General features: G+C 40.9%; 1 protein-coding gene and 1 pseudogene across 3 annotated transcripts; one reads left to right on the top strand and one right to left on the bottom strand.

Annotated features, from left to right (window-relative positions):
* Nucleotides 1-16,088: 16,088 nt before the first annotated feature.
* On the bottom strand, nucleotides 16,089-18,921 carry LOC309883197 (voltage-gated potassium channel KCNC1-like; annotated as a pseudogene). Its single transcript has 3 exons — nucleotides 18,879-18,921; nucleotides 18,032-18,114; nucleotides 16,089-16,886 (listed from the first exon to the last, which is right to left on the bottom strand). The product of its transcript is annotated as a voltage-gated potassium channel KCNC1-like (transcript).
* Nucleotides 18,922-20,890: 1,969 nt separating this feature from the next.
* On the top strand, nucleotides 20,891-50,116 carry LAS1L (LAS1 like ribosome biogenesis factor). Of its 2 annotated transcripts, none has more exons than XM_082770664.1 (13): nucleotides 20,891-21,078; nucleotides 21,720-21,845; nucleotides 22,032-22,101; nucleotides 23,201-23,282; nucleotides 24,497-24,718; nucleotides 25,780-25,826; nucleotides 27,380-27,489; nucleotides 34,142-34,227; nucleotides 35,148-35,363; nucleotides 36,521-36,656; nucleotides 37,661-38,040; nucleotides 40,940-41,081; nucleotides 49,711-50,116. In XM_082770664.1, exons 1-13 carry the CDS (start codon nucleotides 20,906-20,908, stop codon nucleotides 49,799-49,801), a joined length of 1,881 nt encoding a protein of 626 aa, XP_082626790.1. In that variant the 5' UTR covers nucleotides 20,891-20,905; the 3' UTR covers nucleotides 49,802-50,116. The 2 variants fall into 2 exon arrangements, with proteins under 2 accessions (XP_082626790.1, XP_082626791.1); XM_082770665.1 differs by lacking the exon at nucleotides 49,711-50,116 and adding an exon at nucleotides 42,932-44,992.
* The last annotated feature ends 1,783 nt before the right edge of the window (nucleotides 50,117-51,899 follow it).

The raw sequence follows: 51,899 nt of genomic DNA, 5'->3' as shown, positions 1-51,899 counted from the left end.
TGTGTTCCCAGTGAAGACTTACAAAGTTACCTGCTTTGATCACTGATGCATGGAAGACCTGTTTATTATGGAAGTAAATAATTTTCTTTCACCTCCATACCTGTAGGAAGTAGCTTTATTTTTGCACTTGCAGTCATGTGAAGAGAAAGTAGGATTGTGAGGGGCCTCAAAATATCATTCAGCAGTACCTGATCCTTGTTTTGTGGACCACTGGTGGACTGCAGAACATCAGACATGCACACGTTGTTTCACACAAAAGCAGACAAATTACAAGCAATATGGGAATGTTCACAGTTGAGCCAAACTGGTACTTCGCCTTTGAATGAAAAAATAAAAATAATAAATGTAAAATAAATAAATAATGACAACACAGCAAGAAAGGATATAGGATTCTTTTACCCTTTGATTAAAACAATTGAGACAAACTGATCAAATCCAGTTCTGGGCACTATGGTGGGATTAACTACCTACCCAAATCGTTGAGAAATCTAGTACTGACCCAAGGCTTCACAGAAGTGTTGCCAAAACAGATTATTCCAGCCTTAAGGAGTTATTTTGCCTACATCCTGTGAAAGGCAACATGATATAGTGAGGGGCTGTGGGGAGGAAGAGAGAAGGTTAAAGATGGTGAGGAGGTCATAGATGTAATTACTGGAGACTGAGGAGGCTGAGCTTCAAAAGCCTTTCAGGGGAACTTGAGGTGGAAGACTGAAAAGTGTGATTTATCAGACAGCCTCACGGGGATCGTCGTTCTTTTCTTCGTTCCTAGGACTGCCTCCTCTTTTCTTTCATTCATTCCTTTTTCCTGCACTGTCACCCTTTATGAAGCCTTATAGACCACTCATACCGTGCCTTTGAAAGCTGTTGTTCTACAGGCAACAGAGGCAGTTCTGCATAGGATCTTCATCTTTCAGAAATCTGAGGATTCAGGAAGGTTTTAAAGAAATTTTGTTTGAATATTTTCAGTTCAAGGAAAGAAAAAAGAAGTATAGTGAGAAAGTCCATTGCACACTTAAGGGCAGGCTGGTCAATGAGGAGGTGCTAGAGGGCTACAGGTTTGGCTATGGGCACAGTTTCTCTCTCTCTTTCACTGTCTGAATGTCAGCATATTTCCACATGCATTGTTTTGTGAAGAAAAATGATGTAGTGAGAGAAGGAGAGGGCATTCCCTGCACTTTCCTGAAGGTAAAGCCTCTGCACATTGTGTGAACGCAACTGATTTGCTCCAGATAGTTTTTCAGTTCTATACTGAAACTGGGGCATGCCCCAGTCCCAGACTTGGCATGCAGATCCTGGTACTGCCACCAAAGGGAAGGGAGGACTGTGTTAAAAACTGAACTCACTTTGCCAAAGAGCTCCTAGAGCTTCCACTGTTCACTGCAGGGCCTTGCTATTTCATTGCCTGCAAAGTGGTCAGCACTGTCAGAAGGATTGAAGTAGGATAGTTGAGCTTGCCTTACAGGTAGTAATATGTAGTAGGTAGTTTTCTGAGAGTCCATTCATGTTTTTTATTTTTCCTATTACTTGATGCATTTGTAGTAGCTGAATGCCTTTCAGAGGAAGTATAGGACTAGGATAGCACAGGGTAGAACAGAATAGCTTGGAACAGCACAGAAATAAGCCTGCTCTTATCAGTGGTCATCATGTCCTCATGCATTCATATTTGCAATGTCAACATAGTAAAGATTTCAGGCAATGTCATTTCAGTAGGGATTTGATTTCAGCAACACAAATACACTAATAGAGCCATTCCCACAACAACCAACACAGGATCTGAGGGTACCAGCATAGCCTGCCTAGATAATTTGAGCTTTCTTGGAACATAAATATAAACCCTGCATTGCCCCACTACAACATGCAAAAACAGCGAAGCGCATCACTGCATCACACTGTGTTTCATTAACCTACTCCTGAGCTGACGCCTTTCCTCTGAGGACAACAGATTGCTTTGAAAGAGTGCTTCATTAATTAGGATTACTGCAATTCTTCCTGCCTTGCTTCAGTTTACCAATTAATGCTTAATTACTGGGATGCTAACAGTCGTAATTAGCAATTGCAATGTACTCTGAGGGCCAAGAGTGGGAAGAAAAAAAAAAAAAAAAGAAAAAAAAAGAAAAAATATGATGGCATTATTCAGCTTCCCAGAATTCATTTGTTATTGTGAGTATTCTGAGGGATTGATAGGGAGCAACAGCTGCATTTCCTTATACAGAACTAATTTATATCTTATTAATCAAACCACTGGTCCCTGGGGAATCCTCTGAGCATGTGGAATCTTATGGTGGGAGAGCATTAAAAGCACTGTTAGAAACACTAAGGACTTATAGTAATCACAAAAGGTTTAACACTCAGGTTTCTGCCCAAAATCCTGGATGCAGGGTGCCGATCCACTCCCTTTGTTCCAGCACTGCTGCTTGTGGTAAATAAACAGGGAACATAAAGCCTAGTTTCTCTGGACAAATAAAAATCAACAAGAAGAAAACAGATACTGATTACAAGTGGCTGGCTGACAAACACTGAGTAGCTGACAAACACTTTAAATTTCAGAACAAAGATGGCAAAGGTGTATGCTACTTTAACTGCACGTTTCTGCACAGGTGATGCTCAGTCCACATGTCTGATGGCTGGTGTCAATATTGTGCAACACAACAAGGAAGTTTCAAAGTGATTATATGCTCATCATGTGTGAAATTCATCCCATCTGGAGACTTTGGAGCCTGACTTTTGGGACCTTTTATTTTTGGCCAGAAGAGGCTGTTCCTTAGATATATACAAAACATGCCAAAAAAACAGTGCCTTCCTACTTTTCTGGAGTGCTGAACAGCTGATCTCTCAAGATATTCCTTGGTCTTGGAAAACCTGACCCATTTCTCCCCTAGATATAAACATAGACACTGACTTACACAAACGCTCTTGGCTTCTGACACCCACTTCAAACAGAACAAAATCAAGAAGCTGCTTTGGCCACCACACATGACCACAGAAAACTCTTTCTTTCCCATTTTTTTCCCTGCTTTCCATGAAGATGCACATAATTTTGTATTAATTTAAATGGTATATGTCTCAGCGTTCAGAGTTTCTATGCCACACGATACAACATATATCCTGGCTTGTCAACTTGAAAATATTAGATAACCCCTTCCAGCCCCCAAGACCCAGACCTGCATGATCTAACATAATTTATTAGTCCTACAACCATACCCTGCCATACTTGTTCACTCTCTTCCCTAGGCCTCTGCAAGCCTGCAGCAGATCAAAACACAAATACACTCGTAAACTACAAAGACTGAAAAGCCAACACTTTCCCTTTCTTCAACACTAACACTTTCTTTCAGATTACTTCTTGAGATTCATTTCTTGAACATAGACATTAATTTTATACCTATCCACTTGTCAAGTGAATCTTGCCCAAGGACTTTGGGACACCTAAAAGATTATGTGTGATAACTGAATCTACATGTATGTTCAAATTACCTGAATCTTCTTCCAAGTCCCATGAAAATGGCCTTAATCAGGCACGTTGATCTTCTGTTATCTCTCTGCTTGAATTTTGCTACTCACTTGTGTTCACATACCTAGATGCAGAGTGCCTTTGGGTCTCAGGGAGTCACAGTCACTTAACATGCTTATTCAGAGAAAGACACTGATCTGTACAGCCACACCAACCAACCAGAGTCCAAGGGCTTTCTTCTTAGGTAACAAGTGACTTTCTTTTCCCTTGTCTGTGATACCATTCAAGGACATTCACCATTTTGGATGCTAAGAACAAAATACAGAGAAAGTGTCCTGCTTCCCGCTAAGAAATGTGAAAGCCAGAGACACAAGAATCCAGCTTAGTGAACTCTTTTAGTGAATATACAATACAGAGGTATAAAATCTTAAAATAGGCTCCTTTGGTAATATTTTTTCTTCTTCTAAGTTAGCAGATGATAGATGATGAAACAGCTTGAGAATGTTTTGCAGTTCCCTATTGTGACCTTTAATAATGTCAAACCAGCATTTACAACATTGTCTGGAGAAGTTCAACCAAGAAATCTTGGCTAGCTTCTTCAACACAGCCTAAACCTTCTGGTTTGTGCGACATTCATTCAAATGGATTTTTAGTCAGCTTTTTCAGAGTCATACTTCCTATCTTCATTGATAGCTATGGGATTGTCCCTGGAAGGAGGTATATTTGAGGTATTGATCCCAAATCTGCCCTAATGTGAAGAACTAATATGTCTTTTTCATGTCTCAGTGACTACATCATCAACACTGGGGCAATGGTTTTCACTGTGAGACAAGCTGTGGATGCCCCATCCCTAGAGGCATTCAAGGACAGGTTGGATGGGGCTTTGAGCAACCTGGTCTGGTGGGAGGTGTCCCTGCCTGTGGCAGTGGGTTGGAACTAGATGATCTTTAAGATCCCCTCCAACCCAAATCATACTACATGTATGATTCTATTCTCTAGTACATTCTGGTTTGCCAAACCATATATGTAAAGTGTGTCAGTTTCTCTCTGTTGCATTTTCTTGCAGTTTCTACTTTACAGTATTTAGAGGAAGTAGACTAACAAAATATATAGGGCATTTATTTCTTTTCTGAGGACTTCCTTGAACACAGGCTAGGTTTCTGTGAACACTAATACCAGATCCACACAGTTCTGGATCACTGACAGTAAACCTTTCATCTGGAGCAGGCAAAGATATGTCTGCATGATTAGCCAGGTCATTTTGAGTTTTGCTGACTTCATGCTTTTATGCTAGCACTCTTCAGCAGAGATTATCCAACATAAATCTACAGGTGGACAGATGATGTTTGATCCATTTCCCTGGGACAAACAAATTCAGCAATGTTTTGTTGTTGTTGTTTTAAATAAATTTGAACCAGATGAAAGACCCTCATCTTGTCTCTCTCTTTGTATCACTAGGCCGAGGTGTTTCCAGTCAGATATTATAGCCTTAAAACTGGATTTCCTGCACTGATGAATGACTGCTTTTACCGATTCTCTTCCACTTTGTTTTTGCCTGGCTTTCCACAATAAATGGAGTCAAACTTTCCAGGATGATTCACTGTGGATACGAGCAGACATTATCCCGTACAAATCATTGGGAATCAAGCATACGTTGCTGTTCTCCCACCCTGGTCCTCATAGTACAAACTACTATCACTTCTACTTTGTCATTGTTACTAATCTGCTCTCTACGCTACTTTTTATTTGTCAAAAAGGATCAAGTATTTTCATAAAGTCACCATGATATTACAGCACATTACTCTGCCATTTTTATCTTTGTCATACCCAGGAAACATGGCATCGTGCCATAAAGCTGAAACAGGAAGTATTTGTCATCAAAGTCTAGCTGTGTCAAAAACCTTGTGACACTAATCTGCCCTGCAGAGAATGTAAGTAGCCTGCAGTGAATACATACAAAGTGAAGAGCAACGTTGTGTAAAGCAAGTCATTCCTGTGCTGTGGGGATAAAATGAGAGAGAACCAGCCTGAATCTTTTCCTACCTGAGAAGAGATTGATATCCTAGAAAAACACAACATGACATCTTAGATGAACATTCACACCACACCAAACCCAGCAGCTACCGTCATACTGCAATCATCTGTCTATCATCAGGTACGCATCCCTGCTTCTTGTTCCTCTGCCATGTGGCAGGCTGCATGTTTTCATATGACTCGGCAAAAATCGCCGAGCCAAAACTAATGCATGCTAGATCTGGTAAATTCAATGCTTAGAAGAAGCATCTTCTCCTCCCCTCCATTGCCAAGCCAACATGACAACCTCAGCCCTCAGATGAGGTACAGAATAATAGAAGTAAATTCAGGGCCTCAGTGCCCCACAGCTATCACAGTGGTATCAGAACAATTTGCTCTTCTGGTGCCATGCTTCTGGGTTCCTAGCTCTTGATTTCAGTGGACACAGGGTCCTGTCATAGCTGTGCATAATCTTAAGTTCACTTAAGTTCCCAGCGCTGCACCCTGCGGTATTGGCAATGAATAGTAAACTACTTAATGAGTGATAGTCATCTTGTATATATAGCTTTGAAAGGAGCTCAGCATGGTAAAGAAATGAATAGCTTGGTTCTCCTATCCAAAAATAGAGCATGTGGGACAACCCACTTTGTATTCCAGTAAGTCCAAGCTAGAGTAATAACAACAGAATTTATACACTGTTTTTATATTTACCCAGTAAACTGCAAGATCGTTCTGTTTCTTTTTAATGTCAGTCCCAAGCATGCTTTATTTACTAGACTTGCTTTTATCATTCTTCTCTTGGCTGACTTGCTCCAGATTTTTAAAATATACTTCATGGTAAAACAAATATAATTTGCTGATCATATTTGGCAGTATGGAATTAGTATAAAACCACAATAAGAGAAAACATTCTATTCTGTAAGGTAGTGTTTCATTTAATCTCAGTGCTTCCATTTGTTTACATATAAAGTGAAAATAGTCATTTCTCCTGTTTCAAGAACAAAAGTTACACTATAATTATTGATGTTTGCAAAGCATCTGGCAGATTTCAAGGGAGGGTATGAGTCTAAATGATTACAATTATAGTACTGTGATTCTGAATTTTATTACCCTGCTTATGAAAATACAAATTTTGCAGATATCTCACTGTGGTCTTCCTGAAAGGCTGGCCACAGAAACTGTGGCTGAAGGGTGTGGTGTGGAATCAGCCTAATTATTATCCCTCTCAGAAAAGCTGTGAGAACCCATCACTGTGAACCTGATCTGTTCTTCCTCACAGTGGTGCAGACTGAGAACAGTGATTCAGGATTAACAGTAACTGAGACAAAAATCTGCCCCTTTGAGTCAAATTCCAGGATAGTTCATGTATCCAGGCTCAAAATAGCTTGGCTCTTCATTTTTCAGACAAATGCCTCTTGATGTAATGCACAGGAAAGGAGGAAGAACATTTCACTGGCAATATCTGCTATATTCAGGGTTAGCTTCACCTTTCAAAGTGATCAAATTTATTCCAGATTGGTCTGTTTTATATAATCCACAGTTTTTGACTTAACTATCCTGTCTGTAGAGTGGAAGTAGACGTGGGTAGCATAAAAAGTGGATGCCCAGAACAATGAGCTGGCATGACTGTGGTGAGGGTGTCTGTGGAGGGGGATTTACCTCCGCTTGTCCTCAGCAGAAAACATTTATTATATTTCAGCTCTGCTTCTCAAGCAGAGCCAGTTCCAGGCATCAATATGCCATGAGGCATAAACAGTTCCCTTGTAGGAAAAGTAAAAGCAGTTTTTCCTGTTTGTGAAATCCCCACATTGCCAAGAAAAAGAAAGCTTTCGAAACTCTATCTTTGCTGCTCACAGGGCTTCACTGCCTTATAGGGTCTGAATTCCCTGGATTCACACTGGGGGCGGGCTGGGAATGCTGGCTTTTCCTCCTTCTGGGTGATTCTGGGAGGCCCGCAAATGATGTCATGGTACATTTTAGGCTACAATAACAGGAAATCATCAAGTGTTTATACTGGCAGACTGGGCTGTGATGTGATTTTCCTCCTGTTCCCCCCTCCCTGCCTTGCCCCCACCATTGACTTCCTTGGTATAACTGTTTCCTCCAATTAAAATACTACAACACTAAAGAGGAAAAGGAAAGTGGGGGAGGGAGATGGGAAGGCATATATTGAAAGGATGGTTCCCCCAGTATCACACACAGAGCATTCCCCCACACACACATGCACACACTGTGTTAGTACAGCAGCCCCTCCACAAGTCAGAAACAGCCCACTGAGGCACTAGAGGATACACCTATTCCAAGTTGCAGACACGAAACTCTCCCTTCCCTAGCACAGATGAGTCACTGAAGAGATCTCCTTGGCAAAATTTTGGTTCTGCATTTCTCTGTGGTGAGGGAAACTGTGCCACACAGACACAACTGAAAGTATATAGCACAGCCTGATGGACTCTGAGGAGGAGGAGGCTATATTTTCAGGGCGTGAGTCAGAGGAAGGATGCAAATGACCAGTACCCAGAGGCCATACCACAGCATGAGGCCCACATCAGTTTTAGTCAGAGGTGCTTGAAGGTGATGGTTTCAGGCTGGATTTCAGGCACTGTGTGGGCCAGGGATGCACAGCGTAAATGTTACATGTTCTTTTCTTCCCAGCTTGCTAAGACAGAGAAGAATTAGGAAGGTAAAAGGAAATTTCCAAAAGACTAGGGATCCCTGTAAGGAAAAAGAGGATCACTTCTAGCACTGGCTTTGAGGCAGTTCAAGTTTCCCCAAAGGATATGACATGAATATATCCTTTCAAATCATTTTTACTGCAGTGGACTAGCAGAGCTCACACAAACAGCTCTAAACTGGTGGAGTAGATAAGGGTGGTTGCCTCTAACGCATATATCAGGATGGCTGGAGCTGAAGGAGGATCTATGAAGAGACAGGTCATTTACAGCAATGTGAAAGAAAGTCTGAGGTGAGAAAGGTGGCAAATATAAAAGATGTTTCTTGTAAAGGAAGATGTGTACAAGAAGCATATCTCAAGATAAGACTGTATGCAAACTTACCCTTCTGCAAGGAAATGCTATAGACATGCAGGAGCCTTGCTTGAGCTCTCCTATCCCTTGGTTTTCCATAACATGGGAATTTCATAGCTCGCAATCATATGAAGGTCCTAGTGTGAGTCTTACATCTAGCCACCCTTGTGGCTAAAAGTCTTTTCTGAAACCTTCAGCAACTGTTGTAGATTTGCACAGGGTTTGCTTTCTGTTCTAAAATCCTAATTTTCTGTGTATGTTTTTTATTTTTATATTTTTTTCTTTTTAGTGTGTATTTGCTGTGAGCTTGTATGACTACAGCCAAGGCAGCAGAAAAGGCATCCCCTGAAACCATATGAGTGTCCTCTCCATGAAACCCTCTGCTAGAGCCTAACTATGTACTTCCTAGAAACAGGCTCAGGTAAGTTGGGGGACATGAAAGTGGGACTTGCAAAGTCCCACTTGACATGCAAGTAGGAAATTGCCTCCTGACTGAGGAGTGCATGACATCCATCTCCTAGCTTCTGTCCCATGGTAGGGTTTGCTGTCTTAATCCTGGCATGAATTCTACTCATCCCAAAAAAAATTTTTTTGAGTTCGCTTGATCATAAAGTGGCACATCTGTTTATCCTTGCTGAGACTCTAAGTGGTTAACCAGGCCTCAGGCACAGCTGATAAAAATGAAGACAGAAAATGAACAGCCTATCTGAGGCCACACTTGTCCCAGTTGATGGAGGTCATGGTATCTTGGTTGATGCAATTGTGTTCTTCCCTTTTCTTCTGCATCTCCCACTCCTTTCTTGTCTCATTCTGCAAGGTCTAGACATGAATAGGGCAGAAAGGGAGAGGGTATCAGATTAAACAATTTCATTTCTATTGTTTCTTTCTTTCCATTCATGCAACATCAGCAACACTGGAAGCTTTAAATCAGGCCAAGAAGTCACCCAGGTGGAAAAGCAAAAAGGCTGAGACAATCACTCAGCAAAACTAGCCTAGGCTGCAGGGTCTGTCTTAGAGAACCATGGCTCTGTTCAGAGCACTAAGAAGGCGTAGATCTTCAGTTCACAAAACTCGAGAATAGAAAGACAGTAATACCTTTCAGAAAAAAAAAAAATATATATATATATATGTATATATACAGTCCTTGTCACTGACACTGCAAGTGTAAGTGTGGTTGACAGCAGTGAGTGGAAGGAACAGGCACCATGAAGATGTGACTTCACTGTTAAGTTATTCAGATACTTAACTGTGATCAGTGGTAGGATGATACAGCCAGCAGTAAAGCCCATGGTGCTGTGTCCCCATTAATGTTATTACCTGAGGCAGCTAATTAGAGATGTGAGGGAAAGACCATCCTAGCAATGCTCACGCATTCGTTATCCTCCAGCATGGTCCTATCCTGCTCTGTAATAAATAGGAAGCTTTTGCCCCAGGCAGACAGCTGGGATCTCAAGCCCACTTAAACATTTACTTCAGACCCAAAATTGCTTACAAATAAGCATGACTTCAAATGCTTTGTTGGTGAGGGATCAAGTCTTTCCTCTTTAGCTAGCCCAAAGACAAATTGCAGTGGTCTGCAACTGGCAAGTTGTATGGACTAATTAGCTTAACTTTAGGAAATGCTTTAAAGATGACACCAAGCTGAATGGTGCAGTTGATACCAAAGGAAGAGATGCCATTCAAAGGGACCTGGACAGGCTGGAGAAGTGGGCCCATGTGAACCACATGAAGTTCAACAAGTCCAAGTGCAAGGTGCTGCACCTGAGCTGGGGCAATCCCAGACAGGGGATTGGAGACTTGGAGAAGAACTCATGGAGAGCAGCCCTGCGGAGAAGGACTTGGGGGTTCTGGTGGACAAACAGCTTGACGTGAGCCAGCAGAGCATGCTTGCAGCCCAGAAGGCCAACTGCATCCTGGGCTGCATCAAGAGAGGTGTGACCAGCAGGAGAGGTAGGGGATTGTCTCCCTCTACTCTGCCCTTGTGGGACTCACCTGGTCTGGGGCCCTCAGCATAAGAAAGATGTGGAGCTGTTAGAGTGGGTCCAGAGGAGGACTACAAAGATGATGGGGGGCTGGAGCACCTCTCCTATGAAGAAAGTCTGAGAAAGCTGGGGATGTTCAGCCTGGAGAAGAGAAGGCTCCAGGGTGAACTCATTGCAGCCTTTCAATACTTAAAGGGATCTTATAAGAAGGATGGAGAGCAACTCTTTACCTGGGCAGGTAATGATAGGATATGGGGGAATAGTCTTAAACTAAAAGACCATTTTAAATCTTAAATTTGCACAATAAGCTTTCACCAGTGATGCTGCTGGCAATATTCAGGGTAGCTGAGAACATGACTTGTTCCTCTGAAAGTGTTCTGAGCTGTCTGAGGCCCCTTTCATCCATTTCATAGGTAAAGTCTGATGGCTTATCCCTCCTGTGAACTGCATCATACTCTAAAAAAGCCTTTTAATGGCCTTTGCAGGGGAAGAGAGAGAAGTAGATGGGGTTTTGACCTTCTTGTCATGAAGCACTTCACTCAGAAATGTCTTGCAAGGGACTTGTGACTACTTTGTCTAAGCCTTGGGGCAGTTTGGGTCCAATAACTACACCGTGTTCAAAGCACAGAGTTGCTACATCCCCAGAACATTCAGCAGCTTGGAGTATTTGGGGATGCCATGAAGTTAACATGGCTAAAAACACCAGAAATTCTGCCCATGAGGTGCAGACAATATTCAGAAACCGTCTATGGGATTAGGAGACAGAGAAAAGAGGGATGGGAACGTTGAGCTTTTAACTGCTTTCCAGCTGTCAGTCTGGGGTGAAGGTAGGCATTAATATCATATGATAGTGTTGAATGGCCGCTGTGTAGCAAGCAGTCCTCTGAAGTTTGGATCCCATTCATCTCACAACCTCTGCAACTGTCTCAGAAGACATAAGATCAAATTGCATCAGCTAACTTGCTGCCACTCTGTGGTGAAAGGGGTGGGGAGGTGTAGCATGAAATCATCTGGAAACTGATGTAAGAAAAGGGTGTGGGACATAACATGCTTGCCTGCCTTGGTCAGGCTACCAGCTGCAGCTTCAGCAGAGCCTCACTTTGTTGTTCCCTCTCAAAGGCTGACTTGAGCAAGAAAACTGGTAACCAGGATGGCTCATTTTGCCTTGGTGCAGAAGGCTTTATTCTTCTTTTCTCTGTTGCTCCTGATGAGTGGACAACACTAAGCTTGAAGTGGTTGACTGGAACATGAAGCAGCCACAAAACACAAACTGTTACAAAACCAGTTTGGAAATCAGGATCAGATGAAAGTGTCAAAGGATGGGGGAGTCTAGAAGACCTTATGACTATGAATTTATTTATTGTGCATGCCATCATAAACACCTTGGTCCTTAGCCCAGTGTAAGACAATTTAGGTTATATATATAAATATATTTAAGTGAAAGAGGAAAGAGTTTTGAAATAGGATAAGAAAGCAAGCACTGGGGATGAATGTGGCAACCTAGGAAGACAGTGACTTCTAAATGCAGAGTGCATGGCATGGCTGGTTAAGGAAATCACCCACCTAAAAATAATGTCAGGGAGTCCACTACAGTCCATTGCCATCCAGACATGTCCATTGCACTGAGAATGATCACATTGCGTACCTAGTATGTACATCCATGTGATAGTCTGAAGGTAAGGTAAGGGAAAAACAGACCTTGTGGACGTTCAAAGTTCTTTGTAGTTCAGTTTTATTCTCCTCCCATTGCTCCCATCTACTTCTAGATCACCTGTGGCCTGAGATGTGACATCCCACTCCCATCTAAGCACCACAAATGAGATTACAAACCTGATCAGAGATTAAAAGCTGAACAGCTTCCCAGCATGGCCAGAGGGTAGACCATAGAGGTGGCTGAGCCTCAGTACTTTTCCTTTGTTGGACTAAGAAGCCATTCAGGGAATTGTCTCACAGACTGCCCTTATGGTGGATGACAACAGCAGGCACCTTACCAGTCAAACACAACTGCTCACAGTGCAACTAAGAAGTTCCACGAGAGAGAGGAGCATAGTCTACAGAGGGGAAGAGTCATCTGCTTTAGCAAATCTGTATTGCCAACAGCTAGCCATTTTTTCCCATCACCTTTGTACTGCCTGTAGCTGGTGTTGATGAGTTTCTCAGTAACAGGCAACTCCTCATCTTTCCATGCTGAGGAGCAGTGGGGACATGAAAGGAGAAGGAGCTGTATCTATTTCATGCTCAGCACAAGTTAGCAACACTGGTCAGCATGTGAAAGGGAATTTTCTACTGTGAAATCCAACACCAGGTTGTTTTGAAGGAACATACTGTTTCTACTGATATTCTCCCCTCACACCCTCCCAAAATATATATTATTTTTCTGATCAATAAATATGGACGGGTTTTGATGAGCCCAAAATGCCTCATTACACTTTTCTTATTTGGAATATCATGTCTTTATTAATATATTATTGTATTTGTATGTTAACAACATGTGAGCATTTCCTCTTGTTTTGCCTTTATTGCAATCAAGTGGCTTTACCTAATCAAAATGAGAAAAATAGATACTATCAAAGTGAAATGTTTTATGGTTTATATATTAGTAATATATAGAAAGCTGCTTTTTCAAATTATCTGCTGATTGGACAAACCTCAAAAGAGACAACTCCAGCTTGTAGCCAAGATGATTATTTCTGTGTTTGTCACTTTGTAAATTGTCTAGATGATTATTCTCTGAAATTAACTACATAATTCATTGCACTGTTCTCTATGTTAATCATATTTTTAAGTCATTGTTTTTCTTATATACATAGTGCTTCAACTCTAAGAAAATGAGATACTTTCCTCAAGGACACCATAATACCTACATTACTAAGATCATGAACAAGGCACTGAAATCTAACTAAAACTTGGCAGCTTAATAAATGACAATTTTCTGTATTCTTCTCTTTAACTGAAGAACAAATACTGATGAAGCAACTCTGCTTGCCACCAACAGCATGCAGGTTTTTTGGGCTATTCTTAAAATACATATTCTTCCTCAGTTAAACCAGCGCTAAATTCTCTGCAGGGATAGATCCAGGGGAACTACAGTGATCTCTATGTAGCTATCACATTGACTTTGACTTAACATTGCTGCTGTAAACTCCTGTTTTTATGACAAATAGGAGTAGACACTAACTGATGTGACAGGAAAGTACATTAGAACCTAAGTGGTGTTGTGTTACAGAGTGGTGAAATGCCCCATTCCGATGTGATGTTCGCATTGTGCTTCCTGTGCAGAAATGGGTCTGCAGTACATGTTTTGAGAGCACCCTCTCCTGGGGGCAGCGGTGAAAGCAGCTCTTCTCAGTTGTAGAAAATCTCTCATGTGAAGCGTCTGTTAAAAGATGCATGTACACCAGGAGGAGCAGGACAAACTCAGATCAGCACTGCACAAAACAAACCAAAAACAAACAAACAAACAAACAAAACAAAACACTGCAGCACTCTGAACCACCTCCTAAATTTGCACCCAGTAGAGTGTAACTGTCCCAGTGGATTAGACTTGGATCCTTAAAATGGGGTCATTGCCTATGTTTATACCATGGATCATTTCCCAGACTGCAGAGAGCTCAAGATTAGGCTTGGTAAACCTCTGCTAAACTTTCGCTATTAATGTGAATTTCTAAGAAGACAATATATGTCCATAGAAAACGGAACACCATTTTGATCCAATTAAGAATAATTCCTATGCAGCCGTACGCGTGACTTTGTCCTATTGGCCCTCTCTAGTTGGTGCACAGCAGAGGTGAGTGGAGAACACCTAGAACTTCCTTCCATTTCCAAGGTGTTTTCAGCTTCTCACGTGCTTCATGTTTAAATGCTTACAGTGTTTTTTCGTTTTCTTTAGAAGAAAACTAATTCATTTTAATTGGATTGGAATAGGGGGAAATTACCTAGTGTTTCAATTAAAAAAAAAAAATAAATATTTAAAATGTTATCCTGAACAGAAAAATCATACTATCAGAAAAAAAAAATAAAATATTGCAATTAAAATACAGCCTAAATGAAATTTAAACACAAAACTTATTGTACATAGCAGTTTTTACTTAACAAACAAAATAATCTTAACACTTCACCCTGCTGTATAAACAATGTGATGTAGGCTCTTTTCCATACCTCAACAATATTTGTTATTTCAAAACAAAACCTAGGTAACACTATCCAGTTAAAAGATAAAAATTAATAATTTATAGCTATGCCTTTATAAGGTAAATGGCATTAAAACTGTACTGAGTACTGAAGATTATGTTCTTCTTCTTGAACAGGAAAAAAATATATATTTATATATCCACAGATATTTTGGTTAACAGCTCAGAGATTTTGTTACATTAAAAATCAAGTACTGAAATGAGTTGATCCACTGGAAATGGCCAATGAAATTTTGATCTCACTAAGGCCAAGAAAATGTTGCTATTGACTTCAGCTGAGCCAAAAATTTCTGCTGTTGGAGGGCTCCCTTGCTGCTACTCAAAAGCCACAGCATTTCCTGTGAGTGTGCAAAGCACATTATTGAACAGTGCTGGCTTTCAGGACCAAAGTCAGTTCAGCCTACTCCCTTCTTTACAATGGTGTGTGAGTGCAGGCAAATCAGATGTACTGGCTTCTTTACTACAAGGTAAAATGAGGAAACAGAACACTTAAAAAAAAAATAACCCCCCCAACCTCCTCCTCACTGTTAGAGCAGGACCCTTTACAGACCTTTTCAGCATGCAAAATGAGATTATGGCCTGTCAGACAATGGAGAATATAGGTAGCATCAGGGCTTACATGCCAGCTGAGAGACTATGCTGTGGCCCCACATTATGGGACCAGGCTGTGTGAAGCACATTCAAGCTGTAGTGCAGCATCACAGCTTCTCCCCTCACAGCTAGATGAGAGAGTGCAACTGTGGCAGATAAAAGAGCATGTGATACACTACTGTATGGGAAAAACACATGGGATTCAACAGGTCTGATCAGCTGTGCATCATGTACTACAAAGTGAGGCTTCACCCGTGGTTTGAAAATATGCTAAGGCAGCAACTAAGTGCAGTAAGAACTATATGCTCTCCCTTCCCACTAAAGTGAATAAGCTGTTGGGAATTGGCGTACAGGACGTGGTCATGTGCCCGTGGAACAATTGTTCGATTTGAGCTTGCCTTAAGCAACCAGAAGCAGGCCTTAGAAAATCTCAGGGCCTGCTGTAGTTGAGCAAACCAAGCTGCCAGAGTAACAGTGAGAAGCTCCCACGGCAATACTTCCCACATCGCCCAATTAAGGTGATAACAAAAATATTGTTACCAGCAGCTGGCCTCAAAGACTAGGTCTACGTGACCGCTAATCACAAGGGGGGTTGTTTTCTTGCAGGTGGGGTTGTTTTCTTATAGTTGTTTGTCTGAGTGCTTTTGACCAATAATCTTGTGTGGAACACTGTCCGCCCCTGTCAAGTTCACTATAAAAGTTAGGCTATTGGGGCAATAAAATGGAGCAGCATGATCTGACTCAACTGGTGTCTGTCGTGCTTTCAGCCATGCTTCGCAACAATAAGCCATGCTGAATCTTTATTGCTCCACGGCAAAGGGGAACAGAGGTTGTGATGTCAGTGGTGTTGATGCTTCTTGATTCTTTTCAGGTTCCGTTTGAAGATAGCAATGTCGTAAGAGTTTTTAAACTTCACCAGGAAAATGGGGATTGAATGATGATAGTTAACATGACAAATACTGCAGCTAAGGCTGCTGTCACTTGGCCAGCTGTGGTGAGAGGGATGACATCTCCATAGTCCACTGTAGTGAGTGTGATCAGTGCCCACCAGAAGCAACAATGAATGTCAGTGAAATGCAGCTTCTTTTTGTTTGATGGCTACCCAGCAACTCCCCATAGAAAAAGAGAGAGATAAAGAAGAGTGTCTGAAAGGTCAAAATCAGCAGGATTCAAATCTCTCTGAGAATAGACTTGAGGGTGTAGCACAGAACTCTGAAGATCAATGCTGTTTCTATCAGGTTTGGTATCTCAGGAGTCTGAAGAAATGGACAATGCAAGCAAAGCCCAATCAAAACACCAGGCTTGTCATTCTCTGAATTTGCCCATCCACAAAGAGTTCAGTATAAACGGGGAAGAGGGAGAGGAAGTCAACCACATTCAAGAGATTTTGGAAGAACTTCCCGTCTGGACAGAAACAAAATTGCACAGAGAACTCAAAAGTAAACCAGAGGACACAGAAAAGCTCCAGATGAATGAAGTAGGCAGCCTGGTGGTAACAGGGCTCATAGTAGTTGTGGGAGACCTCAGCACTGCTAACAAAGGTGAAGTTAGCAGTAAAGAACTCAAATTGTGCCTTGGTCTCCTCACAGAATATGAGAATTCCAAAGATGAACAGCAGAGAAACAAAAGCCAGGCTCTGCAGAAGGAGGAAAGGGCATATGTACAATTAGTCCTACAAACAGTTATCGCGTAACTTCACAGCTCCACCACAACCCCATGATCCCCTCTACAGGCACAGTACAATTCCAGACAATCTTTTTCAAATCACCTGCTCAGCACTGTTTTGCACACATGAAATGTATTTTCTCCTTTCAAATTTGAAAAACCACAGAGAGGATTGGGTTCAAAGAAAAAATATACTTAACTCCTGTATCTGAATTTTGCACTGAGCAACCTTATGGCCAGACATCATAAACAAAGCAATAGCACAAGCATAATTCCCCTTTGATTCAGACTCTGAAAGCACATGAAGCATGTGAAATCTGTGCTAGTTCGGCCCTTCCTTCCATTTACCTCTATTACAGCCATCAAATTCTTCACATCTTTCTTGCTGTCCAGAGAGAGTAAGAATGAAAAACTCCTTTAAATTTAATCTCTGATACATCTCTGAGGATACGGAAGCAGGAACAGGTAGTCTGATCAAGTTTGATGCATCCTATCTGTTCCACAGCATTGCAGTATTTGGCTTTTACAGGCTTTGCATTGCAGTTGACTTCTGAAACCCTAAAAGAATTTGGAAAGAAAATGACACGATGTTCCTGTACTCTGTATAAGACCCCCTGATTGCAGTAAACAGCTTGTGATTTCAGAACATCCTTTATGCCAATGAAAAGTGCTACTCCATTTCCAGAGAATAGGGCCCTGCTCCAACTTCTGTCCCTGCCTCATACCTTCTGAGAGTTCACTTTCACTGCATGAGACACTGCAGGAGTTTGGCAACAAATGTCAAATCTGTTCCCTCAGCCTTACAGTTCTTCCGAGTAATGAAACTTTTGTTTCATTTTGACCTACCGAAGAACACAGCAGACTTTTGGGGGTGTGGGCATGAGGCTGAACTGACGTATTATTCAAAGATGGTATTTTAACAGAACTCATTCAGCTTTGCTGGACACTGAACTGCTTCAAATGCTGATGACTAAATCCATACACTAATGAAGTCTGAGCAACCTTCTTATTTTCCAGTTCCAGAATTTCTGTAGCACTTCTGTCCCATAATCTTCTATATTTAACAAATATTTTGTAATGGGCAGAATTTCTAGATTTTTTTTTCTATTGACTCACCTGGAGAAGCACATTCTGAACTATGCAATCAGGTATACTCATGTTAGTCCAAAGTAGCATAGGCTTCATTAACTGCACTTGTGCTAGAATATAAAAGGAATTTTAGCTATCCAGTATAAGCAGAGAATGCTCATAAAAACCTGTTGAGGATGATTAACAATTCTGCAAACACGAACTTGCTTCTGAATATTGAATAAAAAGATTAAGCTACCCTAAAATCCAGACAGTCTTGGGGAAAGACAGAACCAATCTACAGAAGGGCCTGTAGCTACTCAAAACAATCCTCAGTACTGTTGAAAACAAGGGTCTGAAAGACACCTCATTTGGAAGAAAAGTCCGTTTGAGTATTTGTAACAAGCATATCCACCCAGTTTCTTTGGCGTCAGACATTCATTAAGCAAAACTTTTGATGGAAATTGTCTGTCCTCTTTCTCTTTCAACTTACTAACAGGTATTTAAACTCAAGAGGGTCACTGTTATTCAATATTTTCCTAGATATGGACTCCATACACTAAAGAACAATGGAGCAAGTAATCCTGGAAATCACTTCCATGCACGTGAGGGACAAGAAAGTCATCTGATGTTTTTGCTTCTCCTTCTGACTGACAAAAAAAAAGGCAGACTTCACACCTCCTCAGCCTTCAAGCTAGGTAGCTGATTCCTGCAGAGAAAGACAGACTGTTCTTTTGATTTGTGGGATATTTTCTTGTAAAGAAATAAGATATCCAGAAGTCTGACCTGCATGGTTTAGCAGCTTCAACAAGTTTTGGCATTACCTGCTTGTATTCCATACGTTATATAGGAAATGGGTGAATAGGCTAAAATCAGGATAACACATTACACTTACCTTTTCTGAATGTCAGGCTAGGTAAAAGTGTCCTTTTGTACATTGCTGTATGTTCTTCCTCAACAAGATAACATGCAAGAAGCTGAGGCACTAACTACAACATCAGTTTGCTCAGGATCATAAGGCCAGTTACATCCAGCAACAAAATCTAAGTCTACCCTTTCATCAGATCACAAAAGTTAAACATTTACATTCAAATAGAATGTTGTATTGTCACCCTTCACAATCATTTTTTACCTCTATATAGGCAGAAAATAGTTCTTTCAATTTTCTGCACAACTTGGTCTTATGTCAATGGGCAACATAAATATACAATAAAGCAAATATTTTCTTAGTACTTTTTAATTTCTGTGCTGCTAAAAATTACAGATTCAGCCATTCCCCAACTTAACCTCTCAAATACATTTAGATAAGAGAAATAATGCAGCAGACAATGAAAAATTACCTACAAACTGTTTTTCAAAGAAAACGGTACACTGCAGAATTTTATATAAGTGCAGCCATAAAATCAAAGCTTTTACTAAAGAAGGGGGAGGTGAGTGGTCATCCCCTTATTCTGGAAAATCCATGCGTCTGTAGCCCATCCGTACAATGATGATTTTGACCTCCTGATGTACTCAGCTTAAGAAAGGGAAGTAAGTCTGGAAAAAAACCACAGGTGGATACATTAATCCAGGTTACATTACATAAACCATGACCTTTGATCAAACTCCAGAACACATCTAAAACTTGTATTTATAACACACACTATACAATTTATTATGGACCAATGCAGGAAAGAAGCTGTACTGCAATTAGAATTTTACTGTATCAGCACATGCCTTTGTTTATTACTGTGTCTGAGGAGCACTATCTTAAGAGTTCCCTATCTGCTTGTTTGGATGCAGGTCCCTATTCCCCAGGCATGCAAAATGATTTTCCAAAGTGCCAATTTTTCAAGTTACAGCTGAATGAAGAAGGCAAGGTGGCACTCTCAGGAAGGTACTATCTGAAAGAAAATATTAACAGAAATACTTTTTCTGTGATCTCATTTACAAAGCTTATTTATCACAGTAGTAGAAGGATTGGATTTTGGTCAATTTCTGCTGTAGCTCAACTTAATTTTTATCCACTTCTTTTGCTTAGGGTCTTTATTCTCCTTAGTAACAGAAAAAGAATCAATCTAACAAACAAACAAAAAAGGTCCTTTTTTATTATGATTACTAATTTAAAAAATGTTAAATTTAAATGACATCTAATGTGATTTGACTCAGATCACACACCAAGCTCCTGGTAGGGGTGAAACCCCCCACATCTTGTGTGTAATACTCTGTATTTTCCAACGGGTCTTCCTAAGTAACCAGAACCTAAAGCTTAGCTTTGCTGCTGGCAACGTCGCTGCGATCAGCTCCCATGGGCTTCCAGTTCCAGCACGTTTTTCCCATCCCACCTTGCAGTTCTGTCTTCTCCTGACCTCTAACATAAGCGTGTTCCTGGGATGGCACAAATTGACCGACAAGAATCATAGAATAACAGAATTATAGAAGATCCTGAGTCCTGAGTTGGAAGGGACCCACAAGGACCATCGAGTCCAACTCCCGGCACCACACAGGTCTACCCAAAATTCAGACCATGTGACCAAGTGCACAGTCCAAACGCTTCCTAAACTCCGACAGGCTTCGTGCAGTGCCTGCTTCCCTGGGGAGACCGTTCCAGTGCGCAACAACCCTCTCGGTGAAGAACCTCTTCCTGATGTCCAGCCTGAACCTCCCCTGCCTCAGCTTGACACCATTCCCGCGGGTCCTATATCTGGTGACTAAGGAGAACAGATCGGCGTCACTGGTGCCTAGAGAGAACAGATCGGCGAGAGAAGAGGCGATTGAAAAAAAAAAAAAAACAAAACAACAAAAACAAACAAACAAACAAAACACGCCACACGACCCAGCGCCCGCCCGCAGCCCCCGGGCAGCCGGAAGCGGCGCGCCCCGCCCCGGGCCGGGGCGGCCGGAAGGCGGGCGGGGGGCGGGGGGCGCGGGGCGGGCGGCGGCATGGCGGGCGGGCGGTCGTGGCTGTCCGGGCCTCGCAGGCGGCTGAAGCCGCTGCGGACGGTGGTGGCGTGGAGGGGCAGGGCGGAGTGGGACCAGGTGATGGTGGGGCTGTACTGCGGGGACGGCCGCCTGCAGCAGGAGGCGCTGGACCGGGTCTCGGCCTGGAAGAGCCGGTACGGGCCGCGCGCCGGCGGGGAGCGGGAGCGGGGAGCCGTCGCTGCCTCCCGGGCCGCCCCCCGCGGTCCCTGAAGCGGCCGTGCGGGGCTGCGCGCCCCGGGCTGCTTCGGCACGGCCTGGCGGGGCCGGCCGAGGCGGCGTGCGCAACCGCGGGCGCCTCGTCCTGCGGGGCCCCTTCTCTGGTAGTCGCCTTCGGACACGCGGGTGGCGCCGGTAATAGCGCGGGGCCGCGGGCGCCGGGGAAGGCAGGAGCCCTGCGTGCCCGCAGCCTCCCGGACTCGTTCTGCTCGGGACGGCGCGCCGCGCTGAGCGAGTCCGGGGCCCCCGCGTCGTCTTAACTGTGCGTTGCCTCTGCTGCACCGTAAAGGAAGCCGGTCCAGTTACAGCGACTCGTGCTGTATGAGTGCCATGAGTGCTGACGTTTGGCACGTCAGTAGGTACTCATTTGACCTGCCTAGGAGCAGCTGTGTGATCGCTGTTCCAAATAAAAGTCTTCTGGAAGAAGCCTTAGTGTCTTTCTGCATACCTGTTCTCAGGCTGCTTAGTACCACAAAGCACAAAAAGTATTGTGAAGACTACCCTTTTTGTAGGGGGAGTGTATTCTTGCGAGGCTGCTCATCATTTCTTTAATTTCTAGGTATGGCCCCAAAATGCCTCTTGCAGTGGATTGTACTGCCGAACTGATTCGTTGCAAGGTTCTGGATTCATCTGGCAGACTGAGGTCACACGAGCTCATCCTGTCCTATGGTCTGGCCCTTGTAAGGTAGGACTCTGAAGGCCTACAAGGAAAAGAGAGATCTGGACAGAGAGCATTATTCAGCTGTCTCATTCCACTTTAGGTCTTTGGGACTCCATTGTTGTACAGTTTCTGGGGGATTTGACTCTGGGGTTCCAAGTTTCTTTGCAGCTTTTGATAAAGTTATTTATCTTTTCTGTAACCTGCATGCAGATTTGTCAACCTGATCACAGAAAGGAAACAGAAAATGGTCAGCATTCCGCTGAGACAATTAGCCATAGAGGTAAATATTCAATAAAAGTTAACCAATAACTTCTGTATATACAGGGAGCGTGGATGTTGGCTATTAATAACATCGGGAGGAGTTGTCAGGGTCATTCTTTCATAAGCAAAATAATGGATACAGATGCCTGTACTCTCCAACTGCAAAGCTCTGAAGGTGCTTGATGTTCTTTAAAGTCACATTAGGAGTAACAAAGGCTGGTGATGTTCACTAAAACATTTTGAATCCTGTGTGATTGAATTTTTACATGCAAATAGTCCCACTTGACGTATATGCCACCTATTTTTATTACTGAGAGATGGAAAAAGAGCTAAGTCTATAGTTTATAAATTCAACTCTTTGAGAACCAAGATAATGCATTAAAAGCACTTAGTTATATTTTCAGGCATTTTCATCTTGTTATTCTCAATTGTTTAAGGTGAGTTTCTGTTTGGAGGATGGAAGATTCAGGGTGTAGTGGTAACTTGAGTTCTTTTTTTGTCAGGTGCACTGAGCATCGTTTCTGGGTTTGAACAGCAAATATTGACAGGGATGAGCAGATAGTATTTGAGACTCCTAGATATGCAGCCTTGTCCAATGACTCTATATGCGAAAGGAGATTTTTTTTTTATTTGTTTTTTTAAAAAGGTGCTGCTACTCACTTCTTAACACTGATCAAACTTGCAAATAGAGACTTTAATTATTAAAAGTCAGTTATCCATGGGAAAAATGCAAATACAACTCACAGTGTATATGATCTGAGTATTTCATATGATGTGATCATATCTTCATTACAAACTGTCATCCAGCACGTTTCATCAGTTGAAATACAGTTTAACTGATTGATACATCGAGTTACACATAGTGCTTCTGACTGAAAAGACAGCTGTTGTTGCAAGAAAAGTTGAAAAATTTAAACCGCAAAATCCAGCGTTTGTATGGATGCTAGGCCCCAGGAGGACCGGGGTCAGAGAGGAGGGGTCTCAGCCCACCCTTGAAAGGGGAAGCTGAAGAAGTTGTTCTCACTCGGGAAGAGGTTGTCTGCAGCTTTGCAAAGCTGTGTATGGTTAGGCCCAATGCCGTGGGAGTTGTGTGGTGATGCCTGTAGCTGCTTTTGCAGGTGGATATCCCCATCTGGGTCGTGGATCTGCGCCATGAGCTGACCCATGGGAAGCTGCCCCGCCTGGCTCTGTGCCGCAAGGGTGAGTGCCACTGTTGGAAGGTGTGGGAGGGCCTCGCCTGCAGTGCACTTAGGCAGCAGTGTCCCCTCAGGATGCATCACAGCTGGTACAGAGCCCTGAGGGAAGCAGCCCTCCCTACTGGGACCCTGCTGAGCAGGCTGCGGACTCATCCTTATGGGGAGCATTGTGGTGTGAAACACCTATGAGGGTGTGCCGCAGCCTTGTGGGGGTAGCTGAAGCGTGCCCATTGAGGAGCGTGCAGAAGAGGAGGGGAAACCAAGGCCATGGAGGGGATGTTGCTCTTCACTTTCCCATGCCTTCTGTTGTTGGGAGAGGTGGGGCAGAATCCCAGTTTTTGGGAAGGGGAAAGTGCAACTGGATGTAGCCAATGTTAGGCTTTCAAAAAGGACTGGAGATTCTCTAACTCTGTTGGAAGGAATGACCTTCCATTTGATGGGGCAGGTGTTCAGAGATTTTCTCTTTCCCCTGAAAAAAATACTGGAAACAGTAGTTCAGCCCTAATGTTTCTTTACAGCACATAAAGTTCACATCAGGGAAGGAGGTGAATGCTTTTCCCGATGGTTTCAATGTACCCGAGACTGTTTTAAAAAAAAAAAAAAAAAGCATTTTAGGGGGAGATGCAGTAGGTAACACAACCCTGAGTAAATGACCAGCTCATAGTCTATGAAGAAATTCCTGGGAATTTGGGGTTAAACACTGAGGAGGCAGAGAAATAACCTTCGGCAGGGTCCTAAATTGAATTTGGTAGCGAAATAGTGATGGGATTTTCTTTCTTTTAAGGGGTTTTTCTTTCCATTCTATCTAAGGTATGCCTACTGTAGTCTGCACCAAAAAAATACATTTTTGCTTTAGACGTTGTGTTGATAGCAGACCTATAAAAGAATTGACTTGTTTTCTCAATAGAGTGCAACTGCTGGGACTTCGTTTCCACTTAAATGTGGTGTAGCTTCAGTAAGGAGTGTCCAATCTTTTTTGTTGCCAAAAAAGCAGTGGGTAGGTGTTACCAGGGCTGCAATACTGGATTGTGTGGGTTTTTGTTTTGGTTTGGTTTTCTAAACTCACTCACCTTTTCATTAATAGAATAGTATGTGATTTCAGGGTTTGTTAATGGTGTTCCTTTTCGCAATGCAAGTTAGCAATATGCCACCTGCGTTTTTTTGTTAAATGGGAAAGTAAACCTCACTGAGAAGAGAGTGTTTTATATTCTCCGTTAGGTTGTGATGTTGTGCTGGACTGGCTACGAAAGACATATTGGAGCCGTCAGTTGGGCAATAATTTGTGTGAAGAAAGTGAGGAGGAGGAGGAGGAGGAGGAAGAGGAAGAGGAGGAGGAAGAGGAGCAGGAAGCGATGGGAGCAAACACAGAATTGGACAATGACACATGGGAGGTTCAAACCCCACAGCATGAGGCCTGTCAGAAGCACAAGGAATTCCATGGTAGGTGTCCCTGGAACAATAGCAGATAAAAAGAATTAGATCTGTCCCATCCTAGCAAAACAGTGTCATCTTTGATCCCTGACAATGGATAAAGGTATACCTTCAGCTCACATTTTGGGATTGTTTTATGGATCTTGATGGATTCTGGGGTAACTGACTTTTCTGACCTAAGTTCACTGAATTAGTCACATAAAATCTTTTACTTTATTGAATATACAGTATCGTAATCAGTAACAGTAGTGACACAGGGATGGTTTAAGACCAAGCATTGTGAAAGTTAATTCTAGTGTCGTGACAGCCATAATTTTGGGATTGAGATGGCTACCAAAAAAGTAGACTATGTGCCTTTTACAGACCTCAAAACATTATCAGATCATAACTTGAGCAGGAGCAGAATAAAGACAGTTCAGCTAGTTTCTATGTACTTAGCATGTAGGCAGGAAATCACTAGATGCCAGTAGTATGTTAAAAACAACAATAACAACAACAACAAACAACACACACACAAAAAACACAGGTTACTCAACCAGAACATAAGCTGGTAAGACATAAAGTGCAAAAACAATGGCAGAAGTTTGGTAAACTGTTTCACTGGTTGCTTTTTCATCGCCAGAGGTCTCTGAACCCCACAATCAGGAGCTTTACTCAACAGATTTGATTGACTTACTGGAGGAAGCCTTGTAGTCTGTTTCAAGAGATTTTAGAGTAGCCTCTCTCAGGCTGAGAGAGTTGGGTTTGTTCAGCCTGGAGAAGAGAAATCTCAAGGGAGACATTATGGTGGCCTATTTATGTTTTTTTTTGAGCTGTCTGCATTTATCCAACTTGTCTTTGTCCACTGCTAGTGATAAAATACTGAACCCCTAGTTCAACACCACTTGATAAGATTTCCATTGCCAGAAAAATTGGGAAGTTGCAGGAGTCTTCAGAGTATTGTCTGACTAAGACAGAACTGCAGCTCACAGCTGTAGAACTGCAGAACTAAGCAGCTTGCCTATATACAAGAAAACATTGCACAGTTAATCTATTCCCTGCTTAAACTATGTATTTATGCTTATTTCTAGAAAAAGTCAGAGATGTGCTGATATCCTACAAAGATGAGCAATTTCGGGTAAGTATAGTCTGACCTTTTCCCTCTGCAGAGACAGAATTCTGTTTTACAGGTGCTATTTTGTAGAATCATAGAATATCCTGAGTTGGAAGGGACCCCGTTAAGATCATTGAGTCCAACTTCTGGATTATGTCCAAATTATGTCCAACGTTCATCACTTAAAATTGCATTTAGAAGAATTTACAGTGTTGGTAGGTAGGTTGTTGATAGAATACAAACATCAGAAAAAAAAATCCTCTAAAGGATAAATTCAAGGCCTGAAGTCACTGAAGAAATAACTCTAGCTTTCAATTCATTTCTCGCCTGCTTTTTGAATACTTGAGTGTAGGATTCTGATGGGATTCTAGCAGTTGCATTATTCAGCCGTCCCACCATCACCAGCACCACCGGTTGTTTTGTCTTTAAAGAGTCTCAAATATTCCATTTTCACACTGTCAAGTCAGAATGGAGAGTGTTATACATGTATTTGCTTGCAGTTTAAGTGTGCTTTAAAGTAACTGTTCATAGCCAAACACCTGTTAGATGTACAATTCTTTTCCTTGCCTTCTGAAAACATATGGGGAGATATGAGAGAATTATTTTCAATCTGTATAGCTCTTTGGTATGGAGGGCTTGTCTTTTTCATTCATGCTTTCTTATTGCAAAGACATTTAATAAAGTATAACATAGCACAGTTCAACAGTAAAATGACTGGGCATGCATTAGGCCTTTCCTGTCATCTTAGAGGAAAAAGTGAGAATTTCATTACTGTTCCTGAGCAGAAAAACTAATTACTATTACCATAAATTCAAGGGTGGTTTTTTTTGGATTTGTATTTTTTGGTCATTTTCCCAGGATTACTTTGTTTTGAGGGTAATGCAAAGTAGGGGAGTAGGAAGAAAGATTGTGTAGAAGGAGAAAACCTGGGCTTTGCTTTATTCTTAAAACTTCAAATGATAAAAGTTCCTGCATTCTTTCTTCCCATACTAGCTTTTCCTTCATTCTTTCCACAGTTCTGGGTAGGTTAAGACATTTATAGGAAAAACACAATTGTAATCAAAATTAAGTTTGTTTTCATCTCCTGGCAATCATGGGAGCATTTAATGACTAAGGCTTAATGAAGTAATTCTATCTGCAGTCGAGGGGTTTATATATGCCAGTCTCTCTATCCCATTAACAGCTGTTAATGAAAGCACAGTACCCTAAGACGACCTCAGTTTGAACCAAGTAATCTTGATTTCTAGGCGCCTGTTTTATTCTCTAATCCATATTTATTAGATTCAGCCAGATAGCCTTCCTTTTATACTGCTACTGCATTATATTCAAGGATGTAATACGTTGCTTATTTTTAGAGACTCCTTGGTCCTACCACCTTTTCAATGCAGTTTTTTTCTGAGTATGACATGACTTATATTAATTTCTAATATACCCCTAGGAAAGGGAACTTTGTGAGTCTTTTTCAAGTGCTCTTTATGAAGTACATATCACATGGGCATCTGGTTTTCATAGCAGCGCCTTTCTGTTGATCACTGGAGTATATTTTTTGTTAACACTTGGATTTTTCCTTCACTCAGGTTATGCAGACAGTCCAGTCTGTTTCAAAGTCTCGAGAATTGTGGTCTAATTCTTCTTCAGAGGTGGACTGGATTTTGGCTCAGATCAAAGACTTGATGCAAGAGAACAGGTACATCTCTGATAAGGAACTGAGGTGAAAGGTACAGTGCAGAGCTGAGCCTGTACACCTGTTGCACTACCTTTTCACTGTGTGTTGTTTAGTTGATCCTGGAAAAGGCAATAGGTTGATTTCCTCAACATCTTTGAGCACTGAGTTGTTAATCTCTGTTAATGAATAATGTTTCTCATGCCAGATGGTGTCCCAAGTGTGGGGTGCTGTCTCTCTTTTTACTCTGCTGACCCTCAGGCATGTCAACATCTTCAGTGTCTTCAAAAGCTCTCCCAAGAACCTTGGATAGACTTTGATTTCATAGTAACCTTTAGAATTTTTCAAAATTGTAGGGCGATAGTTGGCCTCTTCTATATTTCATATCCTTCTACTGCTACAGGGATACTGCTGGATCCTATTGGACCTAGCGTGCTGACACTTTGTTATTGTTGTATAAATTTGCATGAAGACCCTGTCCCACTCCGACAATCGTAATCAGTGTAACTCTAGAGGGGAGAGACAATCAAATTATAAACTTGAGCCATATCTTATGACGTTTTGAATATAAATATATATATGTCATGCAAGCTGCCAATTAGCTTAAGCAGTTATCAGATCTTGTGCCAAAACAAAACACTGAGAAAGAGACTTGCACCTTGCCCATCAGTGGCTGAGCATGGACAAATGAGCAAGAAGGCATGAAGTTTCTATATCAAGAAGCATACTTATTGAACACGGGAATTCTATAACACTTAAACTGTTGCTAGAAGGTTGGAAGGTATTGGTGGAAGCAAGCAATTGCACCTATTTCTGATTCTGATACCCTTTCTCTAAGCATTCTCTCTGTTGGCCACTCTCAGGACACTGATGGACTAAAGTCTGGTCCAGTGGAGCTGCTTTTATAAAGATATTTGAGCCTGGCATCAATTACATGATAGAGAGGAAACAGATTGCCACAGTACAAAACAAGAGTTGTGAAAGGTCTGAGTGAGAACAAGAGACTTCAATCTTACGTGAAATGGATTTGATGGGGTATGTTCAAGCAAGGGGTATAATGTCTTGGTAACAGTTAAAAGATCTTAGAAGTACCCTTTTCATATAATGAAACTGAAGTGGTAAAGATCTTAAGGTAGTCATGTAGTTGGGGTCTTTCCACTGTTGCCTTGCTGGCATGCTCTCCTATTACTTTATGTCTGCAAGGCTTAATTGTCATGACAGTACTGTCCTAAAAGTATGTGATCAAGACAAATAGTTAATTTGGAAAATGCCACGCTTTTGATTTACTTGCTGTGCGCTGATTCTCAAAGATATGTTTTTGGTATCCTGTGAAAGTGCACTGAATCACATCCTAGCAGTTCTGGTCATTAACTTTGTATGAACCACTTGTTGCATCAGCTCTTGCTATTTGTCCCACGCAGCTGCACAAGCTGTATCCAGCCCCGATTGTGTGGATTTCCAGAAGAATCAAGAATGTGCTTCAACTATCAAATTAAATCTTCCCCCAGAATACTCAGAATCTAGATGCTTTTGACTCCATTTGTGGCCTTTGAGGCACCTGTGCTTCCAAGTTGTCCTAATTTAGCTGCGAAATACCATGTGCTATTAGATGAAGAGAGGGGTTGTGGTAGCTTCGTTTTTGAAACCTTTGGAACTGATGTAATATGTGAGGCTAGAAGCAATTGGAATACCCAGCCACTTTCCAGGGCTCTCCAGTACTTGTTCTTTACTACCTGCATAGCCAAACCATGATAACATTTTTCCCTTTCAGTAATTTCAATTTTCTGTGTCAAGTACCTCACACGCTACATCTTGCTTTGAATTTCACAGGTGATTCTCAGAACTCTTTAGGCTGAATTCACCATCTCATCTGTTCTTAAACTGTTAGAATGGACAGCTAGTGAATGGGATGGGATTCTGAGGCAGGGCTATTGATTAAAACTTCACTAGTGGCTGGGTACTATCAGGAGGGCAAGGATGTGAGGAAGCTGCTTTTGAGTTTGTTCAGTGAAAGGATAATGGTATATGTGAGTATTATGACATAAGATCCTAATATGGAGATACTGTTCACCCCAAATGTGCAGTAAAAAGAGGAATTTCTCTTTGGAAAGACTCGGAGTATTTATCTTTGGAAATATTAACTTTAATAAAAAACACCACCAACGACAACAAGCTAATATAAATAGCCAATTTTCTGCTTTGCAGTAGACTGAGTATCTCTAGAGTGTTTTCTAACTCTTAAGATACTGGTAGCAGTCTGACTGGAGGTGGTACTTGTGTACAGCATCAACAGTTATCACAGCTTGTGGTAAGTAGCTTCTCTGCTGATAAGGTTGGTTGTACTTTCCCCTCACTTCTGAAGGGTACTCTCGAGCAAATAGCAAATACTCTGAGAGCAGTATGGCAGGAGGATCCCATGTTAGCCTGCTTGTGCAAGAGTTTGTTTTCCTGCGATTAGTGTGGCACCTCTGCAACAATTTAACAGGCTTGAATTCAAGTGTGGCTTTAAGCTGTTTTAATCTACTTCTGTGGACTCACGTTCTATTCAGCGTGATGTAACCAGAACATATGCATGTATATAGCAGCGTTTTTTGCATGACCGTACAAAATACTCTGGTCTGGCAGATGTAGAGAAGACTTGTAAAGTAATCATCCCAACCCCAACTGCACCTCTAGCTTGGATGGAATATGTGCATTGTCATGTGCTGATGAGCAGCTTCTGTTTATATGCTCCAAAAGTGCATGCACATAAATCTGTTCTTCTAAAAAGCTGTTACTCTGGCTGAGTAGTTAAGATACCTCAGTGTTGGTGTTGTGATAGGTAGGCCTGTGTCTTTCCATGTTGGTAGGTCAAATGGAAGGGTTAGATTTTTCATCTTTAAAAAAGACCTACTTGTGTAAATATTCGGGATAGCTGTAAATTATAAATGAAACATTTAATTACTATACAATGTGTTGTGAATTGCACTACTTTGCGTTCATTTCTTGAGAAGTTAAAGTGATATTAGGATTAAATTGTTTCTACATCCTTCTTGCTTCAGGTGAATGTGATATCATGGATTACAGGGCAGCAGTAAATTGTCGTGCTTAGGAGAAGATGCGTCCAAAATTACAGCAGTTAGAAAATTTGTCGTCTGCTTGTGAAACTCTTAGCTATGCCTCAACAACTTAATTCTATTTTCCACTGACCGTTCTCATACCAAAGACTTACTTTATCTGTTCTCAATCTCTGTTTTTGCTTCAAGTAGGCCTGGTGCTGCCATGCTTCACCTTATTTAAGCCTTTTTTACGCCTACTTCTCCCATCTTAATTTTACAAGATGAAAATTATTTGCATGAATTTATTTTTTTTCCCCGCAATGAGAATGTGCACCTGTTATATAGCAAAGACTGAATCTTGTAATGCAGTGAGATCGCTACCTCAATTACGCTTTTAAAAATACCTGTAAATGGGCTGTGTGTCAAAGCTGAGCTTGCATGGGAGAGTGGAGGGTGGATCCTGCTAACTGGTTGTCTCTTGCCATCTTGGCAGCCTGCTGTTGGAACTATGATGACTTATTCAAGTTTTGGAGTTTCTTTCATGCAGCAGGGTCATTGTCTCAAAAACACAGCTTGCAATGTTCTCCTGTCTGGATGCTTAAGGAAGAATCTTTATATGATATGACTGTTTGTTTTGCAACATGCATGTGCTTTAACAAAGAAGCCAGCGCCAGGCTGTATGCTGGTTCGCATTAGAAAGTTGCTTGAATGATATGTTTCCGCTTGAGAGAGAAACTGATTTTTCAATTAATCTGCATTTTCTAATGAAGACCTCACCTGTTGGAAGAGTTGCACTGTGCTGCATATTTCAGAGTAGTAACAGTTGAAAGGCCCCACTGCATCTGAACAAAGCATTTATATGCTACACTAGCTTACATAAAGATGTCATTACCAACAAGTGCTAAATCCCAGTAAGAACAAGTTGAGCTTGTTGAACATGACATAAAATCAACCAAATCACAAGTACATTCCTCTTATAGAGGGCGAGACAGAGGCTGATTGGAAGCCTCAGAATGGTAGAGCAAACTCTAGGATTTGTCACTCACTCCCCTACTTCACTCCTGAGCACCTACTTCATCTCATGCTATTTTATTTTAGCATCCAGCTGCAACTTTTAAAGAATACAAGCTGTTACATTTATAGTTAATGGAAGGCTGTGCCTATATCCATTGTTTTAACCACCTACACGTTTTCTTTAAGAGCCTGGAATTATTAAAAGTAGTTCCCAGAAAGGATTCATACATGTGCCTTCTGCTTATTAATCATAGCATGTTAACTGTATTGAAAATGAGACCCTGTCACACTGGTTTCCGTCAACCTTCATATTGCAACATAAATACAATATTATGTCATGGGGTTTCTCTTAAGTGCAGATTCATCTTACTCTAGAGGTAATTCTCCATTAAACGTTCTTACGGGAATGGTCACAGATTTGCTTAGTCCTTCTGAAACTGAATGGCTCTGCTTCTGTAGAGCCCTTTGCTACAAGTCCGTTCTCCATTTTTTGCCACATGACACTTTTGTTTGAGCAGATGAATAGTGTTATGCTACCAAAGCAACAATGAGTGGGCAAGTATGTATAATCAAGTCACTTTTTACTTAATAAAAAAGAAACTCCACAAGCTCTCAGCATGTGTTTCTGCGTATATTTTTATATAAATGAGCACAGTGGTTTTTAGAAATTATTTATGAATACTGTTGTGGTAATTGCATCTGCTTTGCTTCAACTCTGCACTGAAATGCTGCAGTTGTTTTATTCATTCTGTCACACAGAGTCTGTCATGTGTCACGAATGCAGCTGGGTTTGTGGTTCCTCAGTGGACTCTGTGAAGATGGTTTTCTGGAGAACTGACTGGTGGTGCTTTCCTTCTCAGCTGAAGACGGAGTTGTTCCAGCAGTCTCTTGTATTTCTGAAGATGTTTAAATTAAAGACCCTGAGAGCTTTTTGCTTTCATTTAGGAGAGATTTTTTTTTTCTTTTGATATTTCACTCATGGGAAATAAACTAGCTGAGGAGGGAGGAAGGCTGATGTGGAATGTATTGACAATTTTGTGACTTCATTAGGTTTGGAGACCTGGATTATGGATTCGGCGATAACAGAGTTTATGAGTTCTCTTGAATATGTCAAGCGACTTACAAAAATAGTTTTCTAATTTCGAATACGTATGCATTTGCAGATAAAACCTTTTGTTTCCGCTATCAACATAAACTGTAATTTTGTACTGTTCAGAGGGCAGAAGATTCCTGTGACACTAAAGCACCATGAGCTAACTGCAAAGAATCCTCTGCTGTCTGCTTCAGAGAACTTACCCAGTGGACCTTTCTTAGTCATGTTATTCTACTGAAGCTACTGTCTGCATGGATATAGCCTTAAATAGTTGGTGATGAGCCGTCATTACATGTAGGAATAATGGTAATCATCCTGGAACAGTTTCCAGAAAAGAGAAGGATTAATTCTTGAGTTTGTTCTCAGAAACAAATTACATTCTGCTGCCTGCCTTCTGATCTCCCAGCACATTATCTACTAGTGACAAAGTGGCATAGTGTGTGTGTGTTTTCTTCTGCACTCAGAGCTCTTCAGCTCCTGTTTGTACCTATAAAAACATACATTGTATCTAAGTCATACCTGCATGTTTAGATTTGTAAATCATCCCTTTTGGAGAAAACAAATTTTCTCACCCATTCTATACCAAAATACGCCATGTTTGACATGGATACTACCATTCCAAATCCAATGATGCTAATGGTTTCAGCAGTTGTTTCTGTGTAATTTGTTCAGTGCCTGAAAATGGCCATGTTTATTTTTATTCTGAGAAGTGTTTATTTTAGCACTGTATGTTTGCTTGGATAGAAAAGTTCATGGATAGAAGATGGAAACATGAATGGAATAACTCAAGCACATGGCTGTATATGGAGGCAGTGGGAATTTTGATTTTGTCCATTTTGTTGTTTTACTTTCAAGCATCAGTTCAGCTTACCTGGGTGGGTGCCCTCAATTTCTCTCTTGTGTTAAGCCAACCTAGTGGTTAGATGGATCCTTTAGCTAGAGAATTCAATGTTGTCAGGCCAACTGTAGTTCAAAGAATAGCTGTAATGGCAGGAGACGTTCAAAAAAGAGTTATAGTTGCCATAGGTAATAATTGTGACCCTACTGTAGTGAATCTGCTGAACAACTGTGAATAGGGTGTTAAGAAGTGCCCTGCCAGCAAGCCAGCAGGGTTGGTTTTTCCACTTAAATTTAATCTAGCTCTTGGTCCTTGGATCTTGACTGATCTGTTGGCTGGCAACTTGAATCGTGCTTAAAATCATAGGTATTTCAGTATGATAAATGGTTTATGACAAACATTCCTGGACTATTTTTAAAATACCAATGGCAGATATTTCCCTCTGCACCTCAAGCAGAAGTGTTTTCTTCAGGGTTCTGGTTCTGCTCCACTTGGTGTAGTTGCGTATTCACTCCAAGTCTAATTGGGATGTATGCAGCCCAAAACAGACATAAGGTTTTAGTGCCTTACAAGAAGCTACATCACCTCCACACAGCTCTAGTTGACTCACAAACATGTTTCAGAACTAGTGTAAGTGGTGTTTTGATATGGATGGGACTAAGTGGCATTAATAAGATTCTGTGATTGCTCTAGGGAGACAGTGGCTGAAGTTCTTCTCAGTGATGGTTTTCTCATCCCAACAGTTGATTGCCTGAAGATGTTAAATATCAAGTATGAAGGTTAGTGTGTTGGGTACCACATAGCTTACATAAAAAGTGTGTAGCCAATGTTATGTCCAGTTTTGTTCTTTTTTCCTCATTATATTGAAATCTCTAATTTGCTATATAATTTCTTTTATTTGTCTGGGTCCTTGAACAATCTACTGCTCCCTAGGCCCTGTTATGGACATGCTTAGTTATTGCTTTTGTATAAATCTCTTACTATGGAAGGATAGCTCTTCCACACTGAATGCTACTTGGCCAAAATGTCTTTCAAAGCTTGCATCTCTGCCCATATCCGTAATTGTTACCGAGTTAATGAACTCTCTCTAGTTTCTTTTCCACAATGAAGATAGCAAACAAATGTAAGTGGTGGCATTCTGAGCCTTAGTCACTAGTTGCATCTGAATTCCATGCTGCTGACCAATTGTGCATGGAGTTTCTGAAAGAGAATTAGTTAGGTAGAGACAATGAAGAGTAACTGTTTATCTACCTGAGAGCATTTAGGAAAAATAGCTAAACAGCTTTCTGAGAATGATCCTCAAATTTCTGTGCATATATTACAGTTGTAAAGTTTTAGAAGCTTTTTGATTCTTTGTTGCTTTGCTCAATGTGCCTTCCCTTTGCAAGAGAAAGATACAGGATAGCTCTTCATTATGTGTGAAATAAACTAGAACTGGCTTGGAATTAGTAAAGCAGAGTGAGGTTTTCCTGTGGTTTACTATGTGATTAGATGTAGGCATTGTATTTTTTGCTTTCGTTGGGCTATTGTATTTATTGTTGATTTGCTGCTTCTCTTAATATCTTAACATAAGAAAATAATGACTCCACATTCAAGGGTGATCACAGTGCAAACTACTGAGAACAAGCAGCACACCAGTGGTACACAAAAAAATTACTTAACAGTGATTTTTGGCTTCTCTTTTTCCTAATTATTGCAGCAAATAAAGCAGTATGGCAATTCAGAATTCCTCAGACGTTATACTGCTTCTGGCAGCCCTTGCTGACAGGCCTCCTTTCCCGAAGTTTTACACAGACCCTAATAGACAAAATGTTTATGAAGTTAAAGGAATGTTCTGATTCTTCAGAACTCCGTCCTCAGTTCCTGATCAACTGGATTTCTGAGATGCTGACTAGCATTGCCAGAGTTAACAGTGGTGAGTGTGTAATTTCTGTGTGGGGAAAAAAAAAAAAGTAGGAGTCTCTTCTGTACCATTGCAGGAATGGGGAGGGTGGTGGGTACTTTAGATTAAGTGCAATAAAATGATTAGTACATTTTGTCATGTTAACTTAGAGCTTTAATCGTTGCATTTCTACACTTTTTATGCTGCAGCTTATGTATGTTATGCATTTCTTAGCAACATTTTGAAATTACTATTTCTTTGGCAACTTGCTGTGGCTTCCTCAAGATACAAAAAGCTAATCTCTCCCATGAAAGACCAGTCCAGTACTTTCAGGAAATAACAGTAACAGAAAACAAATAAACATGTTATGTGCAAATTATTATGAGTTCCTTGTTCCCAGTTCTTTCCTCACTTAACATAACCCTAGCTTTACAATATACTTAGGTAGTCTTTCTGTCCTCCTTCAGTCCCATCTATGGATTTGTCATGCCTTTAAACTTACACAGAAGTAAAATTAATATTTTGGTTTTTGTGCCTAACTCCTTAGAAATGTTTAAATTGGTAAACTGTATGTTTAACTCCAGAGAGTGGCACAGAAGAGCTTTGATTATTTGAAGTGTGTCATAAGAATTCTGTTAACAGGACTTTTGTACTGTGATATAGTATATACCTGAAGGAGATTTCCTGCTGGTTAATTTTGCTACCTCCTCTGCTGGTCTGGCTAGATTTTGCCATTATCTATGGTAATTGGAGGTTCATGTTAGATGCTTTCAGCCAACACTGAGCATGTCTGTTACGCACCAAGATACTGAGCATCAGCAGCCCACAGCTGTTAATTCTACTTACTGCAGAGCTATCTGGAATGATCTCAGATCCCAGAAACAGTATACTGCATTTACTAGAGACAATACTGTACAAACACAGCCCTGTGGCTTTCCTGTATGGGATGCACAGAACAAGCTTGGGAAACTGCATCTCACTGTTGTCATATTTTGTGAAGCTAACTTAGCTGTTAGTGCATTGGCAAGTCCCTTTTAATGAGTTTGACATATTTAGTCAGTGTATCTGGTCTTGGACTTGGTTTGGAATGCCAGCTTGTGTAAGGATAAGAGCTCCAGTAAAAATGCAAAGGGACGAAGTGTGTACTTTTATGTATTTTGAGCACCTTGTTTTTGTTACCTTCTTTGAAGGGAAGAAAAGACGCCGCTGTAACAGACGTGTGTATGTGAAGGAGCTGTTCCTCCACAAAGTTCCTTTGCAGTGGATAAGACTAACTGAAAATTGCTTGGAAGCTCCTTGCTGGGCAACCCCACACCTTCTTCAGTTGTAAGTTTGATCCTGTGACCTAGAAAAAGGACAGTGAACAATGTTCTCTAACAGCTTTGGCAGCTTCCCTGTGATACGCTAGAAATTATGGCAGGTGTGTACTTGAAGCATTGCATCCAGGTCTGGGGCCCCCAGCACAGGACTGGAGCACCTCTCCTACAAAGAAAGACTGAGAGAGCTGGGGATGTTCAGCCTGAAAAATAGAAGGCTCCAGGGTGACCTCACTGCAGCTTTTAAATGCTTAAAGGGGGCTTGTAAAAAAAAAAAAAACAAAAAAAACCAAAAAAAAAACGCACTGAGCGACTCTGCTCAGATAATGACAGGACAAGGGTAGGGGAAGGGTATTTAGATTAGATGTTAGGAAGAAATTATTCATTCATAGGGTGGTGAGGCACTGGAACAAGTTGCCCAGGGCTCGTGTATGCCCTATCCTTGCAATTGTTTAAGACCAGGTTAGATGAGGCCCTGGTCAACCTGATCTAGTGGGTAGCAGCCCTGCCCATATCAGGGGGGTTGGACCTAGGTGATCTTTAAGGTACCTTCCAACCTGAGCCATTCTGTGATTCTAGGTGTGTATAAAACTGTGTTTGTTGCTGCTCATCTTCCTATTGATTCTACAAGGAGAAGGAGGAGAACTTAAAAGAATTGCTCCTTTGGAATGAAATTGGAAATTATCTGTGGATTTATTAAGAAAGCAACTTAGAAGAAAAGTGATGTAGTAGCAGAGATGTAATTGCTCATGCGGGTGATATGGGTTTAGCACAGGTGGCACCTTTTTCACATAAAAATAGCAAAGCACAAATTCAGTTAGAAGTATCCCACATCCTTAATTTTAATCACAAAGAAGGAGTATTCCAGCAGTCACTACTTAGGAATAATCAAACTTGCCTTTTAGTGGAGATACATGAGGAAGCTCGCACTTAAAAGGCTGCTCAGCTTGATAAACCTTCATTTAGAATCTCTTTTTGCTTTTAAAACTTTTACATTGCCCTTTTCCTTTCTAGGATCCTCACAAGCATGAGACCTCGTTTGCCACGTTCTTCACGGAAGAACCTTCTCTATCTCACATCCATTTACACGGAAGGAGGTGGTCCATTGTCCAGCCCAGGCCACTTGTCAAACTACAGTGAACAGCCAATTTACACTATAGAGAGCTTACAGTGGAGGGTGAGGCAAGAAAATCAAGTTAAAAATGAAGGGCAGGCTGCAGAGAATCAAGAAGATGTGCTGGAGAAAGATGATGGTGTAGAGGAAGTAGAGGAGGAGGAAGAAGAGATGGTAACTGAAACAAATCATTTGGAAGGACTTGCTCATTCTGATAACATGGTGGCTATTGCTGAGAAAAAGGCAGCACTACAAGGGTCTGCATGGCAGATCATTGCAGGTAAAAACAGTTTTTATAAAATTTAATGTTTACAAGTGGTTAAGATGGTCTAAGTGAAATGCAGAGGCATGTCAGCCCTCTGGGCCTGACCAGAACTGAATTGTGCTTCAAAATAATTTAAATGCCAAATCTCTGAAAACTGCTTTTTTCCAGTCTTCTGTTTATGTGCAAATGTCATGTCTCCCTAAAAGCTCTTAAAACACTGTGTTTTTTTCCAAGAGCACATTGTTACTTCTTCCTTAACTTTTTTATCAGGGGTCTCTAATCTCAGTGTTTAAAACTTCACCATATCCAGTTGATGGGACAGTGTATATGCCAGCTGTAAATGGCAAAGACAACAAAGATATTTCTTAACCTTTATTTGTCAGAATTAGGGATATCTGAAAGCACAGTTGGACTGCATTTGAAAGCACCAGTCAGGTTCTCAGAAGTTCCAAGCCCCAGGCAAACTGCAATCATGACATGGTAGCAAGCAAGAGTTGGAAGCAGGGCAAGAAGTTTGTAGAGTGAATAATGATTTATCCAGTGTTCTCTTAGCTTCCATACGGTAGCTATACTTTCATTGGGATGTAGGATTCAACAGCTAAGAAAATTTTTGGGTGAGTGGTTTCTGGAGGGACTTAAAGGCAAGAAAATGAGATGGTGTAGAGGAGTTAGAGGCAAAGTGGTGTTTAAAGAAAGAAGAAAAATGCAGCCATTGGAAGACAATGAACTCTCATACCCCACTCACAGAGAAGATTTCCCAAGTTTAAAAAAAAAAAAAAAAAAGGAGGGTAAGATCTGCCTAAACAATTCAGCTTAGTTATGCTTATGTGAACAGCTTGTTAGAGGTGGATGTTTTGAGAACAGAAGCAAAATTGTCCTCTACATCAGTGACTTTGGTTCTGAGCAAGCAGATCTTTTGCCAAAGGAACACACATTGTGTCTTGAACCACAAGCTTTTCATGAAGATTGTGTTTATGTAGTTGGTTGTGGGTAAATTTAATTTCTGTTTGAATAACACCAAGGATGTGTAGTTACCATCCTTAAACAAATTGAAAACTAAAACTACTGTAATGACATGTGATACATCAGCTATTTACTAGGTTGCTCTCTGAAGAGAAGGCTCAGCCTGTTCATTGTATATAACTGTAATTTGCCTTACAGTTGAGTTGGATGTTATAGAATCATAGAATATCCTGAGTTGGAAGGGACCCTTAAGGATCATCAAGTCCAACTCTTGACACCGCACAGGTCTACCCAAAAGTTCAGACCATGTGACTAAGTGCACAGTCCAATCTCTTCTTAAATTCAGACAGGCTCGGTGCAGTGACCTCTTCCCTGGGGAGCCTGTTCCAGTGTGCAACCACCCTCTCTGTGAAGAAACCCCTCCTGACGTCAAGCCTAAATTTCCCCTGCCTCAGCTTAACCCCGTTCCCGCGGGTCCTGTCACTGGTGTTAATGGAGAAAAGGTCTCCTGCCTCTCAACACCCCCTTACGAGGAAGTTGTAGACTGTGATGAGGTCTCCCCTCAGCCTCCTCTTCTCCAGGCTGAACAGGCCCAGTGACCTCAGCCGTTCTTCGTACGTCTTCCCCTCCAGGCCTTTCACCATCTTCGTAGCCCTCCTCTGGACACTTTCCAACAGTTTCATGTCCTTTTTATGCTGTGGTGCCCAGAACTGCACACATTACTTGAGGTGAGGCCGCACCAGCGCAGAGTAGAGCGGGACAATCACCTCCCTTGACCTACTAGCGATGCCGTGCTTGATGCACCCCAGGACACGGTTGGCCCTCCTGGCTGCCAGGGCACACTGCTGGCTCATATTCAATTTGCTGTCTACCACGATCCCCAGATCCCTCTCTTCTAGGCTGCTCTCCAGCGTCTCATTGCCCAGTCTGTACGTGCAGCCAGGGTTTCCCCATCCCAGGTGCAGGACCCGGCACTTGCTCTTATTGAACTTCATGCGGTTGGTGATCGCCCAGCTCTCCAACCTATCCAGATCCCTCTGCAAGGCCTTTACACCCTCATTCGAGTCCACAACTCCTCCAAGTTTGGTGTCATCAGCAAACTTGCTCAAAATACCTTCTATTCCTACATCCAGATCATTTATAAAAATATTGAAAAGTACCGGCCCTAAAATGGAGCCTTGAGGGACCCCACTGGTGACCGCCCGCCAGCCTGACGCAGCCACATTTATCAAATACTATTTCTGCACTTTTCAAATTGTGAAATTAAAACGTTTAGAAACCACCATTATATGTCAGGAGGTTTAGTTCTATTAAATGCCCAGGAAAGACGTAAAAGAAAAAAAAAAAAAAAAAAGAATAAATCTGCTGGTACTTTAAGGCAAAGTCTGGGTTTCTGGACAGATGTCAGTTAACCAAAACAAATCGTTTTTGGTATTATATAGTGCAAAGGTGCTGTTTTGTATCTTCATGTGTGTGATAATTGCTTATTCCATTTACAGGAGTATGCAGAGTGAATATTTGTATAAACCTTTTCAAAGTGAATTTTAAATTATCATATAGTAATCAGTACATCAGTTTCATACAAAAGTATGCTTTAATGACAGAGGTAAGTATTAAGGGTTGCTCTAGAATAGTGGGAGGTTTCTTTCAATGGACATTGCCTCACAGTGGTTTGGATAAGCTGTACTGTGTAGACAGCATGATCATGCCTGACTCCAGATGTGTTCCTATTGTCTCACAAGGTGTAGAGACTTCCTTTGAAAGAGCTAATAAGGTTAGAAAGAAAGTTACTTAAAACTATAGCTCAGTCTTATTTTTGCTGAGTACCTGAGGTTGCTCGTGTTTGCTGAGTTGCATGAGATAGTATTTTTGGCTCTGGGGGGAGTCTTGCTTTTTGAAAATCTCTCTGGTGAGCTCGGACTTCTTGTTTATGTACTGTGTTTTTACCCAGATGAAATACAATGGAAAGACTTTCCTCTTGGGAAACTCCCAGGTCAGACAGATGACCCTGATGGTCTCATGTTGGATAATTATTCCATGATGTCTCTGCTTGATCAGCCAGTGAGAGATGAGTGGAAGTCTCCTAGTACAAAGTGAGTAATATGGGCAAGACTTTGTCCCTGAACTATGAAATTGATTTATTTCTATGTGCCTTGTGCTGTGATGTGAAAAATTCAGGACTAGTTTTCAACCTGTTATTTGTGTGATAGCTTGACCAAAATATCTACCAATATTTGTAATATCTACTAACTGCGCTTCTCTCATGCATTTTTAAAGTAATGTTTGTGTTTTGAAGAACCTTTGTAGTGTTGATGTAATAACATAATAGTCTACTCTTCAAACTGTTTCAACTTTCACTGTTGTCTGATACTGTTAGTAAGATACAGTATGCTGATCCTCACGAGTTACTAACACGCAAGTACAGAGTTTTTAAAACAAGCTACTAAGAGCTGGTGCAGAGTCTGCCTAGTGATACACTGGGATGAGTAAGTTTAATAGGAAGAACTGTAGCCTCGCAATTAAAGCATTCAGGACTGGAAGCCAGGAGATGCAGCTAAGAATGTTAGCTCCCCAGCATTCTTACAGCCTGACCTTGGAGAAGTCATGTAGCCTCCCCCAATGTCAGTCTTCCCAGACTAGCTAATCTTGTACAGGAAGGGAGAGTCATTTTAAAATGTACAGTGGTCTGATGAAGCACTTTGAGGTGCAGTAGTGGGAAAGCTTAAGTGCAAGCTGCTGCACCTGAGCTGGGGCAATCCCAGACAGGAGTACAGACTCGGAGAAGAACTCATGGAGAGCAGCCCTGCGGAGAAGGACTTGGGGGTTCTGGTGGACAAACAGCTTGACATGAGCCAGCAGAGCACGCTTGCAGCCCAGAAGGCCAACTGCATCCTAAGCTGCATCAAGAGAGGTGTGACCAGCAGGTCAAGGGAGGAGATTGTCCCACTCTGTGAGGCCCCACCTGGAATACTGCATCCAGGTCTGGGGCCCCCAGCACTAGAAGGATGTGGATCTGTTAGAACAGGTCCAGAGGAGGACTACACAGATGATCAAGGGGCTGGAGCACCTCTCCTATGAAGAAAGGCCGAGAGAGCTGGGGATGTTCAGCCTGAAGAAGAGAAGGCTCCAGGGTGACCTCACTGCAGCTTTTAAATACTTAAAGGGGGCTTGTAAAAAAGATGGAGAGTGACTCTTTGCTCAATCAGATAATGACAGGACAAGGAGAGATGATTTTAAACTAAAAGAGGGGAGATTTAGATTAGATGTTTGGAGGAAATTCTTCACAGTGAGGGTGGTGAAGGCACTGGAACAGGTTGCCCAGAGAGGTTGTGGATGCCTTATCCCTTGGACAACCTGATGTAGTGGGTGGCATCCCTGCCCATAGCATGGATGGGTTGGAATTACGTGATTCTGTGTGCTTGAAGTGAATACTGTAGTCCACTGTCCTGACTACATTTTATGTCACTGCAGTCCCGATTATTCACTTTATTAACCCAACATGAAACAAACTCTCTTCTCCTCACCCTCCTCCATTGAAGTAAGAAACTGTTTTGCTTGTTTTTGCCCTGTTAGCCTGACACTGGACTTGTATTGTTGATGGACACAGTGAGACTGAAATAGCTACTGTGACAACTCACCAGTGTGGTAGGAAGTTACTTTATGAAGGTGTAACAGTCATCCTTCTGACCTGAGGGAACACACACAGTACAGAACTCTGCATTCGTCTCCTTCATTTTTTACTCATCAAATCTGAGAGCTGCTTATTATAATTACTGCTGTTCTCTTTCTCTTCTGGGAATGTACTTTTGTTCTGCAGTCCTGGGGCCTTTTACACTAACTGAAAGTGAAATACAAGTGACATCAGTGGCAATCAAAAGGTGATTTCCATCTTATATTTTGTGGAAGCCTGCTTATGTTATCTTCTTTTCTGGTCTTTCTACAGGAAACCGTTGGTAGGATTATGAGATACTGCTGCTTAGCAGTTTGGAAGTTATTAACACAGACTCAGCAGGCGTCAAAACTCTCTTAATGGGGACTCAGGTCCTCAACCACAGTATGTTGCCATTGCCCAGTGACCTTTTCAGAGCTCCAGCCAATAATTTAAGTTGCAGACCTGACCTCACTGAAGAAAGTCAGGTTGCCATGGAAATAATGGTAGCATTCTATAAGGCTTTCATTAGATCATCTCTGTTACTAAGTGACCATGTCCAGTTAAACAGTTCCATTGAAGATGTTTTCACAGGGTCATTATTTCACTCTTAGAAGTCAAAGGATCTTGAATGTTGTTAGCTTTCAAATAAATTTAATCACATACCCTGTGTGGGATTGGCCGTACATGTAGTTTAATTTTAAACCAAGGAATGCTTCAGAATATAAATGGATAGCAGTTATTTTCTTAAACATTTGATGGCTTAACTTCTAAATCAGTGATTCTTTCCCTGTAGTAGATGGGCCCAGTCTACTAGCTTCCAAAACAAATGAGAATAATAATCACAGTTACACAGTTTTCCCACTGCAAGGTTGTGCAGTGGGAAAAGCTACTACATGTATTCATGTTTTCACATATTCTGAGTTGTCTTCAGATTAGTTTCCAGTTCTGAAGAGCACGGTTTCCATTCTGACTCCATTCTCTTCATCATCTTCCCCAGAACTAGTCTACTCTTTTGTCAGCTCAGGCCTGAAGTGTAGGGGTAGGCTGCTGAGAGAGTATTGTTTGTATTTGATGGATCCAATCAAAATGTAGAATTAAAATCTTGTAGATTGCTACATAATAAAAAAAGATATCCTTTTCCGGTGCTCCTCTTTCTGACAGTCCAAATAGTTCGTGAACTGCTTGGTTCTAACACCTCTACAAGAGACAGCACCGAATCTGTCTTTCTGCATATCAGGAGGTTAAATGAGTCATCCTTTCTGAGTCCTTTTGAACAGTGTTCATCACTGACCCATACTTGGAGCACTACATGAATTTCCTGTCAGGCTTTAAAGAGAGTAGGTAACCATTTATCTCCTGATAGTTTATCATCCCCCAAAGAAGAGTAAATTTATAGTAGATACAAACAGGAAAAAAAATAATTGATTCAGCAGAACCCTTTGATGTCAGTCAGCCATGAGTCATGTTGCTTGCAACATGTTCCACATTGGGAATTACGACAAATTCCTGGAACTTGCAGATCTGCTTCTAGTCTGCAGAGCCCTGGCACTTTCACTGTAGGCAGAAATGACAGAGTACTTGATCTCAGAGACTTTAAACATAAGCTGTTTAGTATCCAGCCAGGAGGCTCTGACAGGAGATGGGGTTTCTGTATTTGTTCCTCGTTGGCTCAGTTGATTTTGCTGTGCACAATAGATGGAATCATCATTACGGAGGCTGTAATGAAGTGTATATGGAGTAGTATGATTCACTATTCTTGTTTGTAAGCTGCTACTTGAATCCAGCTGTAGCAAGTTCCCTTTCTGTCCTGGCTGTTGTAGGAGTCAAGTGTTTGTAATCCCACTATATTTCTTGGAGTGGTCCCTAGAGTAATAGAAATTAAAAACAAACAAACAAACAAAACAAAACAAAACAAAAAACACCTAATGATTCCAGGTGCTGCTCTACAAGCAAAGGAATTCTTCCAGATGTAATCTTTGTCATACCACTGGTTTAGATGTAGATGCTAGAACTTAGCCATGCTACTGTCTGAAAATCCACAGCACATATTAGTCAGTTAATTTGTTAATAAAAAATCACTAAAATTACGAATACATGTTTTTTTTTGTTTTTTTTTCCATCCTGCAATGGACATGAAGTAAATCCTTGCTAGTGTCAGTTCATAACAACTGGAAAGCAGAATGATAAAGTAAGAACCATGAACGTAAGTGCACCTGGTCATGCTGAAGTTTCAGTATTAGGTTCCTTTCTCTTTCTAGTTAGACTTTGATGCTTGCAGCTACTTTTGTGATGCTTGTTGTTGTAGGGAATCATATGAAGCAGTTCAAGTGTTGGCAGTTTTACAGTACTGGCAAGCAGTATTTCAGTGTTATGATTCAGTGGTGACTTGGTAAGGTTTTCAGTCTGTCCTTGACATAGGCTGATGAAACATCACAAATGACTTTAGAATAAATGTAATTTAATTCTTTGGATTTGGAGGACATATAATGGAAGTAGGAAAAAGAAGTTTGAGGGTAAAACTTGTTAGGATTTTTGCAAATCCATTAAATGTGCAAAATTAGAAAGATGTTACTTATTTTCTAAAACTTGCTTTCCTTGATATGCTTGAAGAGCAAAGCATTGCAGAGTCATTAACATGGAAGGTGGAAATCCAGTGCTGGGGGTTAAAATGTTTGTAAAGATTCTTTGAGATCCTTGCCTGAGCCATCTGCAAAGATACATATTTAAAGAATCTAAAAAAAAAACACAAAACAAAACAAAAAAACACACACACACATGTCAACAAAGACATCTCAACACTTCGCCTCAGCAAGTTTCTGATTCACAAACTACTGGGAGGTAGGAGAGTAATAGGGGGAAGACTGTTCTCTTGTGCTCATATGCTCACTTATGCATTAGCTTTTGAACATAGTTGGAGACTGGCCATTCAGACCTTTAATTTCAACTAGTCCAAACACTTGTGTGTGCTAGAACTGAAGTGCAGTTAAATCTGTGAACCTAACAGCATGAGGCACTCTCTGGAATATCTCATAGGGATGCATTCAATCTCCCTTCTTCGTGAATGTTAGTAGTCTGGGAAATATGCATGGCTGTTATTTAAAAAGGCCTTTTCCTCATAATCAACTTGGGGTGTTCTCTTGGCTCCATAGTGTAAAAAGCATTGGAAGATCAGATTTGTACTTGGTTATAAATAGCCTGCAACATGCAGACTTAAAAAATGCATAGTTGTAGAGTTGCACTAGTTTTAAGGATGAGAAAAAGACTCATACTGCTAATTAGATGCTGAAACGGATTCTCATGCTTAAAAATAAAGAAAATGGTTAATTTATAAGCTGTTCTTTGAAACAGCTTCTTTTGTACTATTCAGTGATTTTTCACAGCAGGTGAAACACCATTTATCCATATTTCAGGTAATATTCTCTAGGTTTTACTTCTAGGACTTATGATTCCATTGCTTGCTACAAATTAGAAGGACTCCTTCCTTTCTGGGTCATAAATGCAAGTGGCGAGACACACAGAACAGCCATGGTTACAGGGAAATGCTCGGTCTACCTGTCTGTACACAGAGGAGCAAATTATGTTGCAGTAGGATAGAAAAAACTGTCAGGCAGTTGAAAATTTCTAAAGAGGTTCCTGACCTCAAGGCTTATCTGAAGTATATAAATTTCAACTTGACTTTGGACCCTTCCTCGATTTGGAGAATGCTCTGCCTGTAGCCAGAACAGAAATGCGTGCCCAGACACACAGTTCTGTTCCTGGAACAGACAAACCTGATTTGCATTATAAATTCTTGCTCACATATGCCAAAATATTTCTCTTGGGATCTGCAAATGGACAGCTGGAAGGACCTTTTTTTTTTCTTTCTTTTTCATTTTCTTGGGGTTTATTTTGTAGGTAGATCAATTATTATTTCCTTCCCTTATCAGTCACACTAGATTTCTTTGGGGGATGATGCCTGGACTGCCTTTTGAAGTATGATTTAGTCATGGTAAGAACCCAGTGTATATTAATTGCAAACCAAAGTGTTACAAGTTAGGTATGTACGTCTCAGTGCTACATTATACAGACTCAGATAAGCAAAGCAGGCATTGCTTTCCCCTGTGCCATTAATAATTGCTTTCCCTGTCACCTAAGATGCTGAGAGGAACAATTGCAAAAGCTTTTTCTATACTCAGCCAAGAAGGTGGTTTTCTTTTTCTCCTCGTATGCAGCTTCTGTTTGGCTGCTTTTTGAACTAGTGGTGAGTGTATAGTGTCACACAGCTTCTATGATTAGAAAATAACCATGTAGAAAATGAAAATGCACATATCAGACTAAAAATAGTAAGTGTTTCTCCATTCATCTGTGTAGGTGAAAAGGAGCAGAGTTTCTGGTACTCAAATCACAACCTGGCAGGAAAGGAAGAAGCTCAGAAAGATGAGGAAAAACTGATCTGTTTCTGTAGCTGGGCCTGGAACTAATCTTTAGTTTTATCAGGAGTGCTATAACTTGCTCATTCCTCTTATTTCTCTTCCATTGTAGCTTCTCCTTTTGCCAAAATCATCCGGAAGGTTTTCTTGACTTGCCCAGAGGAAGAGGGGGAGCAGAGTTTCTTGGTTACTTCTCATGTATTCTTCTGTTTGGAAACTTCATTCACTGCCTTGCAGCTACATGAGTTTTCAGCTTCCCCTTCAAATGAGTGGTATATATGGCATGTTGCAGAAGGGGTGTTTGCTGTTTGCTAACTCTTGGTAGTGGTCTCCAACTTCTCTGTAGAGAGCTTTTCTGACAAGCTCAGTGTTGTCATCATACTCACAGTATGGTATGAGAAACTGTGAAAATGTGATGGTGTACTTTGGAAATATCTATAAGATGCTTGGAAAAAAGCATCTGCAACATAGGCAGTGGGACACAGTCTTTGTAAAAGCTACGGCTATCTTTAACTTTCTATTTGGCTCCCCAGACTTATGGCAAATCAAAGTAATGAACTACATTAAGGGTTTCCTGAAAAATCTGGAAAAAGGACTCTGAACGAGTCATGTAGTAGAAGCATGACCTTTTGCTGCAGCCCTAATTCACCAGGTCAACAGATGAGAATGGAGCAGTACATTTAAGGCAGCAAATTATGTCAGTGTCTGTCCCCAGAGTCTCTGTCCTGGGAATGAGTGAAGTCATGAGTAATGAACAGTTAGCATCACAAAGAAGGAAGAATTATCTCATTAGCAGGCTGAATTCTGGGTAGTTTCCAACAGACAGAGAAAGAACATCAGATCATTACTGCTGGGTGCGATATCTGTGATGTTTCTGTGTTGACTTTTTTTACAAGGTCCCTGGCAGTGTTTCATCTGTGGAGGGGGTGTCTAGGGAGGTGTTCTGACACTAAAGGAAAAATTGTGTGTCCCTGAGGAGCTCTGAGCAGCAGCCTCTGCTATATTCCGGTTATTCCAGTACCAATCATTTGGAAAAGGCATTGAGTTTTTCAGTGTATAGCTTTTAAGTTGCTGTATAAATAAAGCTTCCCAAACATCTCCATCTTGTTTACAGAAATGGTTCTGGTTTAATGTGAGACATAAGTTCCTGTGATGCTTAGATGCATTGGAAAATCTTGTAGAAATCTTGTAGAATCCTTCCTCCCTGGTCCCAAAAGATAGTGTTCTTCTGTGGGTTTTCTGGTGTGTGCTTTGCTGTTATCAAAGTTTGTCCTTAGGGTTTGTTGCAGCAACCTCAGAAGCTTTGAATAGCTGCTGTCATCCTCAGGCAGACGTTTTGTTTTTGTGGTAAGCATATGTGCCTTTTGTTTACTCCCAGTGTCAGTTTTATGTGACAGCTGGGACAAAGTGGCAGTTGGCAATGACAGAGAGTTTCCTGAGAGTAGAGCTGCTACCTGCAATTGCTTTAGGGATTGTATTGAGATTTTCACTGACATTTCAGAAATGGCATTCATCGTTCAATGGTCATGGATAACGGCTGGATTTTTTGTCCTTAGAATGAGATGCATAAGCAGGTGGGTGAAAGAGGGAAATAAGGTGCTGAAGGGTAAAGACCTTAAAGTAGACAGGTAACATATTCATATCCTGGGGGATGCTAGGCTGTAGCTGGGACTGCATGAACTCTCCTTGAGCGTACATGAAAAACACGCAGATGCCGACCAGGTTTTCCCTTTTTCTTCTTCACAGTGTCAGATAGCAGGTTTCAACTGGCTCATTTATAAACATCTTATTTTTAAAATATAGCTTTTAACTTCCTATTCTCATAAAAATGAATTAAAGTGTTAAACCCTAGTCTGGCCTACCTAACAACTCAGTAGTTTTTTAAGTTTCTTCACACAGTACAGCTTTGGATAGGGAATGGTTTACCTATGTTCTTCAACTGCTCTTTGAACCTTGAGCTTAAGGGTGCCTTATGTCTGAGAACACTGAGAAAAAAGAAAAAAAAAAAAGTATTTGTTCCTTTGTGTGCTGTGTTAGTGAGTCATGGGGGACTCAGCCCTAACTGGGTAACTTCTGCAAGGAAAAGAGATTTTACGCCTGTTTGAGACTAAGCCACTTTCTGCAGTTAGAAATGACTTAGCATGCCGCCAGTGAGACCAAATAACTTCCTTTAAACTTTTTGTAAATGCTCTAGATTCTGTGACTTCTGTGTCAAGCCATAGGAAGGGCTTGTTTCTGTGTGCAGACATACAAGCTTTCTAACATTTATAACAGATTGTTTTTATGTTGACTTCTTGCTGCATTAAAGTTTCACGTGATTACCTTGTATTGTTAGCTGCAAAGGACAGATGAGACAAGAATTGTTGTGTGGTTGGTTGTTTCTGGAGTCATGTCTCCCTTGCAATTGTTAGCAGCTGGTAATCTTTCCATTGGTTTGTGTTTTGGTACCGTTGGTACTCAGACTGTTCCCTCTCATGAATGAACTGATTAAAAATTAAGGGCATTCCATCAGTTAAACGATCAGAGCTAGAAATGAGAAATAACATTTTAGTTTGGAAGTAAAACTTCTTAAAAGTTTAACATGCTAAGAAATTTGCTTTGGTGATGTGAGCTTCTAAGTCAGCTCAGTGCTTATGTGGTTTATTTCTCATCCTCTTGCAGCTCTGCAGAATTGAATATTCCTGTGACAGGAGGATTGCTATGGACCCAGAATGACTTCCATAAAATAAAAAGTGGCCTTCAGCTTTTCTAAGACAGCACAGTGCTCTGCAGCTTTCAGCATTGCACAAGATAAGTGACACGGAGGAACTAGTAATGGTGATATGGAAATAGCCACTCCAGGATTTTTTTTTTTTTTTCATGAGGACTTACTACTTTTGACCATGTAAAATCAGTGTTTTATCAAAGTGTTATAAGTTCCATGTATAGCAGCTATTGTCTGCTTAACTACTGTCATGGGCTTCTATCTCTAGCTGATGTTTATGAAATATAGTTAGTATACTTCAGAATCCCTCACTATTCCTTAATTTTTTTTTGTGGTTAATAAAGGTCACCAACTGAAGGCAAACCTTTCTTTTCTTCCTTTTTTTTTTTTTTTTTTTTTTTCTTCTTCCTTTTCCATCTGTCCTTACTGGCCAGACTATTAAACCCTTTCATTTTCGGTGACATTAATATTGTCATGTATGAGTTGAAATTATTTTGCCAGGATAAGACTGTGTTACAATTTTAATCTAGCAAGGATTTCACATGAAGCTCCAGGAATCAAGTGAATTACAGCATGGCAGAATGCACTTCAGTGCATAAACATCTTCAGCTTTTTTCTTCTCATAAGTTTTTTCAAGTGGTGCTCTTGAGGTTATGATTTTGCTGAGGTTGATAAATAATACTTTGGCCCTTGCTGGAAGCTATCATGATTACTGTAGAAATGGATTTGATTGTCATGCTAGAAAGTTGGTGAGAGCAAGGACAGCTATTTGTCTAAATTCATCTTTCTTTACTTGTATTTAAGGTTCTTGGAACTTAGAAGCTTCTACAATAACCTGTCGACATGTTAAGAGTTTAAGCATTTTTATTTCAAGACTTCTCAGTAATTATCTGTTGGATTATATCTGCTAAAGGATAAAAAGAGCCTTTCTCTGAGTCAGTCTAGTAATTGGCAGTATTTAAAAAATACACAGAAGTAGGAAAATGTCAGTGCAATGTCGTGAAATGGCATCATTTTAGTTTCTTGGCATTACTGTTCTCATTATATCCTAATAATCCATGTAAAGAGACACAAAAAGGGACATACAACTTTAGCAGTATATCGGACAAGATAGAACTACAAGTTTAGAACAGCAAATACGTGGATGCCTTGGGCTGGCTATCAAGTAAAGGCTTTCCTAAGTGTCCATAATGTATTTTTTCTTTTCTATTTTTTTTTGTCATCCTGTCCTACTCCAGTTAGTCTTCCACCAGACAGCCAACAATTATTTAGAATGGAAGATACGTCGTACATTTCTTTCTCTAAAAACAAGCAGTACTGGTTTCACACAAAGCAAAAGAAAGCAAACTTCTTTTTCTGTTATGGGGGATTTCTCCTGTAAGCCTCTCCTCTATTTAGTATTTTAAGTTACTTCTTTTACTCAGTAGTTCCTCAAGCTTATTTAGGAAATATTCAGTGAAAAGGATTTGTGCTTTTATTACTGTACAAAGTGGAGTATTAAATTTCTTAAAGTACTGTGTTTGGTACTTCTGAGACCTGTCAGTGCAAGCATAACAGTTCAAAAAGGAAGGTGCAGTGCTGGCAAATACTGTGTTGTACGTGACCTTTTTCCCCTTTGGTAAAGGTTTACTCAGTAAAATCACGTCCTATTATAGTTTCTTTGTCAGCTGTAGTTACTGCCTTTTCTATCTGCCATCACCCCCACATAATGAATTACAGAATAAAGGTCCTGGGTTTCATCTAATTGCAGAGTCAAACAAAATAGCTAAATCCAGTGCTGTGAATAATTGTAGAAAAGAACAAAACTGCTAGCTGATATACACACACACATATACCATATATATATGTGTATATATATACATATATATATATATATGTGTGTGTGTATATATATATATAAAGACTTAAGGAGAAGCTGTAGTAATGGCATGAATTTTAAACAGCGTTACTGATGGGAAAGGTGGGGGAGCAGGCATAGAACAATGGGGAAAAAAAAAAGAAGTTGTGAATGGCTGGAGAAAAGAAACATAAGTGTTTCAACTTCTATAAAGAAACAATAGTGTAACACCTCAATAATTAAATGACAAAATTAGTATTAATAGCATATAATAAAATGCACAGATAATCTTAATATTTAAAGCTGACC

This window comes from Aythya marila, assembly GCF_965140915.1.
Source record: "Aythya marila genome assembly, chromosome: 13".
Classification (NCBI taxonomy): domain Eukaryota; kingdom Metazoa; phylum Chordata; class Aves; order Anseriformes; family Anatidae; genus Aythya; species Aythya marila.
Note: the sequence above shows the minus strand (reverse complement) of the source record. Positions and strands in the feature narration are given on the sequence as shown.

Coding starts and splice junctions, on each gene's coding strand:
- LAS1L (XM_082770664.1), top strand. CDS start 20,906: ATGGCGGGCGGGCGGTCGTGGCTGTCCGGGCCTCGCAGGCGGCTGAAG. Junction 21,846..22,031: donor TATGGTCTGGCCCTTGTAAG/GTAGGACTCTGA, acceptor ACCTGCATGCAG/ATTTGTCAACCTGATCACAG. Junction 35,364..36,520: donor CATTGCCAGAGTTAACAGTG/GTGAGTGTGTAA, acceptor CCTTCTTTGAAG/GGAAGAAAAGACGCCGCTGT.